General features: G+C 33.2%; 1 protein-coding gene across 1 annotated transcript; it reads left to right on the forward strand.

The window, feature by feature from the left end:
- Positions 1-17,023: 17,023 nt before the first annotated feature.
- LOC128984000 (uncharacterized) lies at positions 17,024-36,537 on the forward strand. The gene is made up of 4 exons (XM_054403281.1): positions 17,024-17,039; positions 19,050-19,652; positions 19,806-19,935; positions 36,297-36,537. The coding sequence occupies exons 1-4, from the start codon at positions 17,024-17,026 to the stop codon at positions 36,535-36,537; spliced, it is 990 nt and encodes a 329-aa protein (XP_054259256.1).
- The last annotated feature ends 35,552 nt before the right edge of the window (positions 36,538-72,089 follow it).

Here is a 72,089-nt window from a genome sequence, read left to right on the forward strand (position 1 = left end):
TTTATAACTTATTTTGAAATACTTACCTCATACTTATATACAAGGCTGGATGACTTTTAAATAAAAGATAAGTTATAAATTTTTGGTATACAGGGTTAGGCAAAAGTCTGGAACCTCCCAGTTAACCTATTAACGCGTTGCAGTAGCAAAACCAAACTCGGCACATATTTACAACATAAGAAATATCACTTTTCATCAAAGTTACAACTTTGCCCCGGCCCCAAAAATGGGGTAATTCGGGGGCAGCCCCAAATTTTAAAATGATAACACCTATCATGCAACCCTTCATTTTAAGGGTTTCTAAAAGAAATTATATGGCGCAAACCAGAGGTCAATATCGCACCCCTAATCAAAATGGCAGCAATTTTAATTATTTAAGATGAACAAGCAAGATAAAGTCTGGACACCCCCAGTTAACTTTAAAAATTTAATATTTTAATACTGACTAAAATGTGAATTCTCTTTTTTATAAAGGTATGCTGAGTTTATTTTTCCTGCTATAACCTGTTAAAAAGTTAATAGGGGATATTTCAAAATCACTGCTCTTTTGATTATGGGTGCGATATTGCCCTCTAGTTTGCGCCATGTAATTTTTTTTTAGAAACCCTTTAAAATGAGGGGTCACATGATAGGTGTTTAAAAATTTAGGGATGCCCCCAAAATACCCAATTTTGGGGACCGGGTAAAAGCTCTAACTTTAATGAAAAAGTTCATTTTTTATGTTGTAAACATGTGCCGAGTTTGGTTTTCCCACTGCCACACGTTATAAAGTTAACTAGGGCTGTCCAGACTTTGTCTTGCTTGCTCATCTTAAATTAAAATGGCTGCTATTTTGATTAGGGGTGCGGTATTGACCTCCGATTTGTGCCATGTAATTTGTTTTGAGGAACCCTTTAAAATGAGGGGTCACATGATAGGTGTTTACATTTGAACATTTTGGGCTGCCCCCAAAATACCCCATTTTGGGGACCGGGTACAAGTCCTAACTTGAATGAAAAAGTGCAATTTATTATGTTGTAAATATGTCCCGAGTTTGGTTTTCCTACTGCAACGTGTTAAAAAGTTTACTGGGGGGTTCCAGACTTTTGCCTAACCCTGTATATAGCACAAGTCTTTGCGATAAAGGAAAGACACGATTCTGCGAGTGATAGAAGAGCTATTAATCGTTGCCTGTAATTTATCTCTCTTTGGAGGCTACATTCTATGTAAGAAACCTAATTCTTTCATTTTGTATAGTGTAACTTTACACGGACATAAATACGAACAGTTATAAATAAAAACTAATATTCCAGTACTTCTTTTTCTAATATAAATGCTCGTCCGTGTATGTGTGTGTTATTTTTATTATTAATTGATGACCCTCGAAAGAAGCAAGAAGATATATCGACTGGCTTGAGGATGATTCGGCGAGTTGAAACCTGTTGTTGTACTGCAACACACTGGATCGCATAAATGTTTATAAATTTTGTAAAAATTTGTAAATTGTAAATTTTGTCCATCAAAAGTCTTACATTTTATTAAGTCGCAAAAGATCTTAAATTGTTACAATATTTTGAAAATTGTTTGTTAAATAGTATTCATTAGAAGACGAAGCAATCCAATAAAAATTATCTTTAACCCTCTATTAGTGCTTAAACATTAAATTATAAACGTATGGTTTACTGCAATAATTAAAATTAGTATCTATAGCGAAATTTTGACCAATAATTCAGTGTCAAATGTTGACTGGAGCTACAATAGCGGAAGTTATCGCAAAATAAACAATTCAGTTATAACTGGATGGAAGAAAGATGATCACACATAAAGGATACAATGCAACCAATTCATAATAAGAGTGCACGAAACTTTCCACTCCACCTTTATTTCCCTTGGGTTTTCTAACAATATGACGGTATTGATTCTACTGAATATCCTACATAAATATATATGAGTCATTCAATGTAACATCTAATAGTTTTCTTCATTTGTTACTTAAAAAAGGTCAGACTTCATAAAGTATTGAATACTATTTAACAAACAATTTTCAAAATATTGTAACAATTCAAAATCTTTTGCGACTATTTAATAAATAAAGAATACAATTATAAAATGTAAGACTTTTTATGGACAAAATGAAATGACCGGTTTGAAAATTGTAAATTTTAAACATACTAACAAAATGTGTTCCTTAAATTTTAGAAACCACTTAAGTTCCATAATAGTCTTAAATAAACGACAAGACTAACTACTTCATTCATTTATGTGTAATTATTGAACAAACTGTATGGATATAAGGGTGAATTAGATAAAGTTATATAGTGCCATACCTTACCTTACTACCTGACAAATTAAAATAGCATGAAGTAAAGTCATTTCATTCAAATGAATGAACCTAAACGTTTTCAGCTTTTTCAACGATCAATTTTGGCATGACTTTTATTACACATACCTCATAGATATGTTTCCTATGTTATATTCAGTACCTAAACCAATATAACAATAATTTTTGAAAACGCAATAACATAGTGATTATACTCAATAAAAAACATAAATAGTTAAATATTACCATTCGTAAAAATAATAATCCATTGTTAATAGCTCCATTTATCCGTTTCTCCTGTCTGAAAAAAGTATGCACTTTACTGCAGACTTAAAAATAGGGTTAAATATATTAACCTAGTTGCAAAATTAAATTGAAACTGCAAATTCGGAAAACTGGATCGCAAATCTCAAATAAGTCCGATGCTAAGTTATACACCTCTAATTAAGAACAGTTTTGACTAATTAGTTTATTATTTGCATGATAAACGATACAAAAGCGGGTAATGTGCTCAACTGACAAATTAAAAATAATTACTTTGTACAAAAGTTAGGTATAAGTGATATATGTTAAACACTTTCGTACATATAGTTTTTTCCATAAACTGGTTTTTATAATCGTATACAATTGACTCTGTACTTAGTAAAGGACCTTTAACTTATGACTTAACTTAGGTCCTATGATAAATATAAGAAATGTAACCAAATGGCGTGTTGGGTAGTTCAAGAGGGACAGACAATTTCCCCCGCAACTTCTCTTATCTCAATACGTGTCAAATAAAATCTATAGACAATTTTTTAGATGACAGTCCAAAACAATGATAGCAAAAGAGGTTATGGTTCCAAACGCATCCGGCTCTCCACTCTAAATGATTATACCTATATTAATTTGTCTTACAAATTAATTTATACCATAACTGACATTAGGTAATCATTATTCAATTCAATCCAATCCAAATTTAAATTTAGTTTACAAAATTAAAATTTCACAGACATGAAAACAGCACACATTTCATTATTTAAACTAAATCAACAATATTAATAATACTATCAATGTGACTTTAAAAAAATGAACGAACATATATTCTTCAATGGAAAATAATAAATAAAATTCTGGGGTATGAAGTGTTTAAAATTTATTTTTCAAACATATTTTCATTTCAACAACGTAATAAGATTGACCTGAGGAGTTTGGTGCAAACTAAAGTCAAACAGTGGAAGTAAGCAGATTGATGAGGTCATTATCAAGGAGCTGTTTGGAGTATTAGCTGACTCGCAGAAGACTACTTCACAGTTCCGATACCACTTACATTAATGACTCAACTATTAAAGCGGAAGTCTTCAGAATATCGAGTCCCTCGTTTAATGGTTCGAACAACACTTTAATCTTAAAGGTTTATATTTTAAATGGTTTTTTTTATATTGCATGATGATTACACCATATTCAATGTAGAAGACTAGTTCGTTGGCCAATCTTAAGATTGGAAAAAGTTACGTTTTTATACGCAGTTTCTATATTTTAGCTAAATTAAGGTTTTGGGTTTTTTTTATTTTCAAAAATATTTATTAATTTTATTACCACATCAAATAACACGAAGCAAAAGTTTTACTATTTAGTTAAAGGTAGTATTGCGGCGCTAATAACAAAATAACCAAGCTCATTTAATACAATTTCGAAGAATTTCAAATGGATTCAAATGAATCGGATTTCATTGTGTTGTTCACTCTCGTTCTGCGGTAAAACCAACACTATTTACCAATATGTTCCATTTATTTATTAATTTTATTTATTAATCTATTTATTCGTTTATTTTAACATTGAAATAACCATTTAACATTTGAGTTTTACATTACAAGAATTTAAAAAGATACCCAATAGAATTGTACAGTATATTGCAAAGAATACAATTGAAAGATATACATTAAAAAGCTATACAATAAACAACGACAAAGAGTAACAACAATTAATTGATAAAGATTTTATAAATTAATAACATGGATTATAAATATTGAAAAAAAAACAATAACAGTGATAAATACTTAAGAAAAAAAGGAAACCTTAAATTAACGGAATATATAATGTTTGGCACTTCCTCTCACTGATTATTTGCCCTTTAGAGGTACAACCAAAAACCAAAAACAAGCTCACTTCACTACACATATAGCACTGAAAGTGTGGCCCTTTAGAGGCACCACCAAAAGCACAACGACTAAAGCTAGACCTAGTCAGCAGCTCACGTAAGCACTAATCTCCTAAAGAATGGCAAGGAAGACCCGAAGGACTCAAGTTGGACTGCATTCCCCAGACGATGTAAACGAGAGACTGTGCTATGATAAGCGTAGGCAGTTGGCTGTTGATCGTTGAGATCCCTGGGGTGTGACTGGGACATGTTTAAGTCAATCAGATGATAAACTATTGTTTTTCGTGCATTGTTATGAGTATCGTGGTAATACAGCTTGACTACAGATTATAATTTAGATTTCGACTATGAGTGGTATTTTAGCGAACTACAAAACTTAAACCTGTGAAATTGCAAGAATAAGAATTGTAAACAAAGTTTGGTGTAATACATCCGATCATAGAAATTTCTAATTCAGAAAAAAATTCTTTCTGAGTTCGAAGGGAGTAATAATTAGAAAATCTTTATGTTGTTTCCTAATTCCAACGTATTGTTAGCCAAAATACAGTTAGCATAACCAACAAAAAAGTGGTGGTTTTCGTATGTAGAATTTCCTCCACGGAAAGGTTTTTTACTTAAAAACCTTTTAATTTTTTTTTTAGTTAACAATAACAACACGGGTTCAATTGGGTTTATCTGTCAACGTTTTGCAGCTTGCCAACTCTTTAGATCACTCTGTCTTTTATAGTTTAAGTATGCCATTGTATAGGGTGTTTTTTTATTTTTTTTAATTTTCTTTCTAGCAACCCAAACTAAAGTACTGTGAGACACATTTAATTAATTAATGATAATTAATTAATTTGGCATTTTTTTAATTAAATTTAATGATAAAACAAGCTCATATGTTGGTATCAATGTTTTATTTACTCCAATGTCAATCCACTGATATGCAATGTTGCATAGCTATCCACGATGTTAAGTGTTATTAGGAATTTATCGTAAATAAGACTTAAAATGGCGTTTCTAATCTTGAAGAGGTGTAATAGGACGTTAAAAGGAAATAATTGGTTTTATTTTTAAAAAAAGGCTGAAACTAGTTTATATGTGTGATTCTAGTAACTAATAAATAAACCGTTATTCACAAATAAAAATTTAAGGAAATTGAATCCGACGTAAAGGAAAAATATCTGGATTTAAGTAAAAGATGAAATCACGCAGTTGAAAAGTCACTTAGTCTGTAGGTTTGCTGCGATTGGGGTGTTTTACGCTATTTCTTATTTTTTTCCTGTTAATAATAGTTGTATTTCTTTCTTAGCTATTAAAATATTTACATTTAACGTATTATTTTAACTCTTCGAGATTGGGGAAACACTATGTTGAGTCGTATCTATATGTATATGTATACAATGTATGTCCCATTTCTATTCTTGAACTCCATTGGAGAAACTATAACCGCCCCAGTGAGAAAAACATTAAAAAAAATCAAAGAATACTATTGACAGCTGTTTCAAATAAACCATCAAGTTGGGTTCTATGATTTTCAATAGCATTTCAAAGTTACAATCCAGAGTGCAGCACTATTAGTCTATTTTGTTTCCCCAGATGCAAAGTATGGGTACAGCAGCTAGAGCAAATAATACTTGTAACATCATAACAAAATTGCAAAGTTATAATTCGATTGAATATCAATACCCATAAGGTAAACATGAGAAACTCCAGAGCCACTGGGGTGGAGCTATAAGGGAGTTCAGGAATGGGAATGGGACAGAAACCTTCTTGAAGTTTATAGAATAACTTCCTAAAGTTTCATCACGATCAGATGGCCGGTTCGATAGCTCATAAAGGACAAAGGACGAGTTTGGTTCTATGATGTTTTATAGCATTAAAAAGTTACAAAGATTAACAACAGAATGAATAACTATTTTTTTCTCAGTTTAAAGGCATGGATACAACAGCTAGACCGAACAGACACCGTAACATCATAAAAACATTAAAAATGTCTTATTCTAAAACTTTATTCTTATTTCTGGCTCTTACCACTAGCCAACTTAAAGTGAAATAGTGATAGTTTTCGTTAAACGGATAGCTTTCAATACTTTCCCATTACCACTAAACCTCTTGGATAGCTAAACAAAATGCGGATCAATACATCAGCAAACCAGCAAGGAATTAAAGAAAACACAGATATCAGTATACAGGGTGAATAAAAAGTCAAGACCCCCCCCCCTCTAATATTTTTCCAAGTAAATATACAGAGATATCCTTTTGGTGGTCGAGCAATCTTAGCAGGAAGTTTCCTTTAATCATTTTGATATCTTTTAGTGTCCCCCAAAAGGGGGGATTTGGGGGGCAACTCAAATATTTTAAACGTAAACCCCCTTCAAGTGACACCTCATTTTAAAGAGTTTACAAAAACTTAAAGAATGGTGAAAATTAGAGGTCGCTATCTTTTCTTTATCCAAAATGGTAGCCCGTCAAATGTTGTAAAAAATCAATGGTAAAATTGCTAATATTGGCTACCATTTTGGATAGAGAAGAGATAGCGAGCTCTGGTTTTCACCATTCTTTAAGTTTTTGTAAACACTTCAAAGCAAAGTGAAACTAAATGGGGGTTTACATTTTAAATTTTTGAGTGTTCCCCCAAAAGGGGGGATTCGGGGGACAACTAAAAATGTTTCAATAGAAACCCCTATCAAGTGACACCTCATTTTGAAGTGTTTACAAAAACTAAAAGAATAGTGAAAACCAGAGCTCGCTATCTCTTCTCTATCCAAAATGGTAGCCAATATTAGCAATTTTACCATTGATTTTCCACAACATTTGACGGGCTACCATTTTGGATAGAGAAGACATAGCGACCTCTATTTTTCACCATTCTCTAGGTTTTTGTAAACTCTTCAAAATGAGGTGTCACTTGAAGGGGGTTTACATTTAAAATATTTGAGTTGAACCCCAAATCCCCCCCTTTTGGGGGGACACTCAAAAATTTCAAAATGATAAAATGAAACTTCCTGCTAAGATTGCTCGACCACCAAAAGGATATCTCTGTATATTTACTTGGAAAAATATTAGAGGGGGGGGTCTTGACTTTTTATTCACCCTGTATAAGTTTGTTGTATTCTTAAAATCTGCCCCACAGTATTTAACATTTTTTTGCGTTTAAAAAATACCTCGTATATTTCGCTTTATTTAAAATTAGAAAAGAAATTGAATATCGCCACAGACTCTTTAGTAGCCTTAACCAAAATGATTTTCAATAAATTGCTGTAGGTAATAAGCATTAAGCAAAGATTTTTTCTGAATGTAACATATTTTAAGAACATCAACTGTAATCATCTATAAAGAGCACATTACGCTCTACAAGGTAAGTACTCTAGGCAAGCTATTATCAAGAAGCTATTAAGAGCCGTTAGTTAGTAGGAGAGGATATAATGCTGTTGGTCGCTTAAATATCAATTATTACCGAAAATAACAGCGTCAGTTTTATTGACTTAAACATTATTTGATGTACTTTTATTAGCTTAAAGTAATAGTTTTGAAGACTGTGTGATATATTTCTTAATCAATAAACTCGATCGATGCATATTGATAAATATTGTGGTTTTAGATTTTTTTTATTGGCTATATTGCGAAGGATTTTTTCTCTCTCAAGTCTCAATATAATGTCAAAATGACTGTCAAAAATGACCCAACATGGCGAAAGGGTGTTGTTATTTTGTTCTATTGAAAGAAGTCCCTTTTATTGTAAATGAGCCTAGTTGTAATTGTATTTTTTGTGACCAGCACTCCTGTATTTTACCGCAATAACGATTTTCTTCTTCTTTTTCGATTAGATATGACCGTCATCTTGAGAGATATTAGTATTGGCTTCCCGTTCCTCAACATGACTTACGCCATACCAATACGAAATACATAGACGGGCATAATTTTACTGCATAATACAGTTTATTGTGGAAATGAAATATACAGTACCTTGACGTAAAAGTAACAACATTTTAGCTTTACAGAACTACTGTACAAAGGTTTTATGAAAGTATTAAGTTAACCTTAAATTTATGTAACTTAATATATGTTTTAATGGTTAGGTTTTATACATATTAAAAGACAATTATTTTAATGTTGAAGATACAACGCAATAAATGATAGCTTAAAAAATTTTATAGATACGTCTTATAGGCATAGGCCTACATGAAAAGTTCTTTAAATGATTTTAATGTTAAAAAGCGTAAAAACCTTTTGGATAACACGAGAACAAAAAATACCCAAAGGCCAAAATAACGGTTAAGCTATGGGAGTTGTTAGGGATGAAAACCCCGCTTTATTGTAAAAACAATAATTTGCGTAATGAACTTTATAAAAACAATAATTAGTAATTGGTCTTTAGACTTAAAACTATGGAAGAATCTAACAACAGTTTATTGTAGGGGAAACTAAGGTATTAAATTGTGTGAAAACTTGTAAAACAATATTTTAAGTTAAAAGTTAATATATTTACCCCTCCCTTTTTCTTAGAAGGATAGTAACCAAATACATTCAAAACTAACTTTGTATTGGACAAGCAAGTGAGAATACGATACTAATTTAGATTATTATGTCCTCAAATTTGGATCTCTTTGCAGCAACAAGTTCTAAATACCAAAAGAATTGACAGCTTGGATGAACACAAAATCAAATCCTCAATGTTTTGATGAATCTTGAGTTATAAAGCTTCTATGTAAATGTGATGAAAAATTGGAAGTCTGTTTAGGCTATACACCACCTTCAACCAAAATTAGTTTTGTAAATAAGAAAACAACATAATAATGTTTAGCAAATGTTGTTCAAAAATTTATATATTTATAATGGTTGTATTATATGTATAATATGTTTGGTGTAGACATTACAAGCCAACGTCTATTACAAGCAGTAAAAAAAACTTAGAATTGGAGCTTTGACTATATTAGGGATGAGATATATTTATGGTCTGGAAGTTTTATTAGCCATGCGACTACTATCAGTCCGATGATAAAATTACTTTGCCACCATTTATAGGGCATAGGTGAATTTGTATTAGGTTACTAGCTTCTGCACCCGTGCTTCGCAACAGGAAGGAAAATCAGTTTGGAAGAATGGGTGTCCCCTTAATATCGTAATATATCTTGATAGTTAAAACTATAAAATAAATATTAGTTTGTTATTAATTAAAATTTATTTAATCATAGAGTATGTTATAAAAAAAGTAAACATTAAACAACAGGATTATTTTTATTTCACAAAATCTTCAGTCAATAAATAGTTTTGGAGAACATTTTTAGCCAAACAGACAAACCGACAAGACAGACACCACTTCAATTTTATAATAGGCTTACTATTATATATTGACCTATATAATAGACCTACTATACTGAGCACGCTCTCTTTCAGGCGGTCTATATTCTCACGAAAGTCACGGATGGCCCCGTTGGGAGTGAGGTAGACACTAAAGTAAGTGATATCCCGGCACCGAACCCAAGCGAAACCTCGGCCCTTCGCATGACCCCGCACTTGTACTTAAGCTGCATTACGCGCCCAGAATGCAGCAGTACCAAGACTATAGGGAACCAAAAAGATGGGTCCCTATCTCGGTACTGGTACTATTCACTGACTAAGAGCGCGTCGACATTGTGTTCGAGTGCAAGCTGACATAGAAGTGCGTCAGCCGTCCTGGATCGCTCAAGATTACACTGAAGGATTCTTATTTTCGTAGAAGTTCTTTCGCTTGCTGTAGTGCAGATTTAAATACACTACACTGCCCGGACCCAGGTATATGCTTTAAGTGTTTGTCAGCGAGCCCATTTTCTTTGCAAAGGAAACAGGACTCGACTTGGCAGTCCTTATGGATTTGACCTACCTCCACGTATCGAAGGCAGTTCTTGCTTCGGTCGGGCCCCTTGCAATTTAGGGAGGAATAACCGAAAAAGAGGCAAAAACACATTATAAACTATATTCATATAACAGAATTTACGATCGTATAAAGGCGGGCTTTAACGTTCTAAACCTATGTATAGGTCTAGTATTGTTTTGGACATTACAAATTTGGTTACCATATACCATACAAAGCGAAGGAATATTATTGAGTCGAATTATATAATATCCAATATGTATAAATGTTATCATGCGAGTGCTGTTGTGATACAAAAAAACACATTTTCACATCTTAATCTTTATGGATTTCTCGTAAGAAATAAAGTAACACTAGACTAATGCACCAGCTTATGATGCTAATTTGATATGGAAAACAAATTTTTAGAACGGGAAAATAAAATAAATTTAATTTCAAATGTCGGAGAGATTACAAATACTGTTTTATCAAGTTTAATAAAACCGAAATTTAATAACTTTGTTCATAAAATACTCAAACAATATCCCTAACTCTTGAAAAAGTTATTTTTGCATGAAAAACACCGCGTGACCTTATGATTCAACCTGAATATACAAAAGAATGGTTACATCAATTAAATTATTAATATTACTATTTTTACAGTTTTATAAATTTATAATCATACAATTTGATGTATTTGGGATAACTTGACTGTCGCTATTAGTAATAATAAATTATATATTATCAATTCAAACCACATTTTTACTGTGTTAAATTAAGTGAAAATCGTTAATCAATAATGGTGTTAGTCCACTACCTCTGTATCTGTGTTCGCACGGTTTCGTTGGTGTATGCCTATATAAATGAACTTTAAGTATTCATAAATAAATCAGAACCTCTTAGAGCTTTTGTTCGCTAAAAGGTTTTGTTCCGGAACAATGGAGCAAAATAACATAAGGAGCAGGTGGCAGACGGGGAATTCTACTTGACTTGAAGCTACGATCAGTTTTGGTTTGATAATTAACCCAGAGGAAACATTTAATAATATAGACAAAGAGTAACGAAATATTAATTTAACATTTCCGGTTTATGATGGGATACAATTTTATATTATTATTGGTATACACCACTTATATTTAAAACAACTGTTAAAGCTTTTTTAGTTGATGGGGATGATCAAATTCCTATAATTTTAGTTCACAAGGGTATACAGTGTATTTAATTACAAGTTAAGTGATTAATAAACAGTGTGAAGAGGATTCATACTACTCAAAACAATGTAAGTCTCTATCCATATATACGAGCGGGGTTTTTTTTATTTTAATATTCCGAATCAGTTACATAACAGATTTGCATGATTCTCCTGTTGAAAGAAAGATTATGTCAGGAGACAGGTAAAGTTGAAGCCATGTCTTCATTTTATGTTTCAGTTTTTAGCGAATTTCCCTATAGGGAAGTAGCTATTACCGTAGGTCTCATGGTAAGACTTAGGCCCGGGACCGATTTACTTTTTCATTTTGATGTCCCCAGAGGCCAAAAACACCACTCGTTCAAATTTTTATATATGTATATATATATATATATATATATATATATATATATATATATATATATATATATATATATATGTGTGTCCGTGAACACGATAACTTGAGTAATTTTTATCCAATTTTGATGAAATTTGGTTTGAAGGTGTAAGGCGGGATAAACTTGAATGAGTTCGCGATCCAGCATGATCGGACCATGGGAACAGGGTTTTATGGGGGGTTTTATGGGGTAAAAATTGGTTTTTCTCACTTTTGACCCTCAAAACACAAAATTTCCCAATTTTTCTCTAAACCTTCTTAAAGAGCTTAAAAAAACAAACAATTCAGTATATCAAAGTGTTTTTGTACGGTTATTGGTTACGGAGAAAACTAAAAAAATGGTAAATTTAAATTCCCATGTTATTCTTATAGAGAATATTGTAAAATGTTGTAGTTTGCTTGTTTATGGATATCTTTTGATCAAACTTGGCAAATATATTCATTTTATACTAAGCAATAATTATTTTACTTAAAACACACACTTTATTAGTTTCCTTGTAGCAGCAAACCTAGGTACTCGTTAAACCTAATGTTATTTAAATAGATCAATTGAAAATCAATTCAGCCAAATGGAAATTCGCTTAGGCGTCAGGTTTGCTGCGGCGGGGGTATTTTATGTTTATTTTACCTAAATTTTGAAAAAGTCCATCGGCCGATGCTAACATTTTAGATTGGATTTACTACTATCAGCTGCGAACATTCGTAAATTTAACACAAATTCAGCATTTGGATATGATGACATGTATAATCAATTGAGTTATACTATAAGTATTTTCATAATTGATGGTAGATCTATTCGTCAGGACAAATGTATATTCCAAAAACCAATCAAAACTACGATACCATGATATGTGTAGACTTATTTTCTAAGCCACTGAGAATAATGTATTGTAAAACTAGGTTACACGTAATTAAGTTATGATTCTTAAATAAAGAGTGAATTAGCGTTTTGTTTATTATAGAAATCGGGTTCTTTTGTCATTAGTAAATGAAAAACCGTTTTATTTGATTGTGTAATCAATAAGCAGTATAATATAAATACTCGTATAAAGGCCATAAACTACTATGGAACGTGTACAGTGGCACATAATATTTAATATTTTACTAACGATCTGCTCATATACACTAAACAGGGTGGTGAAAAAGTCCCAGAATGGTTTAATATAGACTAGACTTCGTCCAGTGGTCGAAAACTCGAAAAAACATGTAATGCACAGACTTCTATATTTTCACTCAACGCTGTAAATAAAACATATGATCGAACTTCTTCCACTTTTTTGTTTATATATCGTTGTTATTTTGGCAAAAGCATTGAAACTCTTAAGGTTTATGTTAATATTTATTAAAATTTAAAATTAATTTGCCTTCTTATTTTGTAGCCTATTTTGGTATAGACAGGGATTTTGCACATCTACAGGAAAATAAATTGTTTACAGTATGCATAGATTTTCCTTGTGATGCACACGAGCTGAGAAAAAAGGTCTTTAAGAAACATACTTGCCTATATAGGGGTTTTTTTTTAATTTTGTATAGATAGGTATAAATTGGTATGCTATGCCTTTTAAAAATTCACTTTTAAAGGAACTGAGATTTTTTATCAAATAAAGGGAACGCCCAAGAGGTAAGTGGAAATACTTGCATGAAGTATAAGTTGAAATGCTCATCAATTTTGAAGGTCTTTGTCAGTAAAATCCATTGCCCCAATTTTTTATTTTAACAGAGCGTTTGAGTAGAAAATGGTAGCCGCTCAAAGATTTCTTGAATTTGAATTTGGAATCTTTGAGCGGCAGCTATTTTTAAAGTGTAATACGTATAACCGTTAAGTTACAGGTGTAATAATCGACATTACGAATAAGGGTATTGTAGTGTTATCGCAAGTTAAATTAAAATATAGTTTTAATAAGACAAATACTTTATTAGGTAGCTTTTTACAATAAACCCGATTCAGAATGTTTACCAACAAAAACTAAACAAATAATATTCTAACACCATATGTTTTCAAACACATATGAATAACAACACATCTCCCCATTAAAGATCGAACCTCCGGGTAGGTTTGAATTGTCTTGTTGATCTTCTTAGATTCGCTAAAGGATTTTGTTCTACATTTTGTTATGCCTTGATGTCCTTCATGAATACTTCTTAGTACATTAGCTCTTAGATAATTTGGTATTATAATACGACTTCCAAAGAGAAGTATACCATTTTGCTCACTTATATCTTCTCTATGATACCAGTAGGGCAATACATCCTCTGGAATCTTAGATTTTTCTGGCCAACCTTTCACACAATACTGTGACACATGTTTTAGAGTTTCATCTTTCATAGTTTCTTGATTTATTTCTCGCAACCTTTCATCCGAAACTGATGGTAGAGTAGTGTCAATGTTTTGTATATAAGCAAGGATTTCCTCTGTAAGTTCCCATTCCTCTTCAGAGTTCTCTGTGTCTCGAGACAGTGCATCAGCCAAAATCAACTGTTTACCGGTCGTGTAGGTATGTCATACGTATATCTCATCAGTCGGAGTCGTATTCTCTGAAGCCTGGGAGTAATATTGTCCAAGTCTTTTATCTTGAATATGGAGAGCAAGGGCTTATGGTCTGTCTCAATATGCAAATGCAACCCTAAAATGAGGTGTTCAAACCGTTCACAACCCCAAGCAATCGCTAGAGCTTCTTTTTCTATTTGAGCCCAATTACGTTCGGCTGATGACAAACTTCTCGAAGCATAGGCCACCGGACGTTTAGTTCCATCTTCTTGAAGCTGAAGTAGTGCAACTCCAATACCGTATGACGAGGAATCCGCTGAGAGGAAGGTTTCTTTAGAAATGCTGTACAAAGCGAGACACGGTTCGGACATTAATGACAGTTTAATCTTTTCCAAAGCTTGGTCTTGATCAGGCCCCCAAACAAATTCTGTATTTCTTTGCAGTAAAGCATGTAGTGGATGAACTATGGTCGACAAATTACGAATAAACTTGGCTACGTAATTGACAACACCTAGCATCCTCCTTAGTTCTTTAACATTAGTTGGCGTCTTGAGTTTTTGGATAGCCTCAACACGAGAGGGATCTGGCTTAATACCATTTTTAGTTACAAGGTGGCCTAGTAAACTGATACTGTCATGCCGGAACACACATTTTGATCTATTAAGTGTCCAGCCCTTTTCCTGGAGCCTACACAAAACACGATGTAAATTTTTGTCATGTTCTTCCATATCTTTCCCATATATAGTTATGTCATCGAAATGGCAAACAACACCTTGAAGGCCTTCAAGTGATTCAGACATTTGACGCTGGAATACTTCTGAACCAGTGGAAATCCCGAAAGGAAGTCGTAAAAATCTGAACCTTCCAAAAGGTGTGATGAAAGTAGTCAAATATGAAGCTTCTTCTGTTATGGGTATTTGCCAATAACCCGAGTTAGCATCTAGTTTCGAGAACACCTTAGCACCATCTAATTGTCCCAGAGTGTAGTCTACAGAGGGCACAGGATATAGTTCTCGTTTAACACTCTCATTAAGTTTAGTAAAATCTACGCAAAGTCTTATTGAATTGCCCTTTTTAGGGACAATGACAAGAGGTGAACACCAGTCAGTCGGAGTGTCTACTCTCACGATAACACCTTTATCCAACATTTCATCTAGTTCTTTTTTTACAGCATCTTTATAGGGTAGGGGAACACGCCTTGGAACTTTGAGAGAGTACGGTTCAGCGTTTGGCTTTAATTTTATATTATAATGAGCTTGTGTATCACCAAGACCGCTGAAAAGTTTAGGGTATGATGTAAAAGGATCAAATGAGCCAGTTGAGTTGACTCGAAACATCCTTTTAACTAGACCCAATTTTTCACTAACTTCATTGCTCAAAAGGGTTCTATCAGCACCAGATATTACATAAAACTGAGACTTACAATATTGATTCTTGTACTGGATTGTACCCTCGAATACGCCTAAGATATTAAGGACAGATCCGTCAGGCCCAATTAAAGCTTTGTTACTTGAATTTAGTGGGTACATAAATAATTTCAACTTATAAAGTGATTGGGGCAAGACACAAACGTCAGCTCCAGTGTCTATCTTAGCTTGAATACATACTCCATTTAGTTTAACTTCAGCAGACTATTTTGCTTTAGGATTCTTTTGAGGATTAACAGACCCCACAAATTTTTCACTCTTAATAACTTGATCTTGAAGAGGGTTTGAATTTATTTCCTTGACATTTTTGAACTGGCAACATTTAGCAAAATGGCCCTTCCTGTTACAGTTTCGACAGAAAATATTCCGGGCAGGACATTTTGGTCGTTCATGTTGAGCGTTACCACACCACTGGCATTGATTATAGTAATTGTTACTGGACGCTTTGGAATCAACTGGAGGTTTCTGAGCAAATTTAGTGCCCCAAGTCCTTGAAGTGACTTTATCTGCAGTTAGTGCATGTTCAGAAGACCCGGACCTCATCAATGATTGTTGCATTTTAACCGATTCGGCTTGCTTAACATTTGAGACGGCAGAATTAAGTGTTAGATCTGCATTCATTTGTAGTTTTTCAGATAAACTTTTGTCTCTAATCGCTCAACAAGTTGATCTCGTATAGCCTCATCTTTATAAGAAGCAGGAAAATCGCATCTAGAAGCCATCTCATGAAGATCGTGAATCAAACTCTCAACACGCTCTTCCTCATGTTGAACCCTAGTATGAAACATGTACCTCTCAAAGATTACATTTTTAGAAGGAGCGAAATATGTATCAAATCTTTTTATAACAGTTTTGAAACTTTTACATTCCTCAGATGTCAAATTAAATGATTCAAATATGCTTTCGGCCTTTTCGCCCATCATATATAGTAAGGTGTTTACCTGATATGGTTCGTCTTCATTGGTGAGCCCAGATACCGCATGAAAGCGCAAGAAACGGGTTTTCCATTTAGACCAGTTTTCTCCTTTAAAATCAAAATGTTCTGGGGTAGGAACACTAAAACTTTTCATCTTCATGTACTGTATATTGCTAAAACAATAAAAAGCCCGCTGCCACCATGTAGTGTTATCGCAAGTTAAATTAAAATATAGTTTTAATAAGACAAATACTTTATTAGGTAGCTTTTTACAATAAACCCGATTCAGAATGTTTACCAACAAAAACTAAACAAATAATATTCTAACACTATATGTTTTCAAACACATATGAATAACAACACAGGTATGTTCCACTGACTAAAAATAGTGAATGTTAGATATCATGCTGAGTACGGCGTGAAATACATGTGCGGAAGAATATTCCGTTTTAGAGTGTAACTTTCAAAATCAAATATCGAAATGGAAAATAGTAGTACGCCTATAATGTCTTGCCAGAGTAAGCATATTTATTAGCCTATATTACAGACTTAATAGTACCAAGGTGTGTGTACATCTATAAAACCAGTAACCGGGCAGATAACCAATGTTGTACTTAGCATTTATACCCAGAAAAACCCGGGGTTGATGCTAGTATTAGTTTAGAAAATAAATGTATACGTAGATAATGACAATCAACCATTATATTCTTACCTCAAATAAATTTTTTTTCGCAATATTCTACTTAATGTTTCCATCATACTATTAATTTTACTTTTAAATGCATTTTAAGTTCGTGTAGAATTATGGCAGGCAACGAGTTAGTTCAGAGCCACCTCGGCACTAAAATAGCCAATCCCCAAGGAAATTGCACTTAAGCCTGTAATAGGGCGTCAAAGCCTTTGAACATCAATGTAATTCCCTATAGTCTAGCTATAGACAAGCTTTGAACGTGTGCTGTTTCTTTATGTACTATAAAGCGATGAACTTATAAATCATAACAACAAATTACCAAGAGCATCCAGGAAGATGTTTAAACGTCATGTCATGTCAGTCAGATATGCCGCATTCGCCATATTCTGGAAACTATAATACTGTAGTTTATTGCAAATATTTTAAAATAAACCCGTATCTAATGAGGATTCAAATTCGCTTGCATCTTCTCATGTTACTATATTGATTGATAGACTAATTAACTTACGTTGTTCAAAGGTTTATTGCGGACATTTTCCATCACGAATGTAAAAAAAAACAATACACAACGTTTCGGGATCTGGAATCTGATCCCGTCTTCAGGTGAAAAAACTTAACTAACACATTACAACTAACAATACACAAACGCCCAACCTAAGTTGGAATACACTACCGAGGGTAGTAGTCAAAAAATATGCACTGTATAGCAGTCAAGTCATGATACAACATGCAATTAATAACAAATCACAAAACACTATAATCTATAAAAGGTTTACGTACAAAAAACTCACACAATGGAACACTAACAACACCGTACGCTATGACTCCACCAATGAGACTGAACCAACATGGCTGACCAATCGGAAACACGGAGACAACAGAAATGGCTTCCGGTCCCTGGAAAAGTAAAACCAACAAAATGGCGGAGCGATGTACGATGCCGCAAGATGGGTGTTAATTATGTTTATTCATATCACGAGTTTTACTACGAGTTAACATAACGTGCGAATTTTGAGGAGAACTCGTTATTTCCCTATTTATTGAACAATTAAGTTCCCTATCCTTTAGTTCCTTGTTCAAAATGGGTAGCCAAAGTGGCCTTATTTCAACCGATGACTGACTGATTGGTTGGTCTGCTAATTTAATGTATGAGGCTTCAATGAGTTTACGTTTGAAAAAATGAGGTTCCTTATGGACAATTTTTGCCTCTTCAAAATTCATACGATGATTTTCGGACCAGCAATGATGAGCGATCTTAGATTTTTCCACTAAACCTTTTTTGGTGTTTTCTCTGTGTTCTTTGATTCTAATGTTCAACGGTCTTTTTGTCTCGCCATAGTAAGGCCTGGAACAATCATTGCAATTTATTCTGTAAACACAGTTTTTAGTATCCTGAGTGTCATTTTTGGGTTTTGTTTTGACGAGACTCTGCCTAAGTGTGTTTTGTGTCCTAAATGCTGTTTGCACATTAAATTTCCTAGCAACCCTTCTGATTTTTTCCGACAGTCCTGACACATACGGGATTGACATGTGGACGAGTTTTTCCTTGCGATTTTGTAAAGGTTCACGCGTAGCCCTATCTTTCTTGCATTTGTTTATAATGGATCGAGGGTATCCGTTACTAGCCAAATCCTAAATTTTTCCGTTGTGCCTAAATCAGTTAAAACGCTGGATTTTGTGACAGGGATTGAGTCTGCTGTTTCTCAGTTACCTGAGTCTCAGGGGGATCAGTTCCGTTGTGAAGCTAGTATTTTACTAAAGAAAATTCCTACTCCTAAACCTAATCTTAGTAAAGAGGAAACCAAAGCAGTATCAGTCCTTGGGAAAGACGGTACTGTAAAGATTTTGCCCGCGGATAAAGGGAATGCCACGGTAGTTCTTGATACTGTGACATACGAAGAAAAAATGTTAGAAACTTTGCAATCTGGCCATTACACCCAATTGAAAAAAGACCCCACAGAAACTTTCGAGCGTAAAATCGCTAGTACTCTAAGAAAACACAAAAAGTTTTTTAGCGACAAACAAAGGACTCGGTTGACACCACACCATTCCAAAATTCCACACATGTACGGGTTACCTAAGATCCACAAACCTAACGTTCCTCTGAGACCAATAGTTAGCTCCCGTGATTCTGCTTGTAGGGAATTGTCTAAAGTCCTTCTGGACATTTTAAAGCCTTTAGTAGGAAACACTGATTCGTTTATCAAAAACTCCAAAGATTTTGTAGAAAAGTCTAAATCTATCGTACTGGCTGATACTGACAAGCTGGTCAGCTTCGATGTTGAAAGTCTGTTTACGAATGTCCCCGTTTCGGAAACCCTAAAAATAATTGAGACCCGTCTCACAAACGACGATACTTTAGCAAACAGAACTTAACTCCCTGTTAACGTCATAATGGAACTTTTGGAGTTGTGTACTCAATGTAACTATTTCCAATTAGAGGGTAAATTATACCGTCAAGATGAGGGTATGGCCATGGGGTCACCATTGTCACCTATCTTTGCCAACATCTTTATGGAGGAGTTTGAGCAAAAAGCTTTGGCTTCAGCTCGGCTCAAACCGAGGATATGGTGGAGATATGTCGATGACACTTTCGTGGTTTTCCCTCATGGAGATGATAAATTGAATGAGTTTTTAGAGCATCTTAATAGTGTTTCATCCTCCATAAAACTAACCATGGAGGTGGAATCACAAAACAAACTCCCCTTTTTGGACGTGTGCGTAGAAAAGCATTTGAACAGTCTTAGAACATCTGTTTACAGAAAAAAGACACACACAGGGCAGTATCTAAACTTTCAATCAAACCACCAAATTTCTGTCAAGGAGGGGGTTGCTTACTCTCTGTTTGACAGGGCTAAGAGCATTTGCTCCAATCAGGATGAGTTAAAGGATGAAATTAAGAAAGTAGAACAGGATTTGGCTAGTAACGGATACCCTCGATCCATTATAAACAAATGCAAGAAAGATAGGGCTACGCGTGAACCTTTACAAAATCGCAAGGAAAAACTCGTCCACATGTCAATCCCGTATGTGTCAGGACTGTCGGAAAAAATCAGAAGGGTTGCTAGGAAATTTAATGTGCAAACAGCATTTAGGACACAAAACACACTTAGGCAGAGTCTCGTCAAAACAAAACCCAAAAATGACACTCAGGATACTAAAAACTGTGTTTACAGAATAAATTGCAATGATTGTTCCAGGCCTTACTATGGCGAGACAAAAAGACCGTTGAACATTAGAATCAAAGAACACAGAGAAAACACCAAAAAAGGTTTAGTGGAAAAATCTAAGATCGCTCATCATTGCTGGTCCGAAAATCATCGTATGAATTTTGAAGAGGCAAAAATTGTCCATAAGGAACCTCATTTTTTCAAACGTAAACTCATTGAAGCCTCATACATTAAATTAGCAGACCAACCAATCAGTCAGTCATCGGTTGAAATAAGGCCACTTTGGCTACCCATTTTGAACAAGGAACTAAAGGATAGGGAACTTAATTGTTCAATAAATAGGGAAATAACGAGTTCTCCTCAAAATTCGCACGTTATGTTAACTCGTAGTAAAACTCGTGATATGAATAAACATAATTAACACCCATCTTGCGGCATCGTACATCGCTCCGCCATTTTGTTGGTTTTACTTTTCCAGGGACCGGAAGCCATTTCTGTTGTCTCCGTGTTTCCGATTGGTCAGCCATGTTGGTTCAGTCTCATTGGTGGAGTCATAGCGTACGGTGTTGTTAGTGTTCCATTGTGTGAGTTTTTTGTACGTAAACCTTTTATAGATTATAGTGTTTTGTGATTTGTTATTAATTGCATGTTGTATCATGACTTGACTGCTATACAGTGCATATTTTTTGACTACTACCCTCGGTAGTGTATTCCAACTTAGGTTGGGCGTTTGTGTATTGTTAGTTGTAATGTGTTAGTTAAGTTTTTTCACCTGAAGACGGGATCAGATTCCAGATCCCGAAACGTTGTGTATTGTTTTTTTTTTTTTACATTCGTGATGGAAAATGTCCGCAATAAACCTTTGAACAACATTAACTCACCATCACCAACAATGAACTTCAAACAAAGAATTAATTAACTTACCTTAAGTAGCCTACTTGTTTAATCTTATTTCAAGGTAAATTGAATTAATACTGTTTACGGTTTCATTATAGTGTACCAGCAATAGTTTATAATTAGTCAGTTACTGAGTCGTACAGGCTATCCTATACATCATAATAATCTGCAACTTGACAACTTTATCTTCTAACTTATCTGATTTGCAAAACAAGAGAACTCTTATGATATGAATTAGATGTAGTTCGATTGTTTTTAACTTAGGTTTTATATTTTTCATTTAAAAAAGGTGTTTAGATGACGGCAACGTTTAACAATGCCTTATAACTTGCATGCTCTAGCCTACCTACAGTAATATTACCACTGACAACCATGTTGATATCTTCAATGTTCGATTCACGTCTAAGGATGAAAACTGGCTTTATATAAAAATGTAAGGACATTCCATCTGATCTAGTAGGAGTTTGATTCAATCAGTGGTGATTTTCTAAAATACTCTATAGTTTTTCTGTGTCAATAGCTCATTTCAGAAAGTACTGTTCATGAAAATTCATAATATTGTCAAATTGAGGTGGTTTTTAATAAAGATGGGGGTTTTCTAGCTTACCATATCATCATATTATTATCAAATTCATGTTATCATCATACTCAGTTACATTAAATTATTACTTCATCGTAATTATTAGTACTAAGGTAAACCTATAACTATACACTGCAACAGTGCAATCAAATTGGCCCACAGATTTAAAATAAATCTGGGGAACCTTTTTTCTCTAAAATGTTAGTAAAAGCTTAAATTTCGAAACAATCTCGAATCGTCTGAAAGACAATTCTTTTATGCAGAGTCTCCAATATGTTAATGTGTGTTAATGATTTGTATATCTTAAAACACCAAACATAGTTGCCCTGTTGCACTTTTTATTTGTTTTTTTTACCACCTTTATACACAATTTCTTTCGTATTCTATTGTGATTTCATTGCACACCACTTGAGACCTTACCAACTGACCAATAGTAGTTGTGACACAATACATTATCATTATAACTCCAAACTCTAATTAAAATAATTGCAGAAACATATTATTGAGCACCTATGCTGCTTCGAAAGTACCAGAAAAGCACTCAACATTTAATACCGTAAAAAATTACCCACTTCTCTAGTCTGGTAGCCTTGGCAACATAGAAAATCACATGAAAAACCCCTCCCTAAAAACATTATTCACACCATAGCGATTGAACTCTGAGCAGTGTAGTAGGTACATATTGTTGAAAATAAACTTGCATATTATTTTCAAACGTTGCTGTCCCACCTGTGACCTCCAAAACCGCACTTGATCATATCAACACTTACGAATCAAAGCTTGCCAAACAGTTTCATCATCTACAGTAATTTTTTGCCAAGCTCCTTCTTTTTCTGATGGATCCCGTTTTCCTCAATTTTTAAGTATTCATAAGGATTGTATTTTTTGCTGGAAACTATGTTATGACGTCTAAGGGAACTAAAATAGGTTGCTGCACTGCTGTCATAGGCTTACCATTTCGCACATACTCATTATACGCAAACATACATGTTTACCGTTAAATGCTCCATTACTACCAAAAAAGTATCACACTCGATTAAAAAACACCCGGTTCGTCTTTATCTTCCTGTGCGTATAGAAACTTATGTAATAGTGATCATACCAAATGAAAATATATATATAATTACAGATATCAACTAATTAAAAAAAGTTTTGTTCTGTTGAATTAGTTAATAACACAATTTACCTACAATGCATTGCATATGGTGTTTTTAGTTAGCGTGATTTGACCAAAGGGTTGACATTGCTAAATTAGCAGCATTTCCATAATTAATTACAGTGAAAGCTTACTGAAAGCAATCATTTTATACATCAATGGATCAAAACTGGAATTGTTACGCTAAACTGTGTGAGCACAGGACTTTTAAAAATTAAATTAGGCCCTACTTACAGATAACATAAAAAGTACAAAGTTGCCATTCTATATGTACTGGTATCGATTACATTTTTTATTTTAAAATAAGTTGATTTCATAGCTTGATTTCAATTTTCTGAAGCTGGTTACAGTGGCAACCTACGATGGTCCCTGACTCAAATATGTTAAGTACAATGTTTTATTTTTGTAAGTCGAACTCAAATGTTATTGGTATTATTGTTTTTATCAACATTAATTATAAAGAACCATTCATTTGAAATGCTCCTCTCACACTTTCTTTTATCTATAATTGATTAATAATTGTCTTGAAGTACAATTTACTTAGCTGCGAAGTTTCTTTTGTGAAATTTACGTTTTTTACTGAATCTAGTTTGGCAATCATGTGAAAACAGCTCAAAAGCTGCTATAAAAAGTACAATACTACTGGTTGAGTGATCGCTCTAAACACCCAGGAAAAATTTCTCACACCTGAGCGACAACTCTTGATCAAGCAAAGGAGACAATGCAATATAAAGCAAAGTGGTGTTCTTTGGTATAATGAAAACGGATCTGTAATAAACACTCAAAGAAGGCTTTGTTTAGGGTATTCCTGCAATTCTTTGAGTAACAATTTCTTTCAAATGGTGGTGCAGGCTGTTTGAACGGACGGGATGCGTCCAACATGTATTATAAAAGGTCCTATACCTCATCAGAAAACATAATTTAAACATTCACAGTTTAGGTAATTTGTACAGATTTTTTCTAATCAATTATTAATCAATAATTTATGACCACCCAAATAATTATTATTTGTGGGAAAAGCTAAGCATAAACATTGCAAGAAGACAAATTAATAACAATGTAATTGTAGTTTGGAGTTTTCAAAATTATGTGCTCTTTCTCGAACCGTATACAGTTAATGCTTTACGGTCATAAATATCTACAAGCTGCTATACCCGTGCTTTGCAACGGGAAGAAAATGGGACCTAGAGAGCTATTAAAGTGGTGCTGATATGTGTATTACAATACAGCAACTCTTTGATTTACTATGAAAATATAAACTGACTTAAAAGCGTAAACCTACTTACTTTCAAACCCCTACTTTTGATGTTAATAGATCCATAAGAGTATGACAACATACCTTAGTGTAGCAATAGCATCAATTGATTCATATGTATGCTTCATAAATGACATGTGTTATCACAATTCTTCGATTTTAGTCAAGCCTCTTCACATGTAGCTTACTATATAAAATAAAAAATGAAACTTTAAGCAATACTTTACAGAACGTATACAACCTCACTTAAAAACCAATCATAACCCTCCTCAATCTACAATGCGTCACAAACATATTTTTCGAGTAAAAAAACAAACACCAGTTCATTGTACTGACCAGCTGTTTCATTAACTAAAAATTAAATCATTTTAACATAGGAAGCATGCGAGGCGTAGCCCTTCGGAAATCAGCCTGTAGGGCAGAGTCCTTAGGAAATTCGTCCATATCAATACTTTTCGGCAAATCTACACATTCTAAGATTCATTTTGATGTGCCATATGCCTATATTTTATTTGGTAAATGACCTTAACCGTTTACATAAAATTTGATTGTATCACTTTAATAATATAATAGATGGCTTTAATTGATAGATTATCCAAACTTAATTGCGGCAATATGTATCAGAGAAAATCCAAAGAATAAATGAGTCTTAAAATCACATCTACAACTTAAACAGACCTTACAATACAGAGTGTTCCAATATTAAATATAGTTGCCATTTTGGAAAATACTGGCCATTTTTGAAACAACGGAATCAATATTTTAAACATATTTTATGACTTTATTAGAACTTAGATGCCAACACCAAAGAAGGGTTAGTTAAGAAATTCGTTAAAAATTAGAATACACAAAACTTGTTTGTAGTGTCTCGCCTAAGACGTGGTGAGAACACTAAATATTGAAAACTAACACCTAATGTGGTTAGGACTCATTAGTGGTGGCGTTAATTGCCAGTAATTGCATCACGAATCCCAGAAATGTTATTTACCAAACACTAACTTCAGTAGTATTTACAAAGATAAATTTAAACATAATTTAATAAAGTGGTAGATTCAACAACAGTTTTGTCAAAGGCTGCAAGGTAATTAAAATATTTTACGCCATTACATTCTATTAAATAATTTCTAAGTATGATTTTGACATTTAAACCTACAATCAAATTTGTTAACATTCATTTGGTTACTGAGAGGTATGGCAATAACATGTGAATTAATGAATTGAATCAATATCGATTAAATAAGTCATGTGTCGTAAACTCGTTACATGTGAAGTGCAATGTCATTTATTGGTGAGAGTGAGAGACAATGTACCTTTAGTTTTGTCAAGCTTTAACCAATCAATACTCGGTAATATTAATCAAACAATTTACCCGTACTGTAAATACTTTATAATAGATAGTAAGGTAAAAAATAGTCTTCTTAAATAAGGCTAGTATTAGGGACGACTAAAATAGTTTTAGTTATACATAAATTATATTTAAATTGTGCAATGAAATAGTAGTTTTCATTACTGGTCTCGAAAGTGACTTGTTGCAGGGACAGATTGCATTGAGGCGTGAGGCGAAGCTAAACATGGAAAAAAGCCATCGAGCCCCGCAATGGTACTTTTGATACGAGTATTGAACATTATTTTTTATTACGATATCGAAAAACTTGTAAACAACATGGATATTTTTGTTTATTCAACTTAGTATTAAGAAAAAACCGAACTCATAACAGTGAGTTTCCGTGCTTATGTCGAAGTACATACGCATGGCAACTCAGCGTTTTGAGTTATAACAGCAATAATGCAACAGCTGATCCGGCTTAATAAAGGACTTTGACTTTTTGACTTTGGTCTGCACCGCAAAATCCCATAACAGTTACTTTCCGTGCACCAAAAATGCACTTAAAGTGTACGTTATGTAATTTTTCCGTGCAGTAGCGGGAATAACCTATTTTCTTACCTAAATTTACGCTTAATAAATATTGACCCATATTTTGACATACAAACCTCTATATCTAATAATTTTACTAAACATTGATTACATACCGTAGTCGAGTAGAGTTGCAAACTAATACAGGATGAAACTTTAGATGCGGGTTAAACGCAACAATCGACCCACATTCTCTAGGGCCTAGGGTTATAATACATAACTCTGTTTTGTTTACACCACAAATACGTTTATACAAACGACCGACGATCGTTGGGGGTTATTTTTGGTTCTACAGTAACTGATATTTTTTTATTATACAGTATAAGTATAAATGTCAGTTTTAGTTTGTATATCAACCAGAGGTTGAGATTTACATTCCACAGTACTGTCAATTTTAAACAAATTTCTTTACAAAATTCATTTCAGAGAAAGCAAAAAAATTATCTATGCTAAACAGCCACGATACCTTCAGGCCGCTGGAATGTATAAAACTAATGTACCATTGACACACCAGGTAACTAATAGGTCTGCTATCTATTGACGGTGACATTAACAGACCAAAAGAAGTTTACTAATGTTATATTGTTCTATGCAACCATGACTTAAGTAGCGAGTTTTTTTGAGCGGAGCGAGCGAAGCGAGCGAAGCTCTTTGGGATCAACTTCAATGCAAACAATATAACACCATCACTCAATAACGGCTGAACACATTTCAGCCAAACTTAACAAGACTACTTAGACTAATAATGAGATGGTTTATAAACAAACAAATTTCAATTAGATAATGCTAATGCAATTTAAAACGAACTTAAAATTTAAAATTTTTAACATTGGGCTTATGAGACTAAAGTAGCTATGACAGTTTTTTTGTTTACAAGAAAAATGTAAACAAGAGAATCATAAGGTATTTCTGAACTTTCTATACTTTTCTTTTAAACGATTTTAAACCATTCCTATGATTTTAATAAACAAGAAAATGCCGTTAAAACATTTTTTAAGGCACGGAATTCACTGAAAATCGAGAAAATATACTGAACTACTTTCTCAATGCGCGGAGCATAAACAAGGAGCGGAGGGATACGGACCGGTGACTACTTTCTTGGGAACCTATTTGTGTTGCCAGCTGATTAGAAACAGCCAATGTTAGAAATCAGGATTTAATAAGCGATATATCGAACCGCATCGAAATCGGTATCTAATCCGATAATACATCATAGGTTATATTATGTTTAATTACATCGACGGTACAGTAAGTTATTACACTTATTGATAAAACGCAGATTGAACACTGATTTAGGCATGTGGGGAGGTAGGTCGGGGTTTATGAGTATTCGTGACTACATTAAGTGTTTTGAAGTAAGGTTAGATTAGGAAGGTATAGTGTAGGTTATAGGTAGGCGATCGGGTTGTTTATTTGTGTTGCGCCATATAATTTTTTAACTTTTGGAATGGAATAGTTGGTTAAGGTTAAACGGGGAAACGATTTCAAAAATGCTTGCATATGGTCTTAACTTAACAAACCATCTACAGTATTCTAGCTTTGACTTTATATAAAGTCAATGATTCTAGCAAATTATTACATACTGACCAAAAGAAAAGAGAACATTTGGATTTGTACCTTTGACCATAGCAAAACTAACATATAATTATGGAATGTGAAAAGTTGTATATCATTATATACTATTCTGTAATATTAATAATTGTTCGGCAAATCATCATTTTTATGGCTCGGCTGAAAATGGAATCTGCATTTTGTGAAACAGTAATTTGGTAACAATTCAGTTATTTCAAATGTTGATAACAGTAGCCCATCCTATACAAATACTGTTATTTGATTGCCAAGCCACGGACTATACATACGTCCAGTTACAACCGTTGATAAGTAAACCTGGGCTTATAGAAGTACAATTTTAACCACGGTATGGATAATTGTCTAGGCCTGTCCAGAAGTAGGCTACTAATTTCTAATTATATTATCTACATTGTATATTTAAGGCATGTCTTCCCTACTTATTATATTATTCTGTTTTCACTTAAATCAGCTGAATGCGATGTTTACTTATTACTTATGTTTAGGCCTACATTTCAGCCATTTTATGTTGCACGGTTGAATTTAAATGTCAAATTTCCCCTCCTGTTGTTATACTTTAATACTCGTTTTTTTATAGTTACTATTTTTTTTATACTTAAATACTTTAACCGATTGTAAGGGTGAAAAATGTAGCCCAATGTTTTTTTGTTGTAGGCTACAGTTGCATTTGAATGTTAAATTACCTTTCTCATTTTTATAATTTACTTTTTGGATGTTAATATCAGATTCCAACTACTGTAATATTTTCCTGGTCAAAACTACCATAATGCACTTCTCGAAGAGGTAAATTTGAGTTATTATAATTTTAATCTTTAAAACCAGCATTAGTAAATAAATCTATTGACCTTTTTACATTTAGTTACTTATACAAATATCAAATCACGTTTGTTCCGCTCAACTGGCTTTCACCTCTCTGAAAGCAACCCTAGTTTATCATTGTTTACACTAGTTACTTGTTTTTGGTTACATTGAGTATACACTTATGTACGATCATTACTTTATGAACATGTTTATCAGTGGTTCATGTGGCAAGTAGTGGGTAGTATATGTTATTTAGACAAGCAGGGCCAAACGCAAACTATATTAAGTAACTAAATGTTTTTTTACTCTGAACCTTTGCTTTGTTTTGTTAAAGTATTTATAGAGGTGGATTAACTTGATTATATTCATCAATAAAGAAATACAATTAATGTAATGTTAAAGTGTGTCAGTACATAAAATATATTGTTCAATAGCTCATTGTTGAAAACCTGTCAACAAAATGGGTATGCTGTCTAAGCAACATAACTATATTGAATTTTCACACGCTGATGTAATTCGATCCATTTTAGAGCAGGTGTAAATAATAAGAGGTCAAGTTCATGCATTTTATTTTATCCTAGAGAGTCACATTTGCAACTCATTAAAATGTAAATAATCCTGTGTAAGCCGTGAACCTTACCCATTGCTAAGTATTTAGACAGAGTTCATTTACATCTTATTGTTCCGAAATGTAATCTAAATGAATTCATTTTTATGAAATTCCACAGAATTGCTGAAGAAATATAGGGTTGTGTAACGTATAAATTTATAGTTAATTATACTTTTTATATATATAAGGTTTGATTTTTGTTTGCATTCATTAATACAGATTTCTGGAGGGATAATAGGGTTCCGGGTGACTACAAATGTTTTAAAATGTGGTTTTAGGTTTTGCATAAATATATTTAGAGTTTCAACAAGTTAGTTAACATCCGGATGAAAATTGTTTCCTAAAATGACACGTTCGTTCAATAGTTGTGTTATTTAAACAGCAAACACAATCAAAACTAAAACTAGTACCATTTATTCTTTGCAGTTTTTAGATATGACATTTCCAAGTGAACGTAGTTGTTTTGCAAAACAACCAGTTGTTTTGCTGGTCACCACGTTTGAATGTTCTCTATTAATTCTCTAACACTGGGTTACCAGAGTGTGTTTACTAGCACAAGCAAAAGTATGTTTCAAGAGTAAAATGTAACGAATTTCTTTAAATAATTGTTTGTTGAGAAACCTAGTTTATTGGTCAGTAAAACCCCTTAAATGTCTTCGAGGTCAAATCAAACGTCTGAACTTGGTCTTGGAGATGACCAAGACCGGACAGGAACAAACAATGTTCACAACAACAATACTCTTCTGTAAGAAATACAAACTACACTAGAAATGTTTTTGCAATAAGGTAGTCTGTTCATCTTACTTTATTTATATCTGATCACATACACCTCAAACATGCTAAAACATATTTTTTGCACAACACTGCTTTACGATGAACCCCATTTTTATAGGTACTTTCTTCAGTTGTGATTGGAATTAGATTAATCATTTGTCAAGCAAGTCCCAAAGATTAATTATTTCACAGGTGAAAACAAGTGAAAACGCTCGGAGTGATGAATGTGTGTAATTACCAGGGTGTTGGAATCTGCGAGGTTAAATCACAATCGGCTGACGACTTGGAAATTATTCAACTTACTCTTTGTTACCATTTCATTTATTGGGAATTTAAATAAATAAACAATTATTGTATTTTCCGTATTTTTTGTAACATGATTATAATAGTAAAAATAATAATAGGCAGCGAGACTGCCTTATTTATAAAGATTTGATAAATATTATTACTGTAATTGTGTATTAGGTTAAATTTATATTTCTTTTCAGTTGTTTTAATTCCTTTCATAAGCCAGTTCCAGACGTTAGGTGGTTAATACATATACATTTTTTTCACTGTGACGTAGGGTTGCGCTGCATGCGCTGCAGCATGACCTGTTTTTCTAGTGGTGCTTTGACCATATCTAGTATGAAGTGATACGCAATTAACTAAAATATAAAATTATTGTTTTTATAAATACAAGTTTTCAAAGTAAAATTTAAATAACATTTCGAGATTTCATTTTCAATTTGTTGCTCCACAAATCCACAAAAAATTAAAACGTACACTTATTTTATACAGGAATGTTGATTCTGTAAAATCCTTTTCCTTGATTATATGTATAGTAGACTAATTGTAAAATAGTATTACTTAGGATAAAATTGGAGGGTACTGATAGACATGAATGAATAATCCACCCTTTTCGAGGCTTAAAATTCAGGTATCAAGGATACGAATTGACTAGTGGGTTCCTCAAAGTCCGTTAGGTGCATTATGTTTAAATGCGACTACCTTGTATTTTTTTCAATAGGGTACTAACAATATTTAGCATCTACAATGCAACCCACGGATTGGGTTACTTATTTTCACTTCATATAATTGCTATAATGTATTTGTAATTGTTTATTAAAATATATTTTAAATCATGCAGCGGTTTTAGTTGATACAATGCTGGACTATGGTCCTGAACACTTGGGATAATCACCTGAAATACCGATAGGCTACAAATAACGTAGATATTATAGTGATGATACCAGATTGAAGTGGTGAGCTTTTTACGTTCACCATAACAACAAAATCAGTTCTCTGTATCATCGGAGCTTATGTCTTCTAAAAGTCAAGTAATGTTTTTGTATCACCAAAAAAAGTAAATGTAATCCTCAAAGATGTTGATTTGCTAATCAAAACCTACTAATCAACTTGTTTTGTTGGAGTGTTTGCTTAACTAAAGCAGGGCGTGATCAAAGGAATCTTGTCTGGAAATTCTACAACAAGGTTTAAACTAAGCGTACAAACTAGCGTTACAAACTAAGGTGGTGGATTTATTAATTTAATAAAAATTAAGTAATAAAAAAATTACAGTTTTGTGAAGATTTCATTATAAATAAATAAGTAAAGCAATCAATATGAAAAGCATCGCTTATAATAGGACTTCCTGATGCTTAAAAACAATGTAAAACAGTGAAAATTTAAATAAAGATATCTATTGCTAAACATAATTTTGAATTTAAAATTCCAATATTATTAAAGATATAATCATACACTATTTATTAAATAACTTCTTGACCACCGTTGTACGTGTTATAAAATTTACGGAAAGTAAATAAAATAAACTATTTATTATCAATTATGTTTTAACATGGTGGTTCATTACTATGTGGCACCTATCAAGTTTCAACCAAACCTTTGGGGTTTGGCATGAGAGTAGCTAAAAATATAAGTTTGATATTGCAATTAACCTATTCTTAGCCAGACCAATATCACTTGATACACCCTTACTTAATCTATTCATATCTCCTTATATATGAATGACCGATAAATAAATTCCAAATCCAAACGTAGATTTAATATAAGCAATGTATGTTAAGCATGAGCAAAATACTGTTATTAACTTAAATTTTACACTATAGCTTTATTTTGGAATTGTTGCTTAGGTTAATCATATTAGGTAATATCTATTGATTTTTAATAATGTTGTGCTTCAATTGTGTTTGAATCAAGAAAAATAATTATAAATACCCAACCCACCGTATTGGAGGTCAAATCAATATGGATGATACCGGGTTTTGCCACTGGGAGCCTAATGTCCCCCCTCGGACTGACGATAACGTTACGAGAAAGTGATAAGTGATGTTATTGGTGCATTTTATAACTAAACGAAAATGTCTGGTCTTATCGTAAAACATATTCAAGAACTGCAAACTAAACATAATAAAACTCATAATATCTTAAGATTATAGGGTGTAAAAAAATAATTACGTTAGGAAAATATACTCCACAAGTCGATGCATTATTAATTTATAACCTTGGAAATGTACTTTCAAAAACATCTTATTTGCGATTGATATTATTTGACACTAGTTTTACCACCAACCTTACAGTATTAACTTCATAATATAGCCTTATACAGGGTGAATAAAAAGGCAAGACCCCCCCCCCCTTTAATATTTTTCCCATTAAATATACAGAGATATCCTTTCGGTGGTCGTGCAATCTTAGCAGGAAATTTCATTTTATGATTTTGAAACTTTTGAGTGACCCCCAAAAGGGGGGATTTGGGGAGTAACTCAAATATTTTAAATGTAAACCCCCTTCAACTGACACCTCATTTTGAAGTGTTTACAAAAACTTAAAAAATTGTGAAAACTAGAGGTCGCTATCTCTTCTGTATCCAAAATGGTACCCCGTCAAATGTTGTAGAAAATCAATGGTAAAATTGGTTCGTAATGGTAATATTGGCTACCATTTTGGATAGAGAAGAGATAGCGACCTCTAGTTTTCACCATTCTTTAAGTTTTTGTAAACACTTCAAAATGAGGTGTCACTTGATGGGGGTTTACATTGAACAATTTTTAGTTGCCCCCCAAATCCCCCTTTTTGGGGGGGATACTCCAAAATTTCAAAATCATAAAATGAAACGTCCTGCTAAGATTGCACGACCACCAAAAGGATATCTCTGTATATTTACTTGGAAAAATATTAGAGGGGGGGGGGGTCTTGACTTTTTATTCACCCTGTATAGCCTAATCCTGTGAATACTTTGTGGCTTTAAATTTTTAAATATACATGTACATAAAAGTAAGAACATGTTATCACTTTGAAAGCTAAAGACCATTTGATTTATATAGCAAAGATCCCGAAATTGACCCACGTGAAACTTCAAGATGAGTCGACCCAGTCCCAATTCAGATTAAATTATTTGAAAAAATACACAATTTTGGTCTCGATTACATAATTATGATTCGATCAATAAAACTGCATTGCCAGTTGTAGACGTCCAGTTTCATGAAAAAAATGTAAAATAAAAATATGAATATACGTTTAAGAACACACACAACAGAGAAGTATTGAAAATAATCTTTTGCTAGTTATTTAGTTTTTATTTTTATCATTAGTTTCATGAAAGAAAATCCAAAACAAAAAATATAACTATACGCATAAGAACACATAGGCTACCAACTACAAGTTATAAAAATAATCTAAGTATATCCCAAAGATAACTTCATAATAGAAACCATTCAAGACCGCGATATTTTATTTAATCGTTTTTTTTTTTCGACATAAAACTGGTTAAGTACACTATGTGTTCACTGACAACTATTTGAGTGAATATCCCATTATCAACCAAGAGTGTTTTTCTTGGGTTGTAGTCCAAGGGATCTCTAATTTCCCCAGCTCATTCCCGAGAATTGCACCCTCCCAATTTACAATGTAGACTACAAGAGTTTACACCAACATTACAGCTGTTGTTGCTGGCCGCAACGGCAAGTTTTCCGCCCAGTTTCGCTTGAAGTTACAGTGATTAGAATCATGTAACCTACTGATCGGCCTTTTGAAAGCTTAATTGGCTCAAGTCCATTGGTCGTAAAATTGTGAATAGTGTTTATTACCAAGCTTTGGATGTTCCTCACCTTGTTTTAAGGTTTATTTCCCTGCAGATACAAACATACATACATGTTTAAAAGAAAATCAAGAAAAGTAAATAGCTATGTGTTTCCGAGAAAATTTGAAAATGACTAAGAATTGTAGTTGTCTTTACATACATAGTTAAATAGATCTTAATGGTACGCAAGTATGTATTTGATTAAATTTTTCCTACCAACTATTGAAACACAAAAAATATATTTCACATTAAGCATCAGGTATTTTTCATTGGTACTAAAATATTCTTATCTATAATACTGTCAAAAATGAATTCGTTGACTGGAGGTTAAAGTGTTTTAAATTTTAATTATCAATGTAGCCAAATTGGATAATTTTTAAATCAATTGTTTGCATGAAAAGTGTAAATGAATTTAAATTTTAAGTTTCTTTAAATTTAATGACTTGCTATTTAGCTTTGTACTTGTATTCACAAAATTGGACTCTAAAAGCCTCAAAAGGCGTTTTAAAGTGTGAAATAAATGGTGTATAATATTTTTATAACATGTTACATTATTTTTTTTTTATCTTATTTGCTTGAAAGCAGGCTTATATTATATGCAGCCTCGTTGTGCACTAATTTATTTGACGATTCTGTGGTTTTCATTAGAGTTTGGTGAGTTTGTGTTAGTATTGACTTGGAATTGTTGAGGATATTGTTTTAGTTTGGTGGTCAATTTAATTTTGGTTTTGTTTTTGTTATTTTGTTTTTTTGTCAGATAATAGATGGGATTTAGTAGGATTCTAAGGCCATGATAGGATAGTTGGGAGAGGGGTTGGGTTGGAGTCCCAACCCCTCTTGTTTGTTATGTTGATGTTGATGTTGATGTTATGTTGATGTTGTTCCTCTGTTTGTTATGTTACATTATAACAAAGATTCTAATTAATCAAGATTCATAAAAATATCACTTATGACCTTCTAGTGTCTAAATATTTAACCTTCTATGTGTAATCTGCCTAAACTAAGCCGAAATCTAAAATATGTTATTAGAATTGTTCGACCTATTTTGGTATGTAAATCGGGTCTTGTATGGGCCTCTGGGCTTTTTGTGACTCCCTGTATATGTAACCTATTGTAAAATAACAGATTACCCGCCCTTTATATGGGGTTAACGTATAAGTTTAACAGGATAATTGCAGATATCTTTCAGTAAAATAACTCGCGTAAGATTAATTATAAGTTATAAGTTATAAGCCTAAGTTAATGCAGACAAAATTTTACTTATTTCGTCTAATCAATTTCCATAATTTTTTACTAACTAAACTGCTTCATAGTTCTGCAAAATATTATGGAGTATTTTATGTGATTTAACCGGGTAGAGTAGCATTGGAAGATATAATGCATTTGCTAGTTATAATGTTTTTCATTGAGTCAAAGCAAATTGTAAACATTGTGAGTTTTAGCGAATTTCCCATAGCGATGGTTATATGCACAAACATTGTATGTCCAATTTTTTTCACTTTTGACATTTTTATATATTTGGAAAGCTGTAGTCTTCATCTTTCAGATCACACATATTGTATGTCCATATTACAATAGGAAAAATTAATATAAATTCTCAAAATAAAAGTGTTCACTTTGGTATGATGTAATTTTATCCTGCACACTTGTAGCATGTCCAATGATTGAAGTACCAGCTGAACAGAGAAAAACTCCTTTAGAGCACAGATATAGTATCTTTGGACTTGCAATGATTGTGCATGAAAATACAAGGCCTACTATCTCTGGTATTTGTTTTTCATCTTGTAGTATGTCCAAAAATCTGATGATCTCAAGTGCACTCTTATAGTATGTCCACATTTTATTTTACAATTATGTTTGGTTTAGGACATACAGCATCTGTGCACAACAGAACATAACACCAAAAAAGAATCCGTGAATTGGCTAAAGGTAAAGTGGTTTGGGTTTTAAAAAGCAAACCCCTATGAAATGCTATACAAGTACGAACTTAACAAGGAAATAGAGTTTTTGACTCTTGATGTACGAAAGGATTCCGAGACGCCATTTGTCTTGGAACAACAAATTCTCAGTCCAAAGTAAACTGAGCCTATTCCGGTTTCCAGCACCAAGAAAAAGGATTTGATGTACCTACTTAAAGCGGGTGTAATTCCAGAAGCATTCACGCATTTTGTCACTGAAATCCCTAGTTCCGCATCGGCAAGAGATATTGTACTTTACGTCATAGAGGAAGAAGAAGGAAACAAGTCTCTCACTGAAGTTACCAAAAAGAAAGAAGGAAGACGCAGTAGAAGAGATGTTATAGGGCAAGAAACCAGAAAAAGAAGTAATGTAAAGAGAGTTTAAGGAAACCAAGGAGGCTAAAAAAACCAGAGAAAATAAAAGAAATTAAAACTTCATTAGAAAATAAAGTAATGTGTCTAAAGGACAGCCCTGTTGAATAAACCCCATAAAGACTGACTCAACAAAATACAGTTTGTACTGTATAGGTACCATTTTACAAAAGGCACTACCTGATTTATTTCGTGCTTTGTTTAATGTTTCGTTTAGGCCTATTTGTGTTTAAGTTTCTAATAGCTGGTAGGCCAAGTAATTTTTATTTTTAAAATGTTAAAAATAAAAGTAGTCTACAATGTAAGACAATAACAGTCATGGGCGTCCGCAGAATTTGGAACAAGGGGGTGCAATATATAGGTCTAACGAACCTCCAGGGGTTCGGGGCCTTCCCCAGGAAAAAATCTCAAAATATAGTGTTTTAAAACATATTTTTACGCTATTTTGTAATACATAAAACCAACCAAAACAAAATAGTACATTGTGCATCAAGGACGGTCACCTGAGGGAGTCGTCGTTTTTTATGCCAACATTAACAATTAACCAAACAATTATAAAGAAGAAAAAAATATAGTTGAATAAAGCCTAGATAACAGCCAAGAAAGTTTATGTTTTGTTTTCTGAATAGTTTTGTTAAAGTATGAAAGTATACAAAGTATAAAAGATTTTTACATCTGTGAGTCAACTTCTTATTTGATTTAAACATCAATTTAAAACATTTTTTAGACATGACCATTTTGAACATACTTTTATAAATTCCTTAAAACCCAAGTGATCACAGAACATTATGTGTATTAAATTTATTTCTATTTTTTTTTAGCCAGGGGGCGCCCATGATAACAGTTGTTTAAATTTTTCATTCCTTCCTAAAACCATCTAGGGGCAGTTTGTATTGCACACTCGTAGCATGTCCATAAATCTGCGCGTTCAGAAGTGCACACATATAGTATGTCCAACATGGTTTGATTTACAAATTATTTGTAAAAATGTGGCTTGAATAAAGATAAAACTATTTATGTAGATGCATATTTAATAAATGGGGCCAATAAAATTAATTTATTTCAAACATTTAACAGTTTTAGTTTAAGTTTCCCCCATAATACAAACTTTGTTTTTGCGGTTTCCGAAAGTTTACCAAAATGGACATACAACTATTGTGCTTATAACCATCGATAGAGGGAATAAGCTACTACCGTAGTACTCATGGTAATACCCGGACCCGGGACCAATTTACTTTTTCGTTTTGAGGTCCCTAGAGGTCAAAAACGCCATATGTTCGAATTCATATATATATATATATACGCTATTTATATATTTATATATATATATGTGTGTCCGTAAGCACGATAACTCCGTCAAAAATGATCCGATTTTGACGAAATCTGGTACAAAGGTGTAAACCTACATCTATTCGAACGAGTTCGCGAATCAGCATGATCGGACTATGGAAACAGGGATTTATGGAGGGTTTTATGGGGTAAAAATGGGGTTTTCCCATTTTTGACCCTTAAAACACAACATTTAAAAAATTTTTTCCAAACCATTTTGTAGAGCTTAAAAAAACAAATAATTTAGTATATTGAAGCGTTATTATGCACCTAATGGCGAAGAAAATTCCAAAAAATTGTAAATTTAAAATTCCCATGTTACTCTTAAAAAGAATAAGTCAACTGTTGTAGTTTGCTTGTTTAGGAACAAATTTTGTTCGAATTTGGAAAATACATTCATTTCTTACTACACTATTAAGATTTTACAACAAACCCCCCCCTCCTGTTGCAGCAAACCTAAGTACTCGTTAAACTAATTTAAATATTTAAATATATTTAACAATATTTAAATAGGGAATAAAATGTGATATTTTTAAGGAGGCATTTTAATGTAGATCCAATCAGGCAGATAGAAATTTGCAGGTTTGCTGCGGCGGGGGTATTTCTTATTGTAGCCATAAGGGCCAATCAATATTGATTTTTAAAGCCTGTCCTAATAACTGTGAACCAAGCCAATGTGAATGTGAAAAATCCCATTGTCAGGGACGAAGCGGAAATCCTACTAAGTGATTCCTCTGTATAAAGTTTACATTTTTGTAAAACTAAAGCCCAGTCGGTTTAGTAATTCTAGGTCATTGAGTAAAACCCAGACGATCAGACACCATTTCATGTGTATACATGGTACAATGCATAATAGTATATAGATTAGCTTTTGACTTTTAAAAGGTAAACAAATAAAAAAAATTACTCTTTTTAAAGATGTTGGTTTATCTAAAACAGCTTGGGTTTGGAAATAAAAGCTATGAAATAAGGAACTCATATCCTTACAGAATAATAAAGAAACGATCTCTTTGATATCTTTACACGATATGGGTTGCATTATGCATTTTAAATGCAATTTAATACAGTAATAAATTTAAATTATGCATTTGAAATACCTCTGTGTAATGTTTTCAATTAAACTTCATTTTCTTAGCCAACAAGAGTTACAATAACTCTCTTTGAGCACACAAACTTCGGATAACAGAAAAGATAAACGAGCTAAATTAAAACCAGAGAGGCGAGAATGCGTTAATTTGCGAGTTATCATTGCTTGTAGAAACAAGTTACCGTAATAATTACTTTACTAGTGTTTGATTTGTTTCTAATTTACCATTTAGTTTAACAGTGGGTTCAACTGTCCTACTATTTGTTGGGTAAAAGATATTAAGATTCAAATTTTATACGTTACTAGGTGGCCCGACAGACGTCGTCCTGTGGTTTTATGTCAATGCTCGTTCATTTTCAAGATGAGCTCGTTCGTATTGCTCAATCACGTCCTGGATGAAGTTCGTTTGCTACGCTTAGGGCCTATTCACCTTTAGGTTGGAGCTCGTTCGCTGCGCTCACTCGCTTCCAGGTAGTGCTGCGCCCTGTTGGTGAACCTATTAAATTTTTAATGTTATTCAACATCACAGAATCAAATTGTTTAGTTGAACCAGCTGTTAAGATTCTTTAATTCCATTTAAATATGAGTACTCATAAGGTTAACATGGGAAACTCCAGAGCCACTGGGCGGAGCCCTTTTGACGGATCTGCACCAAACCTCACACAAACTATCCTTGAATAATGCTTAGTAATGCCTGAAAGTTTCATTACAATCTGTTGAGTGGTTCCGGAGTCCATAAAGAACAAACAAACAAACATTGGATTTTATATATATAGATGATTCTTGTGCAACTTGTACCTCTTGTTTAATTTATATCTTTCACACGTAAAATAAATTAAATTAGACAGCTTTATTATTTTCTATTTTGTTATAAAAAATAAGGTAGGACATTAAATCTGTTTACATGAGTTAATAATCAGTAGTATGGACAGTAAGGAAATCTGCAAGTTTAAGGTAAAACAGTTGTGCAAGTTTTGTACTTTAAAGAGCTTGAAACAGTAGTCATTCATCAAAGTCATAATGATAAGCACATATACGATATATATACATGGGACAACTAGGTTAACCAGATTTCTAGGCCATATGTCTTAAATATTTTCTGAAACTTTAAAAATACTCCGTGTACGAAAAAGAATGGATCAAATCTACAGCTTAATATACGTGTTATTTAGAGTCGTAGAAAAGTAAACTATGGCTAACTAACATCTTTAAGATTCTTTATAACCCTCCAACAGTAATCAGCTGTTCCATTGTTGTTAGAACGTTTGGATTTTCAAAACATACAGTTTCAATATAAAAGTACACTTGAAAGCACTTAATAATAGAGGCGTTAATAGAGGCGAAATCTGTGGTGTCATTTTCTTTGTCGGGGAGTTTGTAAAAGATTAAGTGTATCACTCACCGATCTCAAACATAGATGAACCTAAATCTAATATAGGGAATCTCTTGAGAAAATATCTAACGAAATGCACCACAATGTGTGGTCAGAGCTGGAACATTGACTTGACTTGATTCGAACAAATAGCGGAGAACACGTAGAGGTTAGGTGGTGAAACCATACAAGGAACAACATAGGATGTTAAGGATGAAATTGTTTATAGAGTTAATTTTTTATCTTTAATATTAAAGTGTTTGTGCCGGTTCACTTTTGATTGTTCATTGTTTTTGGGATACCCGGGTGTTTAACTGCTTATCATAGATTTCTATATACACTAAGCGGTACTTTTTTATTTAATAAAATTAGCTACCTTTTTGCAAAATATAATTTTTCATGTAATTAGCCTGTATTTAAGGATACACTGTGTAAATATGTGTCAATATTTTTTTTTGAATCTTTTTAAAACGAATTTTTTCGATATCATTAAATAAAATTAAATTACGACACCAAGTTTACAGAATACAGATTTTTAGTTTTACATTTGTAATGATAATTTTTTTTATACATTATGAGTTGATAAAATTGTATACCAAGTTAAAGAAAGGTATCTTAAATAATTTTTGAGGAATATATTTAAAATAAAAAAGCAAATTTTTGGTTATGGCTCTTACGAGGTATTTATGTAAAAATGTGTTTTTTTTCATTTCCATTTTAATTTGTTCAATAGCAATATTCCTATAAAATTCTTTGCTTTTACTCAATGGACACCCTGTATATTGATTATATGAAGGCAATTGCTGCGAAAAACATTCCTCCTATAATAATGGTCAGATTTTGACAAACAGTGTGTTAAAATGAAGTGTTTTCTATGTAGACTTCATCTGTCACCAATTCGTGAAGTACCTTGAGCTTTCCCCACAGGCTTTCAAAGTTATAGTAAATTTCTTATTTTAGAAAGGATTGTTTACTTTAACATACGAATCATTTGTATTAATTACATAACAAATCTGCTTTATCAACAGTTCACTTAAAATAATGGCTTCATTTGCAAAAATCTAATAATTAGAGGTATACACAAATCATGTTGTCATGGTGATGAAATGAATTGCTAATGTCTGAAGAAATTATGTCTTAAAAGAAATGTTTACTGGTAATAAAGCGAAGGCTGTTTACTTCAAAACCTTTAGCTTACGTGGTTAGTTCACATAATACTATCTTGATGCATTTTTATAGTGAATGGAAACAAATATTAGTATGGATTAAGGGTTTTATTTATTATCTACTAATCAACAGTTAAGTGAATTACTAAGGAAACTTGCATTAAGATAGAGTCAAAACGTTTATATTTAAAGAACAATATTGCCAGTAATTATAATATCATGACAACAGGGTTCATGTCTGATGTCAAATCAGAAACTAATTAAACTTTAAGAGACAGTTTAAAGTGTTTAAAGTTTAAATTGATTGAAGTGCGAAGTCTGACGAACAGGACATGCAACGTTTTACGTTATAAATCGTTTGTTTTCTAACTGCGTAGGTAAAAGAATCAGCAACATCTTAAATAATACTAATTGTTGTGTAAATCAATAATAATTGTTGGTTAGGATTTTGATCTTAAAATGAGTAAAGAAAATTGTACATCTACTGGTTTACTTGGATTACATATAATATATTGCTGTTTCCATTTATATTGAATGAACAATGATAACATTGAACCATCCGTTGTTTTTACGATACGAAATAGTGAAAAGATCGAAGATTACCTGGTTGGAACCCTTATTTTTGTTTGTGAAACAAAAATATGTTTGACATTTAAATTTTTCAACGAGTGACAGGGTAGAATCCAACCAGGCTTCGAAGTAGTTTTAAGACAGTTTCTGGTAAACTAGGCATAAAAGCGGAAAATACAATTTAAACGGCCTACTGTTTTGTGACGAACCAATCGTCATACCCACTGACCAAGCAATGCACAAGTGCGGCAGATATCCCTCTGGGCCGATACGAGGAGGTCAGAGCTTTAAAATAGACCGTTGCTTAGGAATACGCTGTTTAATAACAACGGAACACCGACGCAAGTGTGCGTCGTCAGCAGCGAGCAAGGAATGCCATAGTAATAGCATAATAGCATAATAGCATGGTATTCCTTGCTCGCTGGTCGTCAGTCTATTTCAATGTAACCAGCTGACGCAAATATTCGTCGGTGGTCTACTGTGAGAAAACATTCGACGCACAAGTGCGTCGCTGGACTAAGGGAATGAAAATGTAGTAGCGAATATGTTAATACGTATTTTTTTTACGAAATTGCCATTCATTGGTACACTCACCCTACTCTTAAACCTAACAGAAAAGTGATGTATTGTGCATTTCCTCATCGTTTAATCTGTTTCCTCATAACCAATAATTAAGAACGACATGAAAGTCATAATAGCCATGGAATGTAGACAACTTTCACTTTCACTTTCACTTTCACTTTCACTAGTAAACAATGAATGTTGCGCAACTTTTTCGGGATGTAAAGGCAGTAAAGTTTTTCTAACTATAAGCCTCATGACTGGTGCGGCAAAGCGGATCAGCTTTTCAGTTCAGTGTTTTGTCAATACACAAAACCCCCGCAGCATATGTTATCAAAATCTTCATGAATATGTACATAGTTAATGTATAGATACGTGGTTAATTGTGGTTGGTAAATATTTTTATTTTGATCACACGGAATAATGTTAGAGTCCCAAAAGTTAAGGTAAAAATTACTATTGGAACAGCAAAAGAAGCCATTACTTTAAGAACCTGAAACAACCAATTATATAGGGACTACGATAATAGGATGTCTGTACAATAATAGGATAGCAATTTTTATATCAATTTTATAAACTTAATTTTAAATATTTTTTGACGTATTGAATATAAATATAAGGCAGGTGATTATACTCAACTAGCTGTTACCCATGGGCTTCACCCCGTTTGACTTCATAAGTATAAAAAAACATTGATTGGCTAGGTTTAGCTGAAATAAACAAAACCAAATACAGTATAATTGTATACATTATTTTTTTTTTTTTTACACACAATACAAACAAATAATCACACCTGATTTAAATAAGGCAATAAATTGAAAGAATAACAAACAAATAAGTACAGCTGAGGTATTTTTCACATTAGGTATGTGGAAAGTTACCTTTAGAAAGGAATTACGACCTCAAAGGGCAAAAAATGTGAAATGATGGATAGTTTTGCGCAAGGTTTTTCGCCATGACGGATATTTTAAGTATATGGTTTATGGGGGTATGAATTTTAGTTTCCTCAAACGTTCATGAGTACTTTGGGATTCATATATAGATAACAAAATAAAAAAAAAAATTAAAGGTGTGAATGCAATTAACACAACTATCTTACATGGCTACTTACATTACATTACATTTCTAGCAAACACAGCCTGAAAGGTTTTTTAAAATTATTATTTACCAGTACTTAGCTCTGATAACGATAAAATCTCTTAATCTCCCAGTTCAATCACCACTTTTGTTATTAAAGTTGGATTAAGCATTTACTGAACCGGACAAAAGGTGAATGCTTGGAATTCTATCAACCATTCGCATGCTGTAAATACATTGCAATTAATTATGTATTTGTACTTTTAAATTTAATCAGAAAGCAAATTGCCTGCTTTTTCCTTTTCCTTTTTTGTTTTGATTCTTTTGTTTTGCTCATTGATACTGACCAAAAATAGATTGACAGAATAAAATATAAGACGCCGCATTTTTACAAGATGGATAACGCATTTTTGTACAATCATCGCAACACTAGTTTCTTCTCCATCTTAATTTATGAAACATTGATGTAACAATTACGGCTCAAAAGTTATTGAAAATCTGCTGATTTTTCCTTATAAAATATCATAATTACTCAAACCGCTTCCCCATGATAAAGGCTGTTGACAAGCTTATGGGAGAAGGTGTGTGTCAGATTGCTGATACCGTTTATTACTTTTAAAACTCCCAGCTCATAGATTTGAAGCCCACGGGTCGGAGTGCTAGGTCAATATCGAGCAGAGATAGTTCTATTTGTATCCTCGGAGTTGTAGCTTTAACTTTGTCCAATTTGAGCCAGGACGGTCAGTGGTTGTTTAGTTTAGCTCATACCAGTAGCATGTTTTCAGTGCTCATACACATACACACACACACACAGACAACACACACACACACACAAACGCACACAGACAGACAGAGAGAGGCAGACAGACACCACCTCTTCTTTATAATACTATAATACTATAGATAGAGATAGATAAAGTGGTTAATGAACCTATGAACTGATTAAAACAGCTTAAATGATATCCTATGGATAACCGTACACTCCACTCATACCATAAAAATAAGTTATCGATTTGATGGTAGAAAAGATCAACCTTCCTAAAGGACATCACTAATGTAAACGTTAGTAGTCTTCCCTTTCAATTCTTTGCCGTTAAACTTTGGCTAAACTAACTTTTTAAACTTGCCGTTATGTTTTGGCTGTAATAACCATATACAAAAAGAAAGAGTTTATAAGTGGACTGTATAAATATTAACTGATGTTTGTTACCTTGATGTTGCATTGGTTTTCACTAGGCCTAATCCTCTTCATGTATTTTCCATTTAAAAATTTATTGTCCAGGGGCCCCTTTTTGTGGATCTCTTCATATTGCATACTGGCAATTTAGTTAAATATATCTTGCTATTTTACTTTATATGTATCTTGCACTGCACTTGATATTAAATGATATTAATTTTGCACTGTGAACTGATCTGATGCTAACTGGCATCAACATGGTTAAAGTAGCACAGTTAAAGTGAGAGAGTGATTGAACTGTACTGTATGATTTTTGGACTGCTTGCATTTACAGGACTGACAACTTAAAAAATGAAATTATCCTGCTCATACCAACTTGGTATTATAAGAAATTAAATTAACTATTCTTTCTTGCTTACTAATTATAAATTATTGTTTCTTCATAATATTGCCAAACTCTTTGGGATCAACTTCAATGCAAACAATATAACACCATCACTCAATAACGGCTGAACACATTTCAGCCAAACTTAACAAGACTACTTAGACTAATAATGAGATGGTTTGAAAACAAACAAATTTCAATTAGATAATGCTAATGCAATTTAAAACGAACTTAATTATAAATTAGTAATTTTGACAATATCTTTTGTCATGTTAAATAAAATAAATAATAAAGTAATAATTACATGACATCTCGGCCCCCTTGAACCCCTAGGTTCAACAAACTTGGTAACAAAATAAATCATACTCATCTGTTAAATTCAAATCAATGACTTCAAAAAATAAAAACAAAATGCAATGACACTGAGTGGGAAAACTTAAACTAGCCTAATGATACTAATGATTGCTTAATCCATGGGAAGTGGAGAGAGCCTTGTAACAGGGCGAGTGAAGCGTCCTGATTTTGTAACCACTTCGGCAACTCGAACAATGTTGTCATTTCCAGGGAAGACCTTGATGATGCGTCCGAGTCTCCATTGTAGAGGGGGTAAGTTGTCTTCGTGAATTAGGACAAGATCATTGACTTCCAAATTCTTCTGAAACTTGACCCACTTTGAGCGCTGCTGTAATGTAAACAGGTATTCCTTATGCCAGCGTTTCCATATGCGTTGTGTAAATGACTTGACTTGCTGCCATCTCTTCAAACGGTTGGAAGGTATTTCGGAGATATCAGCTTCAGGTAAACAGACGAGAGGTCCACCACTAAGAAAGTGACCAGGGGTGAGGGCTTCTAACTCTCCAGGTTCCGAAGACAGTGGAGTGAGAGGTCTGCTGTTGAGAATAGCTTCTACTTGACAAAGCAGTGTGTTAAACTCTTCATAGGTCAATAAAGTGTCGCCAATGACACGTCGCAGATGATTCTTCACACTTTGAACTGCTCGTTCCCAGATGCCGCCAAAATGGGGAGCATGAGGAGGTATGAAGTGAAAAGTGATGTGCTGATCTTCCAAAAATCGTTGTGTAGGTGATTGCAAGGCTATCTGCTGAAAACTTTCTTGTAGTTGACGAGAAGCACCAACAAAGTTCTTGCCATTGTCAGAATATATGTTGGAGACCATACCACGGCGAGAGATGAACCTTTTCAAAGCAGCAATAAAGGCATCGGAGGTCAAATCTGTGACCATTTCCAAGTGGACAGCCTTTGTAGACATACAGATAAAAAGACAGATGTACACTTTAATATTTTGAAGTCTTCTGAGGTTATGTAGCTTTACGGCAATAGGTCCAGCGTAATCGACAGCTGAAGAAGAGAAGGGTCTTGTGGGAGCAACTCGACTACTTGGTAAGTCACCCATGAATGGCGGGGTTAGCTTAGGTTTGGTCCTGTAACAACTTATACAACGAAATAAGCCTCAATTATTCAACGTTATCTCAGTTATCTCAACGTTCTCTGGCCTTAATAGCACTTCGAGCTGACAGAATCCAATATTTTTGACTTATAAGTGACTGTAATTGTTGTGCACCACAATGTAAATATAATATATGATAGTAATCTATTATAAGTCTAGTCACAAAATGGCTTTTAGGCAACAAGATAGGATGTTTTGCGTTGAAGTTTATTGCAGCATTTTTCAGTTGACCACCAAGGCGTATATGTCCAGCTTCATCCAAAAATGGGGCAAGTTTCTGCAAATGATTAGAAGGAGGTTTCTTGTTTTGCAGGTTAATAATATCAGAAGCAAATGATTCTTGCTGTGTTAGCAGAATTACACGAGTAGTAGCTGCTTGAAGTTCCTTTAGAGTAGTAGGTATATTGGTTGATGTATCACCTAAGTTTTGTGACTTTGACTGTTGATTTGAGCACAGCTTCGAACTCATTTTATCCTTACAGCGATGAAAAAATCTTAGTATAAGTGCAACAATATGAATTAGCTTCGTCCAAGATGAGTATCTCGTCAAAATTTCACATGTTGGTGTGCTGGTAGTGACCAAAGCGTCTATCGCAGGAGGTTTTATTTCCGGTAGCAAGTCTGTGGGTAAAACTGAAAATGAAGACTGAGGCCATTGAGGTGGAGGAGTGTTCAGCCAAGAGGGACCTGACCACCAAAGAGGGTGATTGATGAGCTGAGACGTCATAAGACCTCTGGAACCGCAGTCGGCAGGGTTTTGTTGTGAGGCAATGTGTGCCCAAATGATCGGAGTAGTAGTTTCCTGAATTTGGGAAACCCTATTTGCTACATAAGTTTTGAGCCTATAAGCTGGGGTTTTAATCCATGACAGCACAATTGTAGCATCGCACCAAGCATAAACTTGTTTAATTTCAAAATGCTTCAATAATTGAGAGCATACAAAATCTAATAGCTTCGAAAGCATGTGAGCACCACATAACTCTAGTCTAGGTAGAGATACACTTTTTAATGGTGCAACTCGAGACTTAGCCATTAGCAAATGGACGTTAACACTGTCACTAGAGTTAGTAACTCTTAAATATACAGAGGCGCAATAACCAGTTTCACTGGCATCACAGAATCCGTGTACCTGTAGTTGACTGCATGATTGAGTACTCAGATATCGAGGAATATATATCTGATCTACTAAGGTTAGTTCTTGGGTGAACTGACACCATTTCAGTTTTAACTCTGACGGGAGAGGATCATCTCACTGGATTCCTTTTGTCCAAATGAGTTGCATAAAGGCTTTGGCCCAAAAAATGATGGGAGTAAGAAAGCCTAGAGGATCATACAATCTAGCAATAGTGGATAACACTGAACGTTTAGTGAAAGGCGTTGTAGTTGAGTTAACTGTATAAGCGAATGCATCAATGTCAGGAAGCCACTTTAGGCCTAGAACACTACACAGCGGCTGATCTTGGGAGCAGAATTCTGAAGGTGTCCCTCGGTGTTCTGGCGGAATGGCGTTGAGGATGTGAGTGTTGTTTGAAGCCCATTTACGGAGCGAAAATCCACCTTTCTCCATTAAACTAATGACATCTTGCTGAAGGCGTAGTCCTTCTTCCAACGTTTCAGATCCAAGTAGTGCATCATCTACGTAGATTTGTCCTCGAAGGGCATCAGCTGCTAATGGGTGATTTGTACTTTCATCTTCAATGAGTTGTTGTACAACTCGGTTGGCTAAGAAAGGTGACGATGCCATGCCATAAGTTACGGTACACAATTTGAATACTTGCATTGGTTTAGTAGGATCGTCTCTCCAATAGATTAACTGTAGATTCCTATCTTCAGGATGCAGCCATATGTTACGAAACATTTGTCGAATGTCACATGTGAAGACAATACGATGGCGACGAAACCCAAGGATAATGCTAGGGATGTCATTGTGAAGTTTTGGTCCCGCATGCAGGATGCTATTGAGAGAAATTCCTGACGAAGTGACAGAAGAGGCATTGAATACGACTCGTATTTTTCCTTCCTTGAACACTTCATGATGAGGCAGGAAGTGATGAACTGTGTCTGGAGGTAACAATGAACAAGGAACCATATGTCCAGAAGTTTCGTAATCTTCCATAAATTCGGTGTAGCTCTTCTTGAGTTCGGTATTGCGAGCAAGACGACATTCCAGGGATTTAAAAATACTGTAGGCCGACTTGGTAGAGTCGCCTAGAACTGAGGGGTTCTGTTTCAATGGCAGACGAACTTGGTATTTCCCACAGGGAAGACGAGAATGTGTATCCAAAAAATGTTCATTACACTTATTATCAGATAGGGATAGCTTCGAAGCATCTGGTACTACTTCCGCTGCCCAAAATCTTTGCACAGCACTGTGCAAGTCAAAATCAGATATGGTTAACAGATTCACTGTAGTATTGGCACTATTGCTTTCACTGTCAAACTGAACAGGAGCATGTCCTAACAAAACGTAACCGAAGATGGTGCAAAGAGCAGTAGGCATATTTGGGCCTAAATGTATTGGTTTACCACTAAGGGTGTAAGAAAACAAATCTGCGCCAAGTAACATATCAACAGGAGAAGGAACGTCAAACGTTGGGTCGGCAAGGGCTAGACTGTGCATAATTTCCTTAACTTCTCTGGAAACACGGCATCTGGGCAAGTTACTAGTTATATTATCCAGAATAACCACAGGATGGTGCTTAGCAAGCACTCGGCTACTAATAGAGCTTATATTTACACGTACCAAGCCTTTAGAAGGAACAATGGTGGACGAGATACCAACGATGTTTCGATTTTCAGTAAGTTTGCAAGCTAGGCCTAGGTTACGAGCACAATTTTCTGTAATAAATGTTTGCTGAGCAGCACTATCCAATACAGCTCTTGCTACTATTGTTTTACTACCAGTGCTCAGATGAACTAGTGCAGTACCTAACAGCACAACATTACCAATGGCGTGGGAAAAGCCGACCAAAGCTGCCTGTGGCTCCTTATCAGAATTTTCCAGAGAAGGATTATGTGTTTTGCCTGCAGAAACCTGCTTATCGCAGTCCTGTTTTGAATTATTGTTTTGTGAGCTCAAATGTAACAAACTGTTGTGACGTCGCTTGCAAATTCTACAATTACGTGTTGAAGCACAGTTTCTTATGCTATGGTCTTTACTTAAACAGTTATTGCATAATGAGCTATTTCTAGCAGCAGTCAATCGTTTTTCAGGGGTAAGGCCTAGGAAGTCATCACATTTAAATATCAAGTGGCCATTTTTACGGCAATGATTACAAGTCTGAACGTTTGCAGAGAATAGAACAGTTTTAGCCTGTGAAGAAGTTGCCTGATAGGAAGTGGGCGGTTTTAGCCTAGAATTAGGCTTGGGATATGCAGAAACACTTTTGACTGAAGTTTGGGTCAAGTTTGCTGCTTCCAGCTGAGTACATTCCTTTTCGATGAAATCCAGAAATTCCTTGATTGAAGGAACCTGTTGCGGTTCATTTCGGCTATGCTCGAACCTTTTTCTAAAATCATGGTCGAATTTACGCAAAAGATGCAGAGTCAAAAACAAGCTTTCCGTACATATGTCATGATTCAGAGCACGAAGCGCATTAACATTTTCTTGAAATGTTGAAGCAAATGATCTAAGTTGTTTAACAGAACAGCCATGAATTGGCGGCATATCCAAGATGTTGTTAACATGAATTGTGATGAGTAATCTAGAATTGTTATAACGTTGCATGAGTTGCTGCCAAGCAATATGGTAGTTGGCAGTCGTGATAGGTAGACTTTTGACTAAGTTTAAAGGCTCACCGCTAAGACAGGACAAAAGATAAGTGAACTTTTCAACATCTGTAATGCTACTATTTTTGTGCACTGAGTTTTCAAAAATGTTATGGAAAGCAACCCATTTTTCGGATTGACCTGAAAAGGTTCCGAGAGTAAGTCTCGGTAACCGAACACCACAACCTCCAGAGTCATGTGAGGTTGAACCTATGCTACTCGAATGAGACTGATCGAGTTTAGGCTCAATAACCGGAGTGAGTGCAGCGCAAACGCTATGAATTTTCAAATACAAATCATTGATATTTTCTTGAAGTTTAATGACCTCATCATCATCAATGTCTTCAGATAGTGGATCCGAATTGAATAGTTTGTTGAGCATTGCCTCAAATTCAGTATTTTTCTTATTAGCAGTTGTTTTAATAACCTTAATTTTTTCAATCTGAACATCTGAAAGATTATCAGGGCCTATTGTATGAAGCGCAGTGACTTGAGTGTCGAGCTGAGATAGACGAGCCTTAGTGAGTTCCGCTTGCTTGCGAAATGTAGTATACCGCAATGGAGGCATGATGAGCAAGTTAGTTCATGAAGTGCACAAGTTTAGGCCTACCTACTTATTAATTCAATAAGCCTATTTCACAGACTTAATGTAGTCTAAAAATTCAGCAAAAACTATTAAGTTAGCCTAACAATTAGTAAAACATAATAGGCTTACATTTGGCTGTAATAACCATATACAAAAAGAAAGAGTTTATAAGTGGACTGTATAAATATTAACTGATGTTTGTTACCTTGATGTTGCATTGGTTTTCACTAGGCCTAATCCTCTTCATGTATTTTCCATTTAAAAATTTATTGTCCAGGGGCCCCTTTTTGTGGTTCTCTTCATATTGCATACTGGCAATTTAGTTAAATATATCTTGCTATTTTACTTTATATGTATCTTGCACTGCACTTGATATTAAATGATATTAATTTTGCACTGTGAACTGATCTGATGCTAACTGGCATCAACATGGTTAAAGTAGCACAGTTAAAGTGAGAGAGTGATTGAACTGTACTGTATGATTTTTGGACTGCTTGCATTTACAGGACTGACAACTTAAAAAATGAAATTATCCTGCTCATACCAACTTGGTATTATAAGAAATTAAATTAACTATTCTTTCTTGCTTACTAATTATAAATTAGTAATTTTGACAATATCTTTTGTCATGTTAAATAAAATAAATAATAAAGTAATAATTACATGACAAAATGATAAAAAAGAACTTAATACCGACACAAATTACAATTTTTCTAATAGCTTCTGAACAATATTAGTGTTTTTTAAACAAGAAATATTTGAATGATAATAAAATGTGTTTTGTAGGGACAAATCATACATTTGATAATTTTAAATTTTGTAATTTCAACTACGGTACTATAAAAAATTTCAGTTCATACATAAATTTTTGAACACCTGAATAAGCTTGCGGTAACAAGTGTACGTCATCATTCATAACTCTCAACACCTGAAATGCGAGTAAATGACGAACAACTTTGTAGATTGGTTGGATTGTGAAGACAAATATCACATTTTACAGCAAAAATAAAACACATTTTTCACACAAATAAAAATATATGAATTGAATTAAATTAAAAAGAGATTTAGCTAGTTGTAGAGATTTAGTTAGCTTGTTGTATTTTTATGGTGATTCTATTATTGCCCTAAAATTTCTACATTCAATAGTGAGACTCAATATAAAATATCACGAATATGGGACTAAACACTTAGATTATTACTCTAATGAGGAAGACGGTGACCTAAATTAATCCAGAGTAGTTTAGGTCTAGAATGTAGGTCAATATACACCACAACGATATTGGCTTAAGCAGAGGAAATAGCAGAGGGTATGTTATAAATTGAAATTTAACCCCATGTCACAACTTTTTTTCAATTATTCGTAAGCTTTTAACATCGTATTTATTTAGTGACCTTTGTAAGAAAATAATTCCTGCGACAAAAAACACAACTAGCCTTCTTTAGCCCTTAATCACTTTACAAAAGCAAAGGGTACACATAATACGAGTATAAGAATTCGTATTAATTGAATTAAACCTATAAAATTACAACATTTTTCCTTTACAAGTGACCCCATAAAATGGTCCATTACAAGTGTAAGGCAAAAAATGAGGAATCATGTTTTAACTGAAAATTTACCGGACATAATTTATAAGCAAGTAAAAAAAAATCACCTAATAAATTACAAGTCTTGTAAAACATTTATTTACCGTTATACGAAACACATTATGTTTTCTGTTACTATACTTCCATAGAACATATTGTTATATCATACCGATTAAATTTTTGACCATTATTAGGGAAGATATTAGCATAGTTTGCTAAGTATTTGCACAAACACCTGCATCAAAAGTTTCAATGTGACTGTAAGATGTTTCTTAACTGCTCCACTGCAATACAACCTCTTTCGTGAAACTACTTTCAGTTGTAGTGTTTTCAAGATATTAAACAAATTGAACTTTGGGCACATTTTCCTGTACGACACACACACACTGTGTTCCTGTACGATAAATTTGTCCCCTATGACAGGCACGGGGTCGCCGGAATTTTATCCCCCTGGAATTTTACCCCCTGGGCAAAGCTGACGTCACTATGACGTAGTAACCTGAGTGGCCAAAAGTTTGTTCGCGGCCGGAATTTAACCCCCGCGGATTTGGAAGTCTAATGAAAATAGTCAGAGCGTGATTAATTAGATTAGCGATAAAAACCGGAATTTTAACCCCTGTCCATATAACTAGCGTTTAGACAACTGAAGATGTACGGGCCGGATTTTTACCCCCGGAATTTTACTCCCGGAATTTTACCCCCGGATTTTTACCCCCCGGAATTTTACCCCCGGAATTTTACCCCCGGATCTTTACCCCCCGGAATTTAACCCCCTGGCTGATTTTAGAAATTGAACGATTGATTTTCTCATTTCTGTTTTTAATTAATTGTAAACATTTCATTATTTAGTAGCATATCTTTATTTATTTATTTATTTTGTAATCTCAACTAAGTAAACAGAATTCGCTGTTTTATTTTGATCATATTAAATAACAGTTGGCTTCAAAGATCGAATCCTGACACTCGAATCTCAAAATTAATATTAAAATCCTGTTCGATTAGTTATATTTTGATCATATTAACCAACAGTTGGCTTCAAAGATCGAATCCTGACACTCGAATCTCAAAATTTGTATTAAAACCCTGTCACGATTGTGACAGAAATTATATTTTATTTTCATAGGTAATAAGGAAATATAATTGAATGTGAATACAAATCCTGGAAAACTAGAAGAAACCGGTTTTCTTAGTTCAAGTCGATGCCAGCATTGATAACTGCAAACGCGCAGTCTGGTGGCAAGTGTTCGAGACTAGGCTTAGGGTAGCGATGATTCATAGCTTGGAAGAGAACCACGTTGTTTCAATCTCATTTTGCGTAGTTGTGGCCGACAGTCAACTTGTTCCCTCGATTTGGAGGTATGTAATGCAAATAATTAACCAATTTATGTTTTAAGGTTATTCCAGGAAAAATCCGTACAACTTCAATTTGTAAATATATAGCTAAGCATTTTTTGGTAAACCAGTTAATAATTTTACTTAAATTTTGATAGACATGAAGATTGAACACCACGTGTTTTTGGCTCAGGTTTAAACGAGTGTTAAAAAATTGTTTTAGCTTTATATCTTAAAAAGGATTAAATTTAAAGAGCATTGTGTCAATCTAAATGAGGTTTTATAACTATCAGTAGCTGTTCAGAGAGAATATTTCAATTAAATTTGATTTTTTTAAGGTAAAATTAGGTTGGTTTCAGAGTCATGTTCTAGTTGAACCGACAGGATTTTAATATTGTTTTAATTTGGGGTAGTTATAAGGATTTATCTAAACAGTTATTTATTTCGACATGGAAGAAGGATATTGTTTAATTGAGGTTATTTGTGTTTTATTAAAATGTCACAGTAAACTGATTTAGTAATTCGTTAAAGAATAAAGATGTATTAGACACATGTTTGAGACAGCTGATTTAAAATTAATTTGTGGTCAATTTTATTATTAAAATAAAAAATTAAATGAAAATCATTTATTTAAACAAGCAGGGTTAGGGCCACATGGCCCTTTCTTACACTTAACCTGTAAAATTATTATGTATTATTATTATGTATTATATGTTATTATTATATGTTATTATGTATTATTATTATTATTATTATGTAGAATTATTATGTAAATTCAGTAAGATTTGTGTTAAAATATTTTATATTTTGTACTTACAAATGATTTTATTTAGGGGGTTATTTAAAATTTTTGTCAATGAGAACAAAATGAGAATTATCAGTATTCTATGTTAAAATTTATTGTGGAGAAACTAGACTTCAGAAACAATTTGTGGGAAATTAACTTTGCTGGATAGATGTGTGATTAGACTAAAATAAAGATATTAAAGAAGGGATCCATAGTACGAATTTGGAACATGTCCTAGGGTTCAAGTCCCAGAGTTAAACATCGTCGGGGAGTTCACCATCGTATATCTGTTGTCTGGAGGAGTCTGGACCAGTATCACCTTCTCGGAGGCCTAACAACCGTCTGGGGACAATCTGTTTGCAAACCATGGACGTCTTCTCACCAGTAGACTGTCTCCGGCTCAGATCATCTCACTAAAGCTCCACCAAGGATTGAAGACAGCGTTCGTGAAGTGATGAGTATCCTTCACTATGTTACACATCAATATTTTAAATTTTTTGATTAGGCCTATATTTGAGTGGTCAATTAGGAAGTATGGACTTTGGAGAGGACAAGAAGTTTTAGGGAAACGATTATATAAAGGTTTGATCGATCAAGAAAGGGAAGGGCAAAATTAAAAGGGGGGGGGGGTAGTAATGATTGTAATGTTTATTTTGGTTAAGTGGAGAAATAGTTTTTTGTTAATTTTCTAAGGTGTTTTATCATACTGAACAATTGTTAGTTTTAAGAGTTTATTTCATTATATTGGATTTTTACTGGAATAATACGACTTCTTATTTCAGCATGCCCTACTTGCCTCCTTTCACAGCACGCTATACTTGGTTTTAAATTTAAGTCACTTAGGTGTGTCAACCCTGTTCTATTAGTTAATGTTACATATAAATTAAAATAGGCTACTTAATTATAAAAACTTTACCATTAAATTAAAACTGAATGACGATAATTAATCATTCTCACTAATTTATATATCTGGCCAGGGGGTAAAATTTCGGGGGTAAAAATCCGGGGGGTAAAATTCCGGGGGGTAAAATTCCGGGGGTAAAATTCCGGGGGTAAAAATCCGGGCCGTACATTCTAGGTTTTAGCGAATTTCCCATATAGGGAATAAGCTATTACCGTAGTACTCATGGTAAGACCTGGACGCGGGACCGATTTTTTTTTCGTTTTGAGGTCCCTAGAGGCCAAAAACACCATCCGTTCAAATTCATATATATATATATATCTATTTATATATTTATATATTTATATATTTATATATTTATATATATATATGTGTGTCCGTCAGCACGATAACTCGAGCAAAAATGATCCGATTTTGATGAAATTTGGTACAAACGTGTAAACCTACGTCTATTCGAACGAGTTCGCGATCCAGCATGATCGGACCATGGGAACGGGTGTTTACGGGGGGTTTTATGGGGTAAAAATAGGTTTTTCCCAATTTTGACCCAAAAAACATAAAATTTAGCAATTAATTTCCAAACCATTTTGTAGAGCTTCAAAAAACAAATAATTTAGTATATTGAAGCGTTATTATGCGCCTAATGGTTACGGAGAAAATTCCAAAAAATTGTAAATTTAAAATTCCCATGTTATTCTTATGGAGAATGAGTAAACTGTTGTAGTTTGCTTGTTTATGAACATATTTTGATCAAATTTGGAAAATGTTTTTATTTCTTACTAACTATTAACATTTTACAAAAAAAAAACAGTTTTACCCTCCCTGATGCAGCAAACCTAAGTACTTGTTAAACTAATTCTATTTAAATCGGGAATAAATGTTATATTTTTAAGTAGACATTTCAGTGTAAATCCAATCAGTCAAATGGAAATTCGCTTAGTCTGCAGGTTTGCTGCGGCGGGGGTATTTTATAATTTGATGTGTTCTGATTAAACTCACAACCGTGAAAATATATGTTTAATTCCGTGTTTAATCCATCGAGCTGATATAGCGAAACTCAAAAGTTCGCGGCCGGAATTTTACCCCCTGGTTTGTGACGTCACGTTTGCCCAGGGGGTAAAATTCCAGGGGGATAAAAATCCGCTACCCCACAGGCACGTTCAGTCGTGGTAGTTGCCAATAGAACCTAAGTGCTTCAACTTAACGGTCAGCTGTAGGTCGTGTCTTATTATACAATATCATACCGCTTACCGAAAGTATATTTCGCACCTAGGGCCAAAAATGAGGTTTTGTTGGCTCGAGATAATGTTTAAGTTTGAGACGAAGTCAAGAACTTAAAACGATCGAGAGCTGCAAAACCATTTCGGTCCGTGGTACGAACACTATTTCCCCCACACAATACCCTTACCACTACTCACCACAATAATGATGTACACCAATATAGTATACTCAACTACAACTTTAAGATTATGTAAAAAATAATTTGAGGAATAAGCAAAAAAAATAATAAATAGTTGCTAAGCAGCGGTGACAATAAAACAATCCTATTACAATGGTATGGATACTGATTGTGTATTTAATATGCAAATGTTTTATGAAAGGAAGCGGGCAGCTGATTTTCGGCCCTAGGGATGTAAAAACCTGCTAGGTCCCCAAATAACGATGACAGCTTGCATAGGCAACAATACGTAGCTTTTGGCCTCCAATAAAAGTTTGTAAGCCAGCTAACTCTTCAGTGTGAAAAAGCTTTTTAACGATACTTTATTCGTTCTCAGTTATTACCTACATTCCTCAAGATATCATATCTATTAAACAAAATTTTCCGTGGAAAAATATATACATTTCCCATTAAATAACATACCAAATGTAGTCCATAAATCACTTACTAATTATATATACACCAGTAGACAGACGGTAAAGTATAATATATATCATGTGAATGCTACAATGGTATATCGTTATAGTGAACAGTGCTCTTATAACGAGGGCCATCATTTCTGGGTGTAAGCTCTCGGATCTCCCATACATTCAACCTACGAATTTATAAACGTATATTTGTGACATGGAGTTTGTTTTATTAACTGATTTTTTTTATAAACGTTACAACATAAATACAATGTAAACTTTTTATACTAAATCTAAGCCCATATTATACTCAAGTTTTACGTTCCCAAACAGTTAGAGTGAAATTACTTTAGTCATGATTTCACTTTTGTACATTACTATTTTTTATGCACCATGGCATTTGCAGTTGAATGCAGGTATTTTGAGTGGGAGGGGAGGGGTGCAGCACCCCCCACAATCTGAGCGAATGTCAAAAAGAGCGAAATGTCTCATTAAAACGCAAACTTGTACTTGTATCGGTTATGAAAACAGCAACTCCATTGAGAGAAGGCTTAGAGAACTTTGTAGCCTATGCTATGCTAAATAACAACACAGCACTGTTTCCGCATATTATGCTGAACTTAAACCAACAACTTTCACGTTAACATGTAGTATTTAAATCTGCACTCTGCTGGCATTATTGATGCGATAGATTCATTATACGTAAAACTAAAAAGATTTAAACTTAAAAATGAAATAAACTAATTTTACATACAATTTGATTTACAATAAAGGGGTAATTAAAATGAACACTTTGGGGTAATTATGAATGTTGAATGTACATGATGTATATTAAATTTTCTCGGAACATTTGAGTTAGATTTTTTTTATTAGAAAAATGAAAGAAACAGTACCAATTGAAGAAATATCCAAAATCGATTATATAAATTTTCGTAGTTTTGTAAGAAAGTAATTGTAGTAACGTCCTTACAATATTACATTATTTGTAATGTCGTTGATCTTATTTAATCTCATTGTACTTCCTCTCGAACTAAAAGAGGTTTACATAACATTAATACACGTATTAAAAAAAGGTCCATTCTTAGAGATAATATCCGCCGAACTATAAGTATTCAAATCCAAACTATTTAACGAATATACTTTAAACACCATAGTGATACACTTGAAAAGTGGAAGTGGTTGTTAAATCAAAACCAATAATGTTAAATCACCAAACGGCGATACTGGAGGTCAAATCAATATGGATGATACCAGGTTTTGCCACTGGGAGCCTAATGTCCCCCCTCGGACTGACGAAAACGTTACGAGAAAATAATAAGTGATGTTATTGGTGCGTTTCAACAACCAACAACAAATAATTCACTAGTCCGTGAAATGTTTAGTTCAAAATCGTGGGATTGTACAGTTCAAAAACCTTTACATGTCAAGAGTAACAAACATTTGAAATGTTGTGCATTTATATACAAACAAACTATAAAATATTGAATACGAATTTACCCAAAACAAACAGATGTTTACTTTCATTAAAATACCCAAATACTACTTCTTCCTTGTGTTTATTACACCATTTATCCATCACTGTGTTTTTACTAGTAAAATGTGAAGTGTGTCATCATTCATATTCCTTAAAATGAGCATCAAATCCGACAATTTTCTCATTTTAATCTAAAATTATAGTCATTGTATATTTGAAACCTAAAAGAGGACCTTCAGAAAAAATGTAATACACTCGGACCCACATAAATTATAATCAGGTTAAAGAGGCGTTTTTACAATTTTTGTTTCGGATTTGTGTATCCTATATTTATATTTATTTTGTTATAGTATAATTAATATTTATCATTACTTTTATTTGCAGAATGAACATTTATTTGTAATTGTTTTGCTCAGTGAAAGGCATGCGCTTGATAGAAGTCAACTGCAAAGCCACTTGCCCTTGCCCAACAGGCCTAAGGCTCCTTAGAAATCATAAAACTGTCACTATAGTTTATATTACGTCATAAATGTCATAATTATACTGCATAGTTTTTACAATACTTTTACAACCAACTGTGAAAGCTTTAGTTAAATGCAACTTTTAATTAAACATTTTCATTTATAAGAATTCTCTTGTTAACTCGTCCTTCATGGTAATAATTACTTGGAATACATCTCACGTTTCTGTAATGTACGAGTAAGATGTATTCTTTTTTGTTTGTTTTTACATGTACAATCTATCTTTACGTTTAAATAATGCAATTAAGTTTAAAGCCACCACCTTCCACCACATTCGCATTTCCTTTTTTTTAATAAGTATCAATGTTCTATTAATTTACTAATACTGCATCAATAATATCGCTTAATAAATAATTTACTTTTAAAAGAAGCTGTGAGTGAGGTCTGTTAATGACACTTGATAGAAAGTATGCTACTGACAATGCCATTATTAATCTTTGAAACAACTATTATTTGTTAGTTTACGTGCCATAACAGGAATGAAGAACGTATAGTCTATTAAGTCATGCTCTAATGTCAAATGTATATTTTATTATAATGAGTTCATTATATCAAAACACGTTATTGATACATATTCGTTGTTGACTGAATGACCTTTATATAGTTGTGGCACATCAAAGGAGAGAATCGTGGGATATTTTCAGCTGAGAATGCTTAGCTAAGGAACACTTAATACTTAGACTGAGCAGTTATGCTAACACCGGGTAACAAAGCCATGTGACGAGGTGTAATGTAGAGAGGTAATGTATTAAATATTATAAATTACTTTAATTTCTGGTAAAACTAAAGTGTATTTTATTCTGTGTATTACACTTGGAACTGAATGATTTATTCAGAGATGTTACATGTATTCAGCAATGTTATGACAACGACAAACATATCTTGAACTGACATCGTCACTTTCTCAAACCGTTACGACACGATACCTAAATACAACGCCAGTAATTTTCAGTATTAGAATCTAGGTATAGTTTTCGTAAGGTCATCTCTCGTTTTTTATGTTAATGTCCATGATAATTTTAAAAACCTGATGGATATTATCATAGAAACATTTTGTCTATGATATTAATAAGGCTTGACAGAAGCTGAAACCCTAGTCATCCACTAAAAATAACGAGTAAGACATGTATATACAACTTGATAACTCACATTATAATACAAACAGCTTTGGTAGCCAATCACAATCAGTGATTAATTTATTCGAAGCCTTTATGAAAACTCATAGATGCATTTATTCTTTATCAATATATGTAGTTTTTCGGCAGTGGATCTCAAACAAAACATCTATAACTATAACTGATAACTATAAATGTGTTTAACGATTCACCAAGGGGCTCAATCTTTGCTGCCTGTTACTTAACGATTACTTACATATGGCAGAGGACATCTGTCAAAAAAACTTATTTTCTGAAATCTATTAACAGTAATGAGTTTAAAGTTTAGCTATAGTATTGTTTTCCTTTATAAAAGTGCAATATTAGGTAACACACTATAGTTAACAAAAATGTGTACTGTTACAATCTATAATTCTTACTTAGCTAAACAAGAAAACAATGATTAAAACATGGAAATGGAAAATGGCCTTTTGGGCGTCGCATGTTCCGCCCACATAACTAAGTGCCTCTTAACCCAGAATTTTAATAAGATCTCACTCATTAACATGAAAATCCTCTTACTTCTCTTATTCATCATATTATTAATGTTTTATGTTGTCAAAGTCTTTGTCTCATGGTCTGAAAGTGAACCTTTTTAGCTGATTTAACAGTTGATATAGTTATAAGATAGCATTTTATAAGGCCAGTTAGTTATACACTCTGGTTTATATTTGCATGACGTTTACGTTTAAGTTATACAATATATAAAAAAGTGGAAAAAATTAATGTTATCTATATTACGATTATAAACAAGAGGTGGTGTCTGTTCGTGTGTCTTTGTGTCTGTGAGTCTGTGTGTATGTGTGTATGTGTGTTTGTATGAGATAAACTCCAAAACTACTGAACCGACTGGGCTTAAATTGCACACAAATGAAGCTACAGCCCCGAGGATGTATGTACAACTATTCTCGATTCAATATTGACCTAGGGCTCTGCCCCTTGGGCTTTCAAAAATCTGAGGTGAAAGATTTAAAAGTAAATAAATATTGATTGTGGTATCCATGTTAACAAAGAACAAACCTACCAAGGTTAAAAATTTAAACACGCAAAACAAACTGTCAAATAAATTTTTGATTTCACAATCCCACACAGCTGGTTCAAACATATTAAATACTGCACAAATATTAGAACAGAAACTGTATGGGTCATTAACATAAATAAATTAAATGCCCGAACTTAAATATTATTTTACCTAACCCGCCATGTTAAACTTCCCTATCCCAAGCGCGATGTATATAACTTCGTTACTTCTCGAGTGATGTAAAGTTGAAAAAAAACTCACTCGGTGATGTAATGAAACCCATTTAAATAACATTGAGTGCTTAACTTAAAAAATATACCTCTATGGAGCCAACGACGTTCAACGCTAGAAATCAGCTGTGCGCTTGAATTTTATTGTTATGTTTTGAAGAATTTTCTTAACCTAGCTTTTGTTTGAAAATGAACGTTACTGTTAGAAGATAAGTGAAATGGATAATGAAAAATATTGTTCGTAACCTCCTGTATATTGTCGGGTCAGGTAAAATCTTGTACGTTACACGTTACGCAAGAGCGTGTTTACATCACTTCGGTAAGTTATGCAACTCGCTTCCACTCGTTGCACAACATTCACCTGCGTGATGTAAAAACGCTCTTACAACACTTGTAAGGTAAATAGCTATAACATCACTAAAACTGTCAAACCATATGTTAATGTCATTGGTATAGGATTCGTGCAGTTACGTAATTCGTTTACTTTTATGATCCATACTGAGTCTTTTATTTGTAAAAAGTTGTAATAATATTATACAGGGAATAATTCATCGTAAAATAAATTATCCATGGATATAGGAAATAATTGAGATTTCACGTCCTGGTTGAAGTTCGTTCGCTACGCTCACTCACCTTTTGGTTGCAAATTAACTGTTGTCATAAATGTAAAAGAAATAATAGTGTTGCACCCTGTTGGTAATCCTTGTAACTATAATGATATTGAACATCATAGAACAGAACCAACTTGTTTAATTGAAACAGCTGTTAAGATTCATTAATTCCATTTAAATATGAGTACTCATAAGGTTAATATGGGAAACTCCAGAGCCACTAGGGCGGAGCCCGAGAGTCCGATTAGAATAAAAACAGCTTAGTTTTCCTATTTAATGCCTAAAGAATCAGTGTACCAAATTTCAGCGTCCTAGGTAAATGGGAAGTAAGAGAATTAGTGATGAGTGAGTGAGTCAGTCAGTCAGTCAGTGACGGCTTTGCCTTTTATATATATAGATAGATGCCGTATCGACCTAGACTCTAATCTTGAGTTTAATGAGAGTTATTTTTTAGATATAGGCTATTTTTGTGTTACAGTAAAGTGTGTGTTTGGGTAATACCCCTGCTGCAGCAAACCTACAGACTAATTGAATTTCCATTTGCCTGATTATAATTTCATTAAAATATGTTGGAAAATTACACTACTGACAGGTTTGGGTAATCTATCTGTAGATATTTATAGGCATGCACTGTGGATGAAATACTATACTCCCTGGTGTGGATTAACGTCCGCACTAGTAAGTAGGCCCCTACTACTACTATCTGCAGTTCTATCCTGATAATTAGACCAATTCGTTAATACCAAGACAATAATGTGCTTCGGATTCCACTATAAATTGAAGGTCCCTTAGTCACCATTAGTTGTATGGGATATTAATTAACAGCTGTGTCGAAGGAATATGTCGGTCTTAATCACTAACAAGACTTCAAGATCGCGTCACTCATCCTACACTCATCTCCATTCATACTTGGCTTAAAATACCTACTTTGGTATATTCGCCATTTCATTGAAAAGTAAAAGTATAAAGTATCAAAGGGGTCACAATTGGTGGTAGAAACACCGGCCTTTATATCTCCACTTATTAATTCGTCGTCTGACGGGTGAGAAAAAGTAATTTGTTTTGTATCTTAGGTACCGGTAAATAAGTATTCACAGTATGAGTTAACAAAAACGTACTATTACTATTATCAAGATAATAAGTAATACCATTCAGTTTCTTTCTAAATTAAATAGTAGGTACGATTGAAACCATTTTTAAAGAACCAACATTGTCTCTTTTGCATACCGACGCCGTTGCAAGGCATGGGTATAGCTGCTATTTATTAATTATTTTTATCGGTGATTTTTAAATAACACTTGTACAGTATATACAGAGTGTCCCACAAAGAGGTTTAAACGTTTCATTTCACATTCCTTGCCCATTTATACGCCAAACTTGTTGAAACTTTACACAATTTAAAATTGAATTTTTGCAATATTCTGGGAAAATTTCAGCTCCCTTAACCCAGTAGAAATAAAATAGTGGCATATTGAAAACTATATTTAAAAAAACATTCAAAATAGATTTTTTGTTTTATAAAATATTTTTTCATGTTGCATTTATTCAAGGAAAGTGAGGTTTTTAATAATGAAACTAAAACATACTAATTAAAAAACCTTGATGTAGAATACAAAATTATTCTAAATGTGATCCACCCACTGGGACACACTGATAACAGCACTTTTTATTCAGAGAAGTTTTTATTCAATTGATCGTTTAAGTTCCTCGTCGTTTTTGAAGTTATGGGTAAACACTTTTTTTCTTCAAGTAACTCCATAAAAAGTAGTCACACACAGTTAAATCTGGGAATTGGAGTGGCCAATCTAAAAACTCACTCTCGTGACCAATCCAACGACCATGAAGGTGGTCCCTTACACATTTGTACACTCAGACACATTCTACGTACTTGTATCACTTAAAAGGTTCAGGCGTCCGGCTAATACAATACTATCCGGCAATGTATGTATCGTATGAACTACAGCTAAAAGGCCTCTTATTAAAGTTTTATTAATGTATAAGAACGTGTGCAGTTTTTACGGGGACATTTTGATATCGTATGTTGTGTTTTAACATCAGCAAAAAATGGCCTGAAAAGTTAATCCGCTTTAGCTCACCAGAGTCGCGAGGCTTGCAGTTAAAACATTTTTGTCTTTACATTTCAATAGCGACACGTCGAGTACCTTGGGTCATTTTTCTAACACACACTAGCGTAGTATCGTGGCTACCACTGGTTTGCCAATGTGACTTATACGATAGCGGTACTTACTGTTTTTATATCACTAATAGTTGATATATGATTTAGATGACCTCATAGTCAATGGGGACTTCTTGAAAACCCCCGTATTCTAATATCTTATTTATATAATGATGTGAAATAACAATTTAAGAATAACAATAAAACGAGTCAATAGTAATGCATTATTTCAAAAGACAAACAACAATCCTAGGTTACGCATACCAACCTTCTTTTCAACTTCCTTATGAAAAGATCAAAGTGAATTGGTTCTTCAAACACATTGAACACAAATTTCATTGATTGTCAACGAAGACAAAGAACTAATACTTTGGACTTTCATTCGAGACTTGGTTCATCAACTTCTATATTAACCTTGCCTTTTTTTACTTAGTTAGAAATATTTTGTAATAAAATAAACTAGCTAGTATTTTGACCCCTTAGGTTAATTTTAATTAAATATTTTTTGCGAATGACTTGGCTCGCATATGTACTTATTGTCACTGGCTTGGTATGTAAATGTATTATGAAATGCGTCGTAGTATTTTAATTATTAATCACTCCTATTTCCGAATCATATTAATTCGGTTTCACTAAACAAAATGCGTTTGATATATTCTATGGAGTAAATCATTTTGTGACTTGTTGTGTTTGGTTATTTAATACTTAATACTTATCTTATCAATGAAATGGTGATCATACAAAGTAGGTTTTTTAGGCCAAGTGTGAATGGAGATGAGTGTAGGATGAGTTGCACGTTCTTGTAGTCTTGCTAGTGACTTTAAGGCCGACATATTCCTTAGCCACAGCTGTTAATTAATAGCTCATACAGCAAATGGCAACTAAGGGACCTACAGTTTACAGTGGAATCCGAACCACTTTTTTATATAAATAAAAACACCAAAAGTGAGTTTGTTGGTGTGGGTAGGTCGCTGGATAAGTAATAACAAAATCGGCTCTTTTATGTATAATAACTCCTTTTTTGAATGTTTTCATATTGATATCCTATTGTTTAATATTTACAATATGGAAATTAGAAAGTGTAACAACCTAGTCATGACACTTCATATTATTTTAAAATTGATGATAGTTTTACCCTTCCCAAATAAATTTAACTATTTATAAAAGTTACACTGTTAATATTTACTACTGAACTATAAATATTGTGAATGTTAGCCAACATCATTTAAGATGTGTGTAAAAAAATATTATAAACTAATTAATTGGTTATAGGAAATCTCATCATAGTTATAAATAGTTTGTATATACACTGCTAACCAGAACAATATACAATGAGATGCATCATTCATAGTCTATTGATACCTGTATATTTACATCTTGTCTCGTATATATGTATATTATATCTCTCGTATGTATGTTATATTCACCAGTTATAGTAAAGGTTTTAAATTTATTAAGAAGATATACTTTATTTTTTAATGCATAAAATGGGCACTATCATTGGTGTTTATATTATGATGTTAACAGGTTCTCATATCCCATGTCAAATTAGAAACTAATCAAACTTTACGAGGTGTTTTAAAGTGTTACAGATTTTAAACTAAACGAAGTAGAAGTCTCACGAAACATGTCATGCAACGTCTCAATCTAGGCGGGTACTGAAATAGGTTTAAGAATAGTGGAGAAACTTAATTTACCTATTAAAATTCAAGTTCGTAGTAAATTGAATTGTAAAACTGATGCTAAAGCTGCTGTGGCTGTCAGTTTATGTTTCTCAACGTTTTAAATTTATATTTCTGTTTAATTAAAGCTCCTTCAATGAGCACGTAATTAACGTGGAGTGGTACATAACCATTCAGCCTTCGGCTATGAGTGTCATTTAACATCAGACATAACTTTTTTTTCTCTGTATTTTTTTATGCACTCACAGAAAAACTTTAAAATTGTACTTTACTCTATATAAAGTGATGTGAATGAATGTAACAGATAATTAATTGGCCTATTTCAATTACTTAACAAAGTCCGTCAATATAAATGTGTCAAAGATCGGATTTTCAATTTAAACACAACATAAGCCCAATTAAAATATTAAAATTATTGCCCCTATAATAATTCTGTAACAATTTGAAGCTAGTGGATAACTCATCATGTAATATTAACAAATTGAGAGAACTGCTAGGCGTAGGAATATGCTCTATAAGCGGCTAATGACGTCTTGGTATGTAGACGTGTCATCAAAAGAGATATAAATTATTTGGGCTCTGTGTAGAGGCCTTTAAAATCCTCTTGTTATCTTTTATCTATAAGATATTAGTTTAAATTATGATAAGATGAATAGTTTTATATAATAGTGTCTATTGGATTCTGAAGTTTTATTGATAGTCAAAAGTTTTACCCTATCATTTGATAAAACAGCTGATTTGTTTTAATCATCCCTTAGACTGATGGTTACTATGGTTACCAAATTTCATAATCATCGAATGAAAAAGTACACAGATAAAAATAGTTTTGTATAAAAAACAAAATGGCGGATATCTGGGTAAATATGCATTTTCAGACATACCTTTGACATACACTTTTTCTTCCTTTTAGTATGAGGATTAATTTCCCAACGTTATGTTTTGGGAAAGTGTTAAGTGATTGTTCAACATTCAAACAGTAGTCCATTGGTGGCATAAACCGCCTTATACATATTATGTATAATTGTGTATTCTAAATTACTGACAGTAACTAGTCTCCTAGCAAACTAATAGGCCTATAGTCTTGTTACTGTTTTGATTTGAAATTATATTGCATTCCTCATAGTCTTATTTCAATAGTAACAGTATTTTATAGAATAATTACCTCTGATTTACTCATTTGTCGCAAATTTATTGTACAAAACTTATAATTTTACTTGTACTACCGTGTATTCAGTATTATTCGGCCAGGTCAGGCTAAATATTGCACCTATGGGAAACTAAATAAATAGTAACAAGGATTTTGATAACGTATGCTACGGGAATGTTTTGTATTGAGAAACAACGGACTGAAAAGTTGATCCGCTTTGCCGCACCAAAGTTGTCAGGATTACAGTTAGGAAAACCTAAATGAAACGTGACTTAACGTCCTGAACAACATACATTGTTCTCTCTGCAAGCAGGCAACATTCAATGGCTATCATACCTTCTATGTAGTTGTTTAGAGTTGTTTATTAGTGAACAGGATCATTAATTACTAGCTCTGTAACCCTGCTCGCATGACACTGAAGAGAAAGATTTGGTCTTGAAATCTGTTATATAAAATAGCTAAACATCCGTCTTTTGTTTCAGAAACAAAATCTAATTGGTCCCTTAGTTTAAAGAAAAAGATTTTTGAAAGCTAGGCTAACTTATAACGGCAACTCATAACGTCGTACTATCTAGTACAAATTATATAAGGCGCTGATACATGCATGGAAAACTGAATTCATATGATTTAATTTCCAAATTATATGCTTACTTAAAGTTAAACGTTTATTCAGTTGAAAAACATACTTACTTAGGTAAGAAAATCGCACAAGTTAGGATATTTTTTTAGGGTAAGTAAAAAACAAATTATATGGATATCACATAAAGTTTATATGTTTTACCCTAACTACTGAACTTGTGTTAGGAATATTTACCTGCTTCTCATCATATAAATATTACAGTAAACAAAAATTATATAATGATAAACGTGTATTACCTTATGTTATGACACCAATCCCTATAAATGATTGTTATTCAGGACACACATCTCATCAATTGAAATAAGAAACCAACAATATAAAAATAACGCATAATAGTACTTGTTTTTATTTACTCGTTTCATAATTCATTGTATTTACATTGATTTACCTGCTAACCATTGAGTAAATAAACACAGTTACAGTTTGATTTTAGAAGCAAAAGTTAGTTGCGTACAGCTTTTGTGATATTATCAATAGTTAATTAAGTTAAAGCAGTTTTGTAGAAAAACCCAACAACTCCTTTTTCTCTAAATGTAAAAAGGCTAAATGTGAAAATTATGTGAAATAAAATTAGTTTTTTAGGGCACTTAATCATAACCATGTATGCAATACAGTTCAAAAAGGCTTTAGATTGTTTTATGGAAGCATGCAAAGTGTAGACTCCAAGTAGTTTTAGTATCCTAATTAAATAATATAAAAAAGTATAAGTAGTAGCTACGTCTAGACAAAAACAAAGTGTAATATGATTGAAATTTAGATCGTAAATGGAATAAAAAAGCAAATAGTGTAGACATTAAGACAATTATATGTTTAAAAATTTACATTTACCTCTTAGTTTTAAAAACATTAACCTATTTTAAAAACTAATCCAGATATGTGTTAATCAGTTCGAATTTGTAAAAAAACCTACCATATCAAAACAATTCCAACGCATTTATTTATTGTAATGATCCTTCTGTTTCCATGAAAATATATCAATAAAAGTATGTCATAAAACTTTAGAAACTCGGGAGCAAAACCTTTACCTCTTAACCTCTGCTCTTTGAATTGTCAAATTTAAGTATTCACAGCTGACTTCAATTAATACGTGTATTTATTATTTACATTCTTCCAAAATGTAAACATTGAAACTTTGAAAGCCCATGGGGCGTAGTCCAAGGGGAATATGAGAATATGAATGGGCCTAATTGTTAACCAGGTTTTTAAGCTACCTTCATAATAAATTTAATTGAGATCGGTTCGGTGGCTCTAATGTTGTTGAGTATCAGCTAGACAGACAGACAGATAGACTGTCAGCCATTCGAGGTTACCATGGTACCATAGGTTCTGGCGCACACCGTTTGGAGCACCGTCTAGTAACGTAGCTCGTAAAACGTAACATGGCGCTCCAAGCGGTGTGCGCCAGAACCTATGGTAACTGCAGCACAGTTTTTTATTGTTACAACAGTAGTGCTTTTTGTCCACGGTATAGATTGACGTATTTATCACAAGTTTGTCGTCAGCATATTATATTTCACAAATATAATAGTGTTTTTCAATATTATTCTGTACTCACTCAGAGTAAGTTTACGCGATCCAAATATGACTAAGTGTTTTACATTTAACATTTTTCAGATTTTGAATTAGCAAACGAATTTTAAAATATCATTTAAACAACCCCTAATAGTTACAGTTATAAGGAGAAAAATGTGCTACAAAGGTACATTAACAATCTAAGTTGACACCAATCTAGGCTCTTTCTATTGACTTGTGCAAAAGATCAAAGTAAAGGTGTCAAAGAAACGTTCCTTCTTCCACTCTGTAAACCAAATCAAATTGATCGGGGACAAACACAAATGACTAACTCTTCAAACTGCCATTCTATGCTTTATCTCAGGATTTTTATTTTAATAACCCTCTGTAAAAACCTAATAGCCTAAGGTTATTTTGACCTGTGTTAGCAGTAGAGTAGCAGGTTTGATTAGCTGTTTTAATTTTTGTATGTGTATATTGAGTGGATGCTGCAGTGTATTAACTACTGAATTTATTATAATAAACTTAATAGTGTTTGAGATTAACTTAACAAAACAAAACAAACTATGGTCCGGACTGTTTTTAAACCCAGGCAAAAACATATATAATTAAATTATTCAATATTTTAAGATGTTATGGTGTTAGTGATAAATATTTTATTGTCTGTAAATGATCATATTTAAATCCAACAACATACAAGGGTCATAATATGATAGAAGTATATCGAGCTTACAATTTAGGTAAACAGTAGGCCTACATTTGCTACATAATAATAGTAATGATAATGGTAACCACATCATCATATGTTCAAACCATAAATGTGTACGTTTCTTAAGCGAGTGAAAAATAATTATTTATCCCTAATATTTTAAGCTGTTTCAATTTAATTATTGAATTATGTGTATGTAAAAATCCTCCTCAATTTCAAAATATAATATAATAATCAATATTGATATTGATTATTGTGTTGCATTTATGATCATTTCCGATGTCAAATGATAAATTGAATTAAACTTTAGGGGGCAGTTGCACAAGTTCAAAATACAGATGAGTCTGAAGTCTCACGAAACACAAAATGTAAGGTGCCAGTACTAGTAAGAGGGTGCTAGGATATAGCTTGATATGTTTTATACAACAAAAGTATGTACCAATCACTTAAATCAATTACAAAACCGCCTTGAACTGATATTGTTGTGTTAGCCGAGGGATTATTAGGCCTACTCGCCTTCAACTCTGAAGGTCTGTGGTTCGTTTCCAAGGGAGATCATTCCTAGACCCAGATGCCAATCGTCATTGGGGTATGAGTTAATGACGTGATCGAACAAAAAGATCGACGTTAGACAATACTAGGGTTTAAATAGTTTCCTATCAATACGCATAAAAATGCTATCGTCGTAAGGACACACCAAATAAAAATAAAGTCAATATTTGAACTGAAATATAAATGTTCGGATATTCAAAATTTCGAATGATGGTAAAATTCCTGTATCTTTTAAAAAACTATTTCAGAATTTGAAATGATTTAGTTACGCGAACCATATGTATAGAGAAAATTATTATAATTTTTAACTTAAATATAAATTTAAATATATTTTTTAAATTTTAAATTGGTTAAGAATTTATTGCCTTTTATAACTTCTTTAGATCGATGGTTAACATGGGACGTATACATAAACTATAGGCCTATATATCACTTTAATATACATAGTTAATTAACATTCATAAAAAACATAAAACAACATAAAAGTTACCCTAAGAACTACATTAACTGATCCATGTTACTAATTTAAAGTCATAATTTTGTTTGCCAACTATACAACATGTTTAAAAGAAACGTCTTATAACACTTAAAACATATATTTACGCTTATACTGTTACTCACAAGACGGTAAATATACAAAAACGATGGTAAGTGGTGATCGATTTCGATTGGACACTCCAATCATCATCAGACCCAATAGGCGAATGAGCCTTTGACCTTTGTCATTCGCCTATTGGGTCTGATGATGATTGGAGTGTCCAATCGAAATCGATCACCACTTACCATCGTTTTTGTATATTTACCGTCTTGTGAGTAACAGTATAAGCGTAAATATATGTTTTAAGTGTTATAAGACGTTTCTTTTATTTACTTTCCGTAAATTTAATAACACGTACAATGCTGATTAAGAAGTTATTTAACATGTTTAATTGCAACAATATAATTTTAACTTGTATTATTATAGCAAAGATACTGGTACTTTGAAGTCAATCGTTATTTTTTCTGAGTTAACCGATTGATTGAAAAGCTTATGTTTCGTTAAGTCTAACCATATATGGCAATAAATCATACTGTAACCTGTAATTTTAAAACGTATTTACATGAAGATCAAGTTTAAGTAGATAAATTTGCATACATACTC

Source organism: Macrosteles quadrilineatus, unplaced genomic scaffold (assembly GCF_028750875.1).
Source record: "Macrosteles quadrilineatus isolate MER2022 unplaced genomic scaffold, UCM_ALF_1.0 Scaffold_2__2_contigs__length_208266976, whole genome shotgun sequence".
NCBI lineage: Eukaryota > Metazoa > Arthropoda > Insecta > Hemiptera > Cicadellidae > Macrosteles > Macrosteles quadrilineatus.

Excerpts from the sequence above, each read along its gene's own strand:
- LOC128984000 (XM_054403281.1), top strand. Across the intron at positions 19,653-19,805 it reads GGTCAGCTTCGATGTTGAAA|AGGGTAAATTATACCGTCAA; the intron begins GTCTGTTTACGA and ends ATTTCCAATTAG. Across the intron at positions 19,936-36,296 it reads CGGCTCAAACCGAGGATATG|CACCAAGAAAAAGGATTTGA; the intron begins GTGGAGATATGT and ends TCCGGTTTCCAG.